We start from the raw sequence: 72,089 nt of genomic DNA on the forward strand, positions 1-72,089 counted from the left end.
CATCGAAAGATGATGTTTACCGACATCAAAAAGAATGACCAGACATTTACTGATGACTGGGGATGAGAAATTTATTGGGGAGAGACAAACAAATATTTGCAACTGGAAACCAGATAGGACATTTACAGATGACTCTACTGGGGATTTCTAGCTGGGGAATAATTTGACATTTACCGAGGACTGAGGGTGAGACTCGATGTTTACCGACACCGAAACAATGGCGTTTACCGACACCAAAAAAAAAGACCAGACATTTACCGATGACTGGGTGGAACTCGATGTTTACCGACACCGAAACAATGGTGTTTACCGACACCAAAAAAAATGACCAGACATTTACCGATGACTGGGTGAAACTCGATGTTTACCGACACCGAAACAATGGCGTTTACCGACACCAAAAGAAACACACATGGGTACTGACATGACACTTACTGGTATCACAAGAATGACATCTTAGATATGTCAAGGCAAGGCTGATCACTTGCTGGGGGTCTCACTGGGGAAGAAACAAACTTCTGTCACCATCGGGTGAGGAAATAAACCTCTGTCACCATCGGGTGAGGAAATAAACCTCTGTGGGGATAATCAATTCTGAATGCTGTCGAAGTGACTGTAGCTGATTTGCTGCTGACGTTGAAGAAAATGATTCGCCTCTGCCGGGGATACAGTCTGATGAAGTTTCGAACACATGAATGCATATGTTTGAATTTTTCTATGGCGTAATGCTCCATATGGGATGGAAATGCTACGCAGTTTGAGGATGCAATGATTACTATATGCAATGCAATATGATAAGAACTCTGCGGGAGAAACACACAGGACGACTGTGCTGAGGAATCTTCAAGAAAAATCCACTGGAGGAAACAACACAACTGCTGGGGAGCCAACCATACGAATCCACTAGGGGAAGACAAGGTAACTCGCTGGGGAGTAAAAAAAAGCAACTCTGCTAGGGGAAAGCAAAGGTAAACTGCTGGGGACAGCCCAATCAATCCACAAAAAATTCCGCTTGGGGAAATGAAAGCTCCGCTGGGGGAAACTAAACCAGGCCACTCTCTGGGGGTAAGGCTCATACAAACCTCAGATAAAATAGGCCCTGCTTTGGGAAATAACCGCTACTCCGCTGGGGACGACCCACAATGTTCACAAGTAGAAACGACTCAGCTGGGGATGTAGGTATCCGTCTGCCATGAACACCCGTCCAATCCACTGGTAGGATGAACTCTGCTGGAGAGATAATTGCTTCGCTGGGGAAGGCTAAAACAAAACATAGTTAGGAGAATGACTCTGTCTGGGGAAAGCACTGCTGGGGAATGCTCACAGGTGACGACCTTACTGGGGAAAATATTCACAGGTGACGACCTGCAAATCGGAAAAACAGATGCCCCAGGGGGTACATGGACAAGATACGCTCAAGTGTCCTCAACATTCAAAATGATTTTCAAATGTTTTAATCTTTCTGCACGTCATTGTTTAGCCATCATGTTTCTATATGCAATGTTTATCAAAAATTCGGACGTTTTTGCAAACAAAACAGTAAAAGTAAAAAAAACAAGAGAGCAATTTATCTGAATAACGACTTTTATTGATTGAAAGTGTGCCTGAAAAGGCAAATACATTGGGAAGCAATTCCTAGGAAGAGGTAATTGCGCACAAAAGGAAAAATAAACTATCCTAATGGCAATGTGAACATAGTATCCACTGTTTCCCAACTCTGTTATAACTCATAGATCATCAGTTTCCTCCCAATTCCTTGCTTTCTGAGAAGACTGACTGGACCGATCACATCTTTAGTGATGGCAGCTGACGAAGCATGACGGAGTACAGATAACTCAGACTGTAGTCTTCGCTTTAATCCCTCTTTTGGCTGGATCGCCCTTTCGGGTTTTCAATCCACCAGGATACCCATTTTTGCCTAAGCCGCCCTTGCGGGTTTTCGACTTACCGGGTGTACAATTTTTCATTTTTTATCCCTAACTTTTGCCCGAACCTTTTCTTTCTGTTTTTTGGTTCGCCGGGATGCCCATTTTTGCCTGGACTCTTTTATTCTTTTTGTCCAGCGGGTCAATTTATGCGAAGTATTTTTTGACTACATCTGAGTTGACAGGGGAAGGAAAATCTTCACCGTCCATAGTTGTAAGCATCAAGGCTCCACCAGAGAAGACCTTCTTCACAACATATGGACCTTCGTAATTAGGGGTCCACTTGCCCCTGTTATCTGTACCGGGAGGAAGGATCCTCTTCAGAACTAGATCGCCAGTCTGAAATGTCCGAGGACGCACTTTCTGATCAAAGGCTCGCTTCATCCTTCTCTGATACAACTGCCCATGGCACACAGCTGCTAACCGTTTTTCTTCGATAAGGCTTAACTCATTAAACCTCGTACGAATCCACTCGGCTTCGTCCAGCTTAACATCCAATAATACCCTCAGAGAAGGGATCTCCACTTCAACTGGTAGGACTGCTTCCATACCATACACAAGGGAGTAGGGGGTTGCCCCGGTCGACGTACGTACTGAGGTACGGTATCCATGCAAAGCGAAAGGCAACATCTCATGCCAATCCTTGTACGTAACGACCATCTTCTGCACAATCTTCTTGATATTCTTGTTAGCCGCCTCTACGGCACCATTCATCTTTGGTCTGTAAGGAGAAGAATTGTGATGTTCGATCTTGAAATCTCTGCACAAGTCTTTCATCATTTTGTTGTTGAGATTCGAACCATTGTCAGTGATAATTCTCTCGGGAATTCCATAACGACAGATGATTTCTTTCTTGATGAACCGGGCAACCACTTGTTTGGTGACGTTGGCATAGGAAGCTGCTTCTACCCATTTGGTGAAGTAATCGATCGCAACCAAGATGAAGCGATGTCCATTCGAAGCAATAGGCTCTATCTTCCCAATCATATCGATGCCCCACATGGCAAACGGCCAAGGCGAGTTCATGACATTCAACGGGCTGGGTGGTACATGCACCTTATCAGCATAGATTTGACACTTATGGCACTTCCGAGCATATTTGAAGCAATCGGACTCCATAGTCATCCAGTAATATCCGGCTCTCAGCAATTTCTTCGACATTGCATGACCACCAGCGTGGGTACCAAACGAACCCTCGTGTACTTCTTGCATTAACATGTCTGCTTCGTGTCTATCCACGCATCTGAGCAAGACCATGTCAAAGTTCCTCTTGTATAGCACATCATCCTGATTCAGATAAAAACTTCCAGCCAGCCTTCTCAGGGTCTTCTTATCATTCTTCGACGCACCCTCAGGATACTCTTGAGTCTTGAGGAAGTTCTTGATGTCATAATACCACGGCTTATCATCAATCGCCACGATAGACTCGGCTGCAAACACATATGCAGGCCTCTCGAGCCGATTCACCGCAACATGTGGCACATGATTCCACCAATGAACCTTTATCATGGAAGATAAAGTAGCCAATGCATCAGCCATCTGATTCTCATCCCGAGGGACATGATACAATTTAACCTTCTTGAAGAACGTCAGTATTCTTCTGGTGTAATCTCTATACGGAATCAGATGCGGCTGGTTTGTATTCCAATCTCCATTGACCTGATTGATCACTAGAGCAGAATCTCCAAATATGTCGAGTGTTTTGATCCTCAGATCAATGGCTTCTTCTATCCCCATGATACAAGCCTCATACTCAGCTTCATTGTTGGTGACGTCGAAAGTCAATCTGGCAGAGAAAGGTATATGAGCACCTTTGGGATTGATCAACACTGCCCCAACACCGTTACCGTTCATATTCACAGCCCCATCAAACATCAGTGTCCACTTGTCATCAGGATCTGGTCCTTCCTCGACAAGCGGCTCTTCACAGTCTTTCATCTTCAAATACATGATGTCTTCATCAGGGAATTCAAACATCATAGGCTGATAGTCGTCGATCGGTTGTTCGGCAAGATAGTCGGACAAAATACTACCTTTGATGGCCTTCTGTGACGTGTACTGAATGTCGTACTCTGTTAAGATCATCTGCCAACGGGCAACACGTCCGGTGAGAGCTGGCTTCTCAAAGATGTATTTTACTGGATCCATCCTAGAAATCAACAGAGTAGTATGGTTCAACATATACTGCCTTAGTCGGCGAGCAGCCCAGGCCAAAGCACAGCAAGTTTTCTCGAGCAGTGAATATCTTGTTTCACAGTCGGTAAACTTTTTGCTTAGGTAGTATATAGCATGCTCTTTTCGACCAGACTCATCATGCTGACCCAATACACACCCCATCGAAGTCTCGGTAACTGACAGGTACATTATCAATGGTCTCCCTGGAACTGGAGGAATCAGGATTGGAGGTTTCTGTAAGTACTCTTTGATTTTGTCAAATGCCTTCTGACAGTCATCATTCCATTTGATCGCCTGATTCTTTCTGAGCAGTTTGAAAATTGGTTCACATGTAGCAGTTAGATGAGATATGAACCTTGCAATGTAGTTCAACCTCCCTAAAAACCCACGGACTTGCTTTTCCGTTTTCGGTTCAGGCATCTCTTGAATAGCTTTGACTTTTGTTGGATCAACCTCAATCCCTTTTTCACTGACAATGAAGCCTAACAGCTTCCCTGATCTCACCCCAAACGTACACTTGTTCGGATTCAGCCTCAGCTTGAACTTGACCAGTCTGTCAAACAACTTCTGCAAATTTATCAGGTGCTCCTCTTCTGTCTGCGACTTCGCAATCATATCATTCACGTACACTTCGATTTGTTGTGCATCATGTCATGAAAGAGAGTCGTCATTGCCCTCTGATAGGTAGCACCGGCATTCTTCAGCCCAAATGGCATCACTTTGTAGCAGAACGTGCCCCAAGGTGTAATGAATGTCGTCTTTTCCATGTCCTCTGGCGCCATCTTGATCTGGTTATAGCCCGAGAAACCGTCCATGAAAGAGAATACCGAGGATTGAGCCGTATTATCCACCAATACATCAATGTGAGGTAATGGGAAATCATCTTTCGGACTCGCCCTATTCAGATCCCGGTAATCGACACACATCCTGACTTTGCCATCCTTCTTCGGCACGGGAACAATGTTGGCAACCCACGGCGGGTAACTGGTTACAGCCAGGAAACCTGCATCCCACTGCTTCTGAACCTCTTCCTTGATCTTGACTGCCATATCAGGACTAGTTCTACGAAGCTTCTGCTTGACTGGCGGACATTCTTCTCTGAGAGGTAACCGATGCACCACAATGTCTGTATCCAGCCCAGGCATATCTTGGTATGACCAGGCGAATATTTCCACATATTCTTTTAGCATCTCAACTAGCCTCCTCTTGACAGAGTCTTCTAAAGCAGCCCCAATCTTGATCTCTCTTCTGGCGTCCTCGGTACCCAGATTAACAATTTCCAACTCTTCCTGGTGAGGTTGGATGACCCTTTCCTCTTGCTTCAGCAATCTGACCAATTCTGCAGGGAGTTCACTGTCTTCCTCACTCTCCTCTTCAGCTTGGTAGATGGGATTGTCGAAATCATACTGAGCCATAACAGAGTCGTTCACGGTGGATGCCAAAAGATCACTTCTGCATGTTTAATGTTTTGTTTTTAGAAAAAGATTTCAATAAAGTCACAGAAAACAAAAACATTGCCATTTTTATTGTTTTGAAAAAGTGGAAAACAGAAAATAGAAAGACAAAGATCTCAAAATTTGATTGAAAAAACGTCCTTCATTTATAAACATTGTGAACATGATGTGGCCCTACAATGAACCACTACGCCTTGGGCAGAACGCAGGGTTTTCATGCAAAATGAAAAAACAAAAGAAAATTACTCTGTCAGTAGAGTAACTTGGACCACTTCTTCAGCTGTCCAATTGTTGATAGATTCCCCTGGTGCACAAGGGCGGACCCAGACGTCCAGATCACAGTCACCGTCTTCGCCCTCAGTAGCAAAGACATCTCCATGATTCATCAGCCCAGCGCTGGTAAAGGTACTTGGACCTGCTTGTATGCTCTGCTCTGCTTGGAGAGGCTCATACCCAATGCCGAATTTGTCTTCTTTCACTGGCAAGTCAACCATCTTGCCCCAGCCTTCAGCTTTGCCAGAGTCCACCACTTCCTTGGCTTGCTTGTACGATGTAATCGAAGCACCTGGCTTCCTCTGCTCAGCACAAGCAACCCCTTCAAGCGCCACAGTCTCAAATGCCTGGCATAGGGTTTCGTGGATCTCGCCATCTACCTCAACATATTTGAATGAGGAGAGATGACTCACCAGAATCTCTTCTTCGCCACAGACAGTCACAATTTGACCGTTCCAGACATACTTGAGTTTTTGGTGGAGAGTCGACGAGACTGCCCCAGCTGCGTGTATCCACGGACGTCCCAACAAACAGCTATAAGCAGGCTGAATGTCCATAACATAGAACACGATGTCGAACACCTCCGGACCTATCTTAACCGGCAAAGTGACTTCACCAAACACAGACCGTTTGGATCCATCAAAGGCACGCACAATCAGGTCACTGGGAGTGAGCACGACTCCCTCGACATCGATCTTCTTCAATATCTGCTTTGGCAGGACATTCAGGGACGACCCGGTGTCCACTAGCACGTGAGATAATACAGCACCCTTACACTCCATAGTGATGTGCAAGGCCTTGTTATGATTACGTCCTTCAGGCGTTAGGTCTAGGTCAGTGAAACCTACACCGTGCCTGGTACTCACATTGGCTAGTACACCTTCCAACTGGTTGACTGATATCTCTTGCGGGACGTATGCCATATTCAGCATCTTCAGCAAAGCGTCCCGATGTGCCTCAGAACACATCAGCAAAGAGAGTATCGAAATCTTTGACGGAGTCTGATTGAGCTGATCTACAATCTTGTAGTCACTCTTTTTAATTATCTTCATGAACTCCTCAACGTCTTTTTGAAAAGAACCCTCAGCCTCCTTCTGAGCCGGTTCTTCGTCAACCACTGCCTGTTTGCCTTTAGCCCTTGCGGATGTCTCAGCAGCAGCATCCCTCAAAGGCTGAGGAGCAAACAGTCGTCCACTCCTAGTGAAACCTCCTGGCCCTCCAACATTGTCCACCACCGGACTTGCAACAGCAGGAACTCTCACCGGAGCACTGATTGTAACTGGCGCTTGCACAGCTGGTCTTGTCTGATTACCAGCCCTCCTATCACGGCGATAGGCGTTGTCGTATCTCCACGGCACCGCCCTACTATTTTCAACTTGTCTTCTGCCAGGCGCAACGATAGTAGTTGGTGTACCGATGGTTACCGGAGTAGGAATGGTAACCGGAGTGTTGCTCGTGATAGGTGCACTGGCAGTCCCACGCCCTCGTCCTTCAGACGGCTTGTAAAATATGGTGACAGTAGACACTGCCCCATCATCCTTAACGGCCCGGCTGAACTGGAGACAGCCCTCATCGATCAGCTTCTGAATACCAGCCCTCAGCTGGTCACAACCATTAGTAGCTTCTGAACAAACCAAACAGCCCTCTTCGCAGCCCGGGTCGACACCCCCTTCAGTAGACGGCCCTTGATTACCAACAAAGAAGTCTGAATGTCTTCAACACTGACAACCAAGTCTTCAGCTTCTCCATCTTCAACATTGTTAACCCTATGCCCACCATGCTGAGGCATATGATTGTTCACGACATTTGGAACTGGAGAAAAGTTGATCGCCTTAGCATCGATCAAGTCCTGAACCTTATGTTGCAAAGCCCTACATCTTTCAGTATGGTGGCCTGGTGCCCCAGAGTGAAAGTCACATCGGACATTTGCGTCATAGCCAGGAGGCAGCACTGTCGGAGTAGCCATTGTACGCAATTCCACAAACCCTAACCGGAGTAGTTCGGGTAACAATTCGGCGTACGTCATGGGCAATGGGTCAAATCTTCTATCAGGATTCAACCTCTGTCTTTGCTGATAAAGACGTTGCTGCTGTTGCTGCTGTTGTTGCGGTTGTTGCGGTTGTTGTTGAACTCTCTGTTGTTGTTGTGGACGAGGTTGAGGTGCAGGAATAGTCACTGCAGCCACCGGACGATATTGATCTCTGTTTGTACTTGATCTGTACACACCCCCTCTGTGCTGTACAGCATTAGTCTCTCCTTCTCTACGGCGAGGTGCCCCAGAGAAGGGTTTCTTGGAAGAAGATGAGGAACCTGCATCATGGATCCTCCCAGCCTTGATTAGACTCTCTGTTCTTTCGCCGCAGATAACGACGTCAGAAAAACTTCCGAATGGGCAGCTTCCCATCCGGTCCATATAAACTCCTTGAAGAGTACTGATGAACATATCAGTCAACTCCCTTTCCAGCATAGGGGGTTGAACTCTTGCAGCCAATTCGCGCCACCTCTGGGCGTACTCTTTGAAGCTCTCGTTGTTCTTCTGACAAAGACTCTGCAGCTGAGTCCTGGTCGGAGCCATGTCCATATTGTGCTTATACTGTCTGAGGAACGCCTCGCCCAGATCTCTCCAGCACCTGATGGAATCCCGCTTGAGTTCCATGTACCAATCCAGAGACGCCCCAGATAGGCTGTCTTGGAAGAAATACATCCACATCTTCTCATCATCAGTGTATGCGGAGATTTTTCTGTAGTATGCCTGCACATGAGTGCGAGGGCAGGAGGTACCGTTGTATTTGTCAAATGACGGTGCCTTGAATTTGTGCGGGATTCTCAGTCCTTCAACCAATCCCATGTTTGTAACATCAAAACCGAGGGAGTTTTGACATTCCATTGCCCTGATCTTCTCAGCAAGGGCCTCAACTTTGCGATCTCTCGCATCATTTCTGCCCAAAATGTCGTCGTCTTCGCTGAGCATAGTGAACAAATCCTCTTGTCTGTCAACAATCGGAATTCTGTTACGGGCTGGAACATGAATGACTCTGGCACTAGCAACATCTGGAGCAATCGGTTGACCGTCAACTCGGATACCCCTCAACTCTTCACCTACAGCATAGTTGTTGACGGGAATAGCAGCAGCAGGAATGTCAGGAACTGGATTTCCTTCTTGCAGAGGCTGGTTGGGCGGTGGCAATGTAGCTTCTTGCCTCTGAACCAGTGCTCGGAGTTCTTCTTGTCCTTGCGCAACCCCTTGCATCATGTGAATAAACTGGGCCATGCTTGCCCTCATCTCAGCTAACTCGGCTTGTACTTGATCCATGTTGCGTTGATGGTTGAGCCTCGTTGAGTAGCGGTGCGGCCTTTGATCAGTTATCCTGTCTGGACACAGGAATCAGGGTGAGAAGACGGCCTGAGAACACCTGTTTATGCAAAGATGATGCATGCAATGCTTGTGCAAATGCTTTGTTTTCAAGGAACCCTTAGGGTATTATTTGCAATATTTTGAATATTTAAACATTTTAACTGCTCATGGAAATATTTCATTCAATATATTGAGACAAAGAAATACAGCATTTTCGATTCATTACAAAGAGAAAAGGTAAATGACATCCTATGGATCCCTAGAAGCTCGGGATGCTGGAAGACGAGAAGTGCACAACTTCTTGATCTCTCTCTCATAGGCAGTCTCCATGTCAGCTTTCTCTTTTGTAAGTCGATCATACTTCCTCTTCCAGAATTTGGATGACTGAGGAAGCAGAGAAGTCCAGGTGTCGTTCGGATCGTCGATCACTCGGTGCTCGAGAAATTCAATCATAGCGTCCTTCTCCTTGAGCTGCTGCAGCAATTCCTCTCTCTCACGGATCCAGGCACGCGAAAGGTCCTCCTCTCTCAACTCCTCTACACGTTGGATAGGGAGGGTTGAAGGCCCAGCCACATCCAACGGTGTAGGTCTTGGATGATCATACGGCATCAGGTAGGTGGCAGCTCTCTGTCTGATCCAAGAGGTGTATGGCTCCAAAGCAATGCAGTTCTTTGGACCCAATTCATTCCTACTCTTCTTGTGAATACTGCGCCAAGCACGGACAAATCTAGCTTTCAGGACTTGGGGATCTTTACCCTCCTGAAAGAACACACCTTCTAACAGAATGTTATTAGGTTTATCCTTCAGGGGGAACCCAAGCTGACGACGTGCAAGAATAGGATTGTAGGTAATCCCACCATATGTGCCAAGAAGAGGCACATTCGGGAATTCCCCACAATAGTCGATGATCTGAACGGTATCATACACGCGATCATACCAGGTGATATCATCATTGGTGAGAGACATGAGTCTCTGAGACCACCGTAGACATCCCTTGTTCTCCTTGAAAGCAACTGTCTGCGGCAAGTGCGAAATAAACCACTTGTACAGCAGGGGTAAACAGCAGACAATAACTCCTCCCTTCTTCACATTCCTCAGGTGCAAGGAGACATATGCATCGCCCAACAAAGTCGGAACTGGATTAAGAACTGAGAAAATCCTAATGGCGTTCATGTCCACGAACTTGTCGAAGTTGGGAAATAGCACCAGTCCATAGATGAGCATCACAAACAGAGCCTCAAAGGCATCCTCACACATGGCCTTCCCATAAAAGGTTGCTTGGGCAATGAGGAACTCGGAAGGAAAACCCTGAATTCCGCCTTTGGTAGTCAGATTAGCTCCAATCAGATCTTCATCTATGTGCAACAGACTAGCAATCTCTCGAGCAGATGGAATACTCTCTAGGCCACTGAACGACACTTGATCCAGAATCGGAATCCCAATAAGGTAAGAGTACTCTTCCAAAGTTGGCAATAGCTGGAAGTCCGGATAAGAAGCAATGATGCAACGGATCGTAGAACTGAGCCAAGGTACTCATCAAACCTTCGTCAACCTGAGTGGTGAGCAGAGGCAGAAGCTTTCCATAGCGAGCTTTGAAACCCAAGGGATCTAATACATATGATGTCAGATTCCTTAACTCTTTTACGTCGGGCTGCTTAAAGCTGTACTTCTTTGTATGCCTCTTTGGTCTTTCCATGTCTGAAAATTTTGCAAAATAACCCTTTAAGTTCCTTGAAAATTTTCTTTTTCTGATGATGACATGTATGCGGATGAATGCGTGAATGCATGAATGCAACAAACACACTCAAAGATCAAGCAAGGCACACCACACAAAGGTCGTGGGAAGCTCTATGTATCCCTAATATCAATCATCCATTTTGGTGGATTTAGGTTTTCACCTTATCGACACCCAAGTTCCATTGATATTAACGGTACATGAACCGGTTCAGACATTCTTAATATCAACCAGCCGCTTTGGTGGATTTAGGTTTTACACCTGATCCGGGATCCATTGATATTAACAATGTTTGAACGACTCAACCACGAATCACGGGTTTGTTGAGAGTCACGAGCATGGAGTCTCGGTTAAGAGCCACCCAAAGGGAGTGTACTAGGGTTTAAACCTGCCAGACATGTTCTATCAGAGGTTCCCATAATCATCGTTCCATCTTTCGAATATTATCGGAGGAACGAATACTCGTATTCCAAGAATATTCTCAAGAGAAACTCTTATGAGTGTAGTATCGCGTAACAATCGTATCAGAACTGACATCTGAACGACCTCCGCACTACGGTCCTAAAAATAGGCCAAGATGGGTTTGGTAAACTAAGGTCCTTGGCTTCTGCGGCACATGATTGAAGGAATAATGCCTAACCACAAATAACTTGTGTGACATTATTAGTTCAACATGACCTCCACCAAGTGAATGGACTCGCAAGTCAACTGGCTAAGGAATACTCCACACCAGTCAACAAGACTATGCCATTCTCCTATCCTAGAGTGCACTCGAGTTCGGGTACAGAACTCATCTCACCGATCACCAAAGCAAACAGCAATTGTATATCAAGCAATTCACACATTACAATCAATACAGTGATCCCAAATTGTACAAGAATATGTCGAATAACAAATAACAATATAGCACAACAAAGGTGAAAAGTAGGCACTACCGCCAAGGATGAGTATTGTCCCCAGCAGAGTCGCCACTTTTCTGTAGCGGTGTATTCGTCGCTATATGATTTATCGATTAAACCATAAGCAAAGCATACAATGAAGTTTTGAGTCGCCACCGCACTTTTATTTATCCAAAGGACTGGCTAAAAAGCGAACAAAAGCCTAAGAAGTTTTACACGTAGAAAACTAATAAAAGATCAGAGAGTCTGGGTAAGGGGTAAGTTACGCAATGGGAAGGTGTTAGGCACCCACTACGTCCTAGGTACTCCTAGGGAGCCCTTTTCACACTTTTTGTACTAAATTGTTATTTGTTATGACATATTGTGCAAACATGATTGGGATGATGAGAAAAGAATACACAATTTATTATTGGGTTTGAACGGATGAACCCGTTGCCTACGTACCTTCCATCAAAGGTAAGGATCAAAACGCCGTAGTTCGGCTAAAAGATTTCCAAAAGTTGGTGGATTCAATTTTAAACAATAGCACTGAGGCTTTTCATTATCAATGGGAGAAAACTCGACCAAGACCAACATCCACCATGTGAGGATAGCTTCGACGCACTAGAGGGGTTAACCCTGTTTTCAGTACGGAAGTCTTACTGTCGACTCACTAAGGATAGGTAAGATTTACATCAACCACAATGATAATTGAAACCTATGGCTAATGTGAAAAGATTAACAATGGACAAAGCCAAAACAAGTGAATGAGTGAAATTAATTGATTGTGATTATGAAAGTAGAGTCAGAGTATGATTAAGATTGATTCAAAAGAAGTATTAAGAAATGGAGTTTGAAAAAAGTCAAGGACTTGGGTCCAGGTTTCTAGTTTAAAAACATGAAGAAGTTTGCACAACATCTATGTCAAGTTTGAGTTCAAAGTGTGAAAAGGTTTAGGACATAATGAATGATGAATGAATGAAGATGGAAAGTAAAACTTCTCAGGAGGTTCACTTCTTGAAATCATATGGAGGATGATTCAAGTGTGTCCTTTGGAATGGGCAATTAAGTAATGATAAAATAAGCAAGCAAATGATACCGGATGCCACTCGATGGTCTTACTCCAATCTCACAAACAAAAGCGGATATCGGATACCAATAGCTGGATTTACACCAATCTCCTAAAACAGACATGGATATCAGAGGCCACTCAATGGTCTTACACTAATCTCCTCAAAAGAACAAAACAAAATGAAATATGGAAATCAACTGCCAATCTATCTGGACTTAGGTTAATTCCACATATGATCATAGGAAAGCAAATGCCAACTTGCGGGACTTACAATTGGATCCTCTCATAAACAAAGAAAGCAAAACATGGATGTCAGATGCCAATCTGTCTGGGCTTACTCTAACATACACAGTATGATCCTAGGAAAACAAATGCCAACTTGTGGGACTTACAATTGTATCCTCACATACAAACAATGCAACAAGCAAAGATAAGATGAGTGGCCAATGTGATGGTCTTATACTCACTTCCATATCATAGGAACAATGGCCAAAGCAATGGACTTACAATTGTCCTCAATGGGTAAACAACAATGATAATGTCATACAGACAAAGGAAATGATCATGCATTAATGGGCAATTAATGATGATAAATGCATAAAGCAAGCAAACAGGTGCATATGAAGCAATCAATCAATCAATGAGAATCAAACAGCACACTCTATAGCCAAACAAGGGGGCTCACACAAGAGGGTTTGACTATGAAAGTCCACTGTAATAGGTAAATGTCGCTCTTAATCTTGCCATTGAGAGGCTAAGGTGAAGCAGATGAAAGGAGATGAGGGGTGTGCCTCATTGCTCTTATCCCTGATCAGGGAGAGCATTAGAAAGTGTGGGAGCTCAGAAAGATGGAGCTCTTTCCACATTATTGACTCGATAGATCTTGGGTTTTTATCTCAATGCTACAACCATGTAATGGGAGCAAGGAGAAGACTCACTGAATAGTGGGGGATAGGCTACTTATCCCTTATATCCACCAATTGCCTTACTTGAAGGACTTTTCCTGCTTGGGACAATTTTAAACACACACAAGCATGGCCTCTTAAGGAGGACTTCAGACAGTTTGCCCGGCCAAATAATGGGCCGGGTCTCCAGACTACATGAAGAGAGAGTAATTATACCTCAAAAGCAAATTGCTAAATAGCAAAGCAAGCAAATAAAGCAACTAAAGAGTACCTGAAAAAGTCAAACTTATCAGTAAACAGTTCAACAGTTTAAATCAGAAAGAAAGGGATCAAACAGTTAGATCAATAAACAGAAGTGCAAAAGCACAAGACCCAACTATATGAATCATACCACCTACAAAACAAAGGTTAGCACATGATATATAATCAAACTCAACCAAATTTGTGTGGTTTCTTTGAAGCATTGATGCTTAACCTGAAACAATGAACTCAACATAAGTCTAAAAGACCACTAGGACAAGCCTAGGGTCAAAAACAAAAGGGAAAGTCAAAACAGCAAACAAATAGTCAACCAAAATCAAGTTCAAGCATTTAAGAAGCAAGCACAATTGGATTCAAACTCATATCATGCATCATTATCATTTTATAGACCAAAGAAGGCAAGGCATGGCAAATGAAAGCACACAAAAGGTCAACAGCAAGACCAAGCTCAAAAGCAAACATAATCAATTCCAAAAATTATGAAATAATTCATACTCAATCACAATCCATAACATAGCATGCATATGAAATTTCAGCTTAATTGGATCATGGGAAGATAGTCAATTAAAATCAGGAAGTCAACACAATTTCAAGTGTGCACAAAGAAGTCAACAAAACATGTGTCATCTTCAAAAAATCATAACTAAATGAAAACAGATGAGAAATGAATGGGATCAACACCAATGCAAAGCTCAAGATATCTAGTATGCACATGTAAAATTTCATGATCATCCAATAAGATATGAGAATTTCCCAAATGAAATGGCAAGATGTATCACACAAAGTCAACAATTGACTAGGCAGAGAAGAAAAATCTCAAACAAATAGGAAATGGCACAATTAATTCCAATAAAAATCACAAGTCAACTAGACATATAAGAGATGGCTCATGCAAAATTTCAAATTAATTGAAGGTCAGGAAGCATGTCAACAAAAATCATGAACTTGCATAACAATGGTGTGACACAAATTGTCACACCCTACTTCAAAAATTCATATCTCAATGACCAGATAAGATAAATTCAAGAACTCTACATCAAAACAAACATGAATGAGTGTAGAATAACCACAAAAAATTTCAGGGGCATTGGATACATCCTCATCATTTCACAAAAGAAATGGCAAAAGGTACAAAATGAGCATACATGTTAAGAAACCTAAAGCCATTAAAATCCAGCCAACCAAAAATTCAGCAAAAATCATGATAAAATAGTAGACATTCTCATGAACATGATGGAAAAAATTTCATGATTTTTGGAGTTGAAATGAATGAGAAATGAATTTTAGAAGTGAAGTAACAAATTGGAATGGAAAGAACAAAAGAACATGGTTTTAATAGGTCAACATTGACCGAGTGGCAATTTTGCAATTATGGCCCTCACTTATCAAAACGCTGCGTACAGGCAAAGGCAAGGAAATGTTCTGATTGGTGGCTTCCCAATGGAACAGTACTCATGCAGAAAAATCAAACAAAGCAACCAATCGTGTTCTGGGTTCAAAACCCTTAGGGTTTATGCAGCAGCCACAGCATTTCAAGTTCATGGTTCATCATCAAACAACAAATTTCCAACAGAAATATTCACACAACATGGCATTGATATGGTTCATGCAAAACAACATAGAACAACAAACCAATCGCATTGCATAAAGTTTGAATAAATTCTGGGCAAAAACTGTTAGAGTTTCATGGCAACTACAGTAGCAACTTCATCACTAATCCAGAAATCGTGAAAAATTGAACAGTCCAAAACACGAAATCCAGCACACCATTGTAATCAACAAACAACATACAGTATAAATCCAGCAAGCAAATTCATCAAAACATGTTAACCAAGATGAACTGAGCAAAAATAAGTTTATACACCAAACTTTCAAACAGCATATCTTCCTAAATAACCAACCATTTGACATGATTCGAAGCTTAAAACAAACAGCTAAATAGGTACTTCATGATGTATAGCAAGATTTGGAAAAATAAAGAGGTCGAAAAACTCACTTGATTTGAAGAAAATGGAGCAACAGTGGTTATTTGGATGATGCAGCTTGAAATAGGTGCAGATTATGGTTAGTGTTGAAGGATTCTTGAAGAACTTTAGCTCAAACTTGCTTGAAACAAACTGGTTCGAAATCTGCCATTGGAGGGTGTTGATGTAGCAGCTACCTTTCCTTTGTTTACAGTCACCAAAAGAGGATTGAGAATGCTTCAAAAATGTTGGCAACTGATGAAAATACCAAGGGTGCTCGTGGTTCTTTGAGAGTTTAGCAGAAAAAATGCAAAGTGAGCCAAATGGAAAAATGAGAGAGTGAGAGTTTTCTGGTTTTGTTATGGCTGTTGCTAGGGTTCATTTCTGCAGAAAATGAACTATTTATCTTCTGTTTTAAGTCTGCTAATCAAAATGCTAATCATCATTATCCCAAAAGAACCAAATTGGACATTTGCTAAGCTTTTACCAAATGGAAAGGAGGGTGTAGGTTCTGTCCGAATTTGGGCTTGGAACATGTTTCAAATATCAACTTAAATGAATCCCAATTGGCCAAAGTGAGTAAAAGTCACTAATTCAAAAAGTCAAACTTTGGTCCACTTGAATTTTAAATGGAACAAGTCAAAAAATGCCATTTTGATTGGCAAGGTTTTGGTACATGATATTTATATTTTTGGAAAGAGGAGATGAAATGTGGTTTGTAGGAAAAAACCCCACTAAATTTGGCCTTTTGGTTCATGAGATATGGCTTGTTGAAATTCAAAAAAATGTGAAAATGAATTGATCATATCTTGCAAACCATTCATGGGATTTGGGTGTTCTTGGACTTTTTGAAAATGGGAGAACGAGATCTTCAACTTTCATGTTGGGCAAAAATTCATTTGAAGCTTGTATCATGATGTAAGTTTGGGATCAAGAAGTTTCCATTTTTGGCAGTTAAAATTACAGGTCCAGTTTCTATTTTTGGAAATTTTCTGATTGGCTTCAAATTCTTCAATGATGTTGATTGCCATGATAGATGAGGCCTATTGGGACATGAATAAACTCTCTCAAACCAAATCCATCCATCGAAACCATAAAATCAACCACAGTTGACCAACTTTGACTTTCTAGGGTTTCTGACTGTCTGTGCATGAGCTGATGACTTCTGAACATCCAACCCTTGACTTAAACACTTCAAATGGACCCCCAAGACATGTGAACTTGTTGGACAAACCCTAGGGCCTTGGCTCCTTGAGAAACACCCTTGCTTGATTGGTTGACTGATCTCCTGATCAGTTTGACCTAATTCTTGACTTGCTTGCTCTTGAGGCAACTGGGGGCAATGCAATGCTATGCAATGGACCATGATATGCTATGACCTAATATGAGATGATATGTACAATGATAGGTGCAAATTTGAGGTGCTACACTTATCTTTGTTTTTTAGGTTCTACATGTTCCTCTATTTGTTTTTCTGGGGTAGTCACAACATTTTCTTTTGGTGGTTCTGGAATTTTAGGCCCATCATATTGAGTTCCGCTTCGCATCGAAATATCATTAGCATGACCTTTAGGGGTAGGCTGAGGTTATCCAGGGAACAATCCTCCTGGTGTAGCCTGAGCATCTTGTTGTTGTGCTACTTGAGAAATTTGGGTTTCCAACATCTTGTAGTGGGTTACTACATAATCAACCTTGTTTCCTAATTGTGTAATCAGTTCATTAATATGGATGTATTGGTTCATGAATTCTTTATTCTGCTGAGTTTGAGTTGTGATAAAATCTTCCATGATTTTCCCAAGGTTTGACTTCTGAGGGGCAGTTTGTATTGGTTGTGTTGATCTTTGGGCTTGGAAAGCTGTTGGTCTTTGAGGTGTAGAGTTTTGGGGGAAAACAAAGTTATTGTTCTTGTAAGAGAAGTTTGGGTGATTCCTCCATCCAGGGTTATAAGTGTTCGAATAGGGGTTTCCTTGGGGATGATTGACCTAGTCTGGGTTTGTTTCAGCTAGTAGACTGCATTCGGTAGTCACATGTCTGTCCTGGTGTTCCACAGATTTTCCATCCGGGTAGTACTACAACTACGGTAGCTGTAGGGTTTATGACTAAGCTTTTGACCTTTTGAGTTAGGGCGTCCATTTGGTGTTCATATGGTCTAGGCTGCTAACCTCGTATATACCCCATTTAGTCTCTTTCTTCTCTACTTGTGTACACTCTGTACCCCACTGGTAATGCTTTTGAGTGATGCCCTCAATGAGTGCATATGTCTCTTTCTTCTCCATTTCGCATCCGAATCACTTCGTTTCTTTGCACATGGCTCATATATGGTCAAATACCTGAAATACAAACAAAATACTCATTTAACACCGAAAATAGAGGTAAAACGATAATAAAACATGTACAAAACGAGTCAAAATAATGATGTAATTTGGTGTTATCAGTTTACAGAAGATATGAGCCTATATTTTATTTGACAATGAAACCTCCAATGAAAATGTTTTTTTAGAACATCCAAAGTTTCAAACATCTTGAAAGGAGTTTGAAAAGTTTGTGAGATGGAGAGATTAATGACATGGAAAATTATAAGTATCGAGAGGCTTGTCCCGTACATCTCAATTGTAGATGACAATAATGATATCCAACGTATGTTGGTGCGAGTTGAAAATGACAATGATGTTAGATATATGATGTCTGCAGCAGATGACATTATTTTGATTGTTGTAATCTATTAGACATGTTATGGTGTTAAGTCTTTTTTATCTGTTATTTATGTTGTTGTTTTATGGATATTTATGTTGGTATGCTATGTTGTGTTTTATATATATATATATATATATATATATATATAATATATATATATATATATATATATATATAATATATATATATATATATATATATATATATATATATATATATATATATATATATATATATACACGCACACACAGACACACACACACACACACCAAAATTACAAAAATTTATAGAGAAAATGATCATGTAGAACTTGCTCTAACATTTGGACAATTTGTCCGACTGTTTCTAGGATGACGATATATACCACATAATCTTATCATTTTATCAGTCGTATCCATTTATGTTTTAATACGCATGATTTTGGGGCGACCCCTTTTCTTCCATCACATATTTTCATTGTGCCAAATTATGTTCTCTTGATATGTAGGCCAATAATCTTCATTGCTACCACTAGGAAGCTATTGATGTACATATTGAAAACATTTATGAATTCGTAAACATTCGATAGATGCTTGGAAACATCATGGTGAGCATATGAACATCCTGCAATGACACTGGAGCAAGGCATACGAAAGGCTTGAGACTTGCCACAGTCGTACCAACATCTATTCAGTTGGACTCAATAGTCTCCATTCAACCTCCCCTCATTGTGGTCCATTGTTTCCTTTACACTAAAGATGTGTCTATGATGGTCAAAGATTGTAACAAAATGTATGTTATCTTTGAGAGTTTCCTCCTTCATCACTTTAATGCAACATTCCCTGAATTATTGCCCGACTACAACACCAAACTCCATTTTTCGCCTCTGGTTGCAAAAAGTGATCCCAAACTAAAATAGGTTGATCTCACCAATGCAGTTATTGGTAGGTTTTTAATGAATTTGAAGATGCTGTTTGTTGATTCAACAAGGTTTGTTGTCATGTGGCCCCATCGGCGTCCTTGATCAAATGTCGTTGTCCAATTCTCCAATGGAATGTTATCCACCCACTTTAATGCATACGCATTTGAAAATTTAATTTCCTCGCAGTAGTGTCAGAATGATAGTTGAGTTAAAGCATACCCTATATTCACAACTTTTTTCCGAAGGTTCTTGCCTTTGATCTCCCGCATGAAATTTTGTTCAATGTGTCTAATGCAGTAGACATGACTAGAAGGAAGATTTTTCCTTCCGTTCTCAGGATTATTGTACGAACTCTCTATAGAAGCATGTCTGTCAGAAATCAAACAGAGGTTGGGCTGTGGAGCAACATGCACTATGCGATTCTTGAAAAAGAAACTCCAACCACCAATAGTCTCACTTTCAACTAGAGAGAAGGCAATTGGAAATATACTATTGTTACCGTGTTGTGCCACTGCTATAAGTAATGGCCCTTGTATTTCCCATAAAGCCATGTTTCATCAATTTGAAGAATAGGTTTGCAGAACACAAAACCTTTGATGCATGGTTGAAACATCCAAAAGAGTCGATGGAATATTCTATTTCCACTGACACAAGTTATGTCCAACGTATATACCAATAATGTCTCCAAAATCGTAATAGTTCCTAGAGCATATGACATAAGTTCCACCAAATATTGTAGAAGTTTCTTTGTATGAATCCTCCTAATTTCTGTATACTCGTCAACAGTCTTTGTTCTTGCAATTCACATTTTATTGTATGATGGAGTTTAATTATATTGTGTAACGATATGAAAGATTATTATACTCACCTTCACTTACGAGTCCTTAATACAAGAGGATAAATATCTTGACATTTCAATTTAGAGTTTAATTTACGGTGATCCTGTGAAATATTAGTGGCAATGCGAGTATGAGGTGGATGTATAGAGCTTATCTCCCATGAATCACTCCTCTTCATGTAATACGCTTCCATTCGAAACATACAAAGCATATTACGACAAAGAATGACATACCTTCTCGCATAAGTGCAATCTATGGTATAAGCAATAGAGTTTTCCATGTGAAATTTCTTGATAGCTCGCACATAGTCTTCTTTAGTGCATAAACGATCTTCCACTTTTAACTCACCCTCTAACCGCATATACGAGTTATACAAAATATTAGAGGATCACTCATCGTCATCCAAGTTCAAGTTTGTCATGTATTGGGGGGGGGGCAATATGCATTACTTGGAGACAACAACGCTTGATGATCATCGTCTTCAGTGTTTGCGTTCAATATATAATCGAATTGTAAACTAAATGTGGTCACCAATTGACCTGACACCACCTATATGTGACACTGTGATGCCAATCCAATATAAACCAACTAATTATTATATGGCTCGGTACATTTAAGTTGAAACTAGGTTTGTCTTCAAAGATATGTATCTATATGACCCATGCCAAACCACACACAAGAAGCTTCAACGTCTAACCCCCCACAAAATTACTAGACCTGTTACTCACAACCCCTACCCAACAAAATGACCAACCCACAAACACACAACCAAAACATGCCAGACACCCAACCATACTACCAAGAGCGTCCCCCATGTAATCTCCAATAAGATTACTATTATCAAGACACCCAAAACACATATACCCCCAACACATCATACTACCATAGCCAAAATATCAAAGAACATATAACACACACATTTCCTCCTACCATAGTCAAAATTCCCAAACATCACAACAACCATATGATTATCAAACACCACAATAACCATTTTAACATTTCTCCAACGAATCGTTCACACCAATGTCTCCCTTCAATTATCCAGGGAGCACACCAATAACCTCCTCAACACATCCCAACCACTATGGCATAGGTCGCAAACTCAGTTACGACAACGTGTCACTCCATACACAAAATTTATTAGAAATGCAAAAACTTCTTAGGGATTCTGGTGATGTTCATGAGACCTCAAATCCTAAAAAACATGAATCAACATCGAGTGCAACGAGTTAGGGTATCTAGGGGTGTGGAATCGATGGCTGGTATGAGAAATCTGGTCTTATTGTTAGTGTCTATAAAAGTATTTTAAATTAAATAATAATTTTTAATACTTATGTTTAAAAAAATCATAATACACACTAGAGCCAGATGAATTGGAGCAACCTTTGAAATTGTCGCCAATTGGGCTGACAACACCATATGCAGTCGTCAATCCAATTAGCGCCACTATTGAAAAAGTAAGTATGGTCACCAATTCGCCTGGCACCGCCCCTTCATTCCATTTTTTTGTTTGTTTTGAAAGTGGGGTAGATTGGATTTTTTAAAACTTGGGTTATTTTGAGAATAAATTTGAAAAGGTGGGTTGTTTGGATTAAAAAAATGGGAATTTCTTAATGCATCCAATACATTACTAAGGCACCGCTTGAAAATACAAAAACTCCCTCAGGTTTCAAAGATGCATCTTCGGACGCACCCGAGTACATAGAATTTTGAATTAACGTTAATAATCTCCAGAGATGCATCTTCAAACTTATTTCAGAGATGCATCTTCAAAAAATCCCTCAGGTATTGGAGCTTAAATCGCGCCAGAACCCTTCTCCTTCCTCATTTCTAAAAAACATTAAATTTTCTCAAACTTCCTCAAATTGCTTTCCATCAACCAAGTCCAAACTCAAACAATCAAGCTCAAAGGTTTTTCAATCAACATCAAGTACATCAGAGACATCATCCAACACTGAAGTAAACTCTAAATTTGTAATTATTTTATGTTTTGAAAAGTTTTTTGAGTTTTTGTGTAAATGAGTAGAAATTGATGATTTAGGTAAGAAATGAGTAGAAACTACATGAATACTAGTTTATACATACTGTAAAACAAGTTTGTTGGTTGAAAATAACGATCAAACCATTATTTTTGGGGTTTGTATGTCTGTATTGCCGCCATTGAAGAACCTGAAGAGTTGTAGAATATTTAGGAGATACATCTTCAGAATTTCTCAATGTTTGGATTCACATTAACCGGAGATGCATCTCTGTAAATTATCAGTCAATTTTAATTATTTTTTTTGCTTTTATTGATTGTATGGTTGCTTGTACCAATTGTCTGGTTTACTTACAATTATTATGGCTATAGAGGCGATATACTGAGGCACGAGAGGATTGCATAACATGCATCAGTGCGGAGGGAGAAAAGTCAAGTTTCAAAGACTCTTGTTCACTCTAGCCATACTGAGGCATTTGCTTCTAGGGATCATGCTTCTCTATCTTATTCTTCTCCTAGGAGACATGTTTCACCTACCGATACATCACTGCCTCCATCCTTCCACAGGAGACAAGTTTCACCTATTCACGCGCCAGAGGTACTTGAGTCACCGATGGTACCTGAGGCACTAGTGCCACCTTCGACTGATGAGGCTTTTGAGCCAGTGCCACTTCTGACTGATGAGGCTGTTGAGTCAGTGCCACCTCCGACTAATGAGGCTGTTGAGGATGACGAGCCACCTCAGGAATTTGGAGGAGGCTCTATAGAGTTGTCATTGCAGCCTCTGTACCCAAACTATATTGCCAGGCATATTTGGGACGGATAGGTAACATTAGTTGGATTCATTATTTTTAAATTACGTTTATTATTATATTACAAGTTTCTAACATTGATTTTTTTAAGGACCGTGATCCGTTGAAGTTTATTAACCATGGGCTGAATATTTTTGCGTTGCCTCAGCCGAATGAGGAGTGGTTACAGGCTGCTTTGTCCTTATCTGGGATGAAGGACTTGTGTATGACCAGTTATATTATGGTTAACCACGGTATGCTTAATGCATTATTGGATAGATGACGCATAAAGACCTCGTCATTTCATCTACCGCTTGGTGAGATGTCTATCACACTTGACGATATGTCGTGTTTACTGCATCTTCTGATCAGGGGGAATCTTCTAAATCATGAGAGGATTACCAGAGACGAGGAACTCGAGATGATGGTAAACTATATGGGAGTTGACCTAGAGGATGCCATGAGTGAGTTTTAAAAAACCAGAAGGGCTTATGCTAGGTTTGAATTATTGAAAAAGGTATATAAAGATGAGATCCATAGAGCTGGGGAGGCTAGAGGCGAGGAAGATAATGTGTGACTCCATAAAGCATATGCTATGAGAGCATACCTGCTATATTTGGTTGGCACTATGATTTTGATGGACAAGAGTTCCACTTATACAAATGTCATCTACCTACGGTACTTTGAGGATCCATGAGTACAACTAGCGGTCTGCTTATTTGGTCTACTTATACTCGAAGTTATCAGAGGGCTGTAGGTGGAAGAAGAAGGAGGTCACATGCAACATCACAATATCAAAGGTAATATTTATTGGTCTTTTAATATTTATGTGTCATTTTTCATATATTTTTGCAACCCCTTACTAATGATTTGTGTTTTCCAACACTTTTCAGGCTTGGATCCTCCAGCACTTCACGCACATCTCTGGCTGCTCATGTGTATCGAATTATACTGAGGATATATCGCATGCTTCTGAATTTTCCCCGCTAAGAAGGAACCACATGATAGATCCGTTCAAAGTGCATATTTACTGCTTGGTTGTCGAGGATATGCCCTTCAACAACCATGTCGATCATCGTGAGACACGATCATTTGATAACATAATGTTATACTCGTGATGGTTGGATTACGGCTCATGTATCACATTTCCTCATCTGCCTGAGCGCGTCATGCAGTAGTTCAATTACACTCAGACTATTCCCAGACACCCCACTTTCTCTGTTCCTCCTGATATAACACGTAGAGAGATGGATAACATACTTGATGATTATCTTAGTCATATGGTATCGGAGGAGGCACAAAATACCATAATCGAGAGCGATCAGAGCTATGTAAATGGGTACATCATGTGGTTCTTCAGGGTGTCACATTTGTATATGGTGCATGCTGCTCCAAGAGATCCGTCGAGGTCAGCTCATCAAGAGATACTAGAGGAGGAGCAAACAGAGTCAGATCATGCTCATGATGTCTTGCCTAGATATCGTCACATAATGGAGATTGTGCAGACATGCATGACAGATGTATCTTCCCTGATGGGTATGAGGTGTGGCAGGTCCTAGATGCCATTATGATAGAGGCATTGATGTACTAGAGACATCGCCAGAGGATGGGGGGTAGTGGACGTCGAGGAGCACAAAGAGCTAGAGGAGTTGTAGTCCGACATACACAATAGTATATAATATCTATACTTTAGATTCACTATGGATTATATTTTATTTTCACTTCATTATACTTTATCGCGTATTTCGACTTTATTTATATATGTCAGCTTTGGACCATCTGGATTTATATATATCATTTTTTACATATTGATTGTATGGTTATAATCTCATCATATAACAGGGTTCTTAACATTTATAAATCATCACTTTCATCCACGTAAACCATAAAACAAACATAATATGCACTATTCTGATAGAGTATGAAGATGCAGATCCATAAACCCTAAATGAAGATGCATCTCCGGAACAATAAACGTGTAAAACGCATTTTAAAGTGGGATGCATGATGTATGTTTTAAAATATTTTGGAGATGCATCTCCTGATTAGTTAACATTTTGATTTAAGACAAGGTGCGTCCGGAGATGCATATCCGAAATTTGAGGGGCATTTTGGGTTTTTCATAAGGTGTTTTTCCACCTACGTGAAAAATACTAAAATGCCCATAGATTTTAGAGATGCATCTCCGTGCGCACCTTGAAATGTTAAATGAACCGGAGATGCATCTCTGTAACAATTTAAAACATATATAATGCATCAAACTTAGAAGTCATTTTACAAGATTACTGTACCAGAGATGCACCTTCGTTTATTTTTCGGAGATGTATCTCCGTAACCTATTAGAACATAATTATATATTTTATGTTTTTTTACGTATATTCAGATGAAGTATATAAAACATACAATCCATATAAACCATATGCAAAAAATTACGTATATAAAATCAGATGATCCAAATGTCATATATAAGTAAAGTCGAATACAATGATAAAGTAGCATGAGATGAAAATAAAATGCAATCCATAATACAACTACTATATACTATTGCACTATTGTGTATGTCGGACTACATCTCCTATGCCTCCTCGGGATCCTTTGCCATCAATCCCCCCCGCTCTCCAGCGTTATCTCTGGTACATCAATGCCCTTGTACCTCCGCCATGATGGCATCTAGGACATGCCTCACATCAGACCCGTCAGGGAAGATACATCTATCAATGCCTGCATACGCAATCTTCACTATGCGATGACATCTAGGCAAGACGTCCTCAACATGATCTAACTGTGTCTGCTCCTCCTCTAGTATCTCCTGATGAGTCGAACTCGATGGATCTCCTGGAGCAGTCTACACCATTACATATGTGACACCCTTAAGAACCACTTAATTTACCCGTCGACGTAACTCCAGTCGCTCATAGCTATGGTACTCTATGCCTCCTCCAATACCAGATGACTTTCACAATCATCAAACATGGCATCCATTTGTCTAAGTGTCAAAGTAGGAGGAATAGATACAACAAGGTGTCTAGGAATGGTATGATTGTAGCTGAGCTGCCCCATGACGCGCTCGGGCAGATGAGGAGCAGTAAGACGTGATTTGCAGGCCAACCATCAAGAGTCTAACACTAGCTCGTTCAATGGCCACTTCTCCCCGTGGCCGACATAACTCTTGAAGTGCACGTTCTCGACAATTAAGTGGTCAAGATACGCTTTGAACGACTTAATCGCCTGGTTCCCTCTGAGTGGGGAAAAGGTAGTAGCACGCGACATATCCTCAGTGTAAGTCGGTTCACTTGCCCAACCAAAGATGCGCGGGAAGTGTTGGAGGATCACGCCTAAAAATTTTGGAACACACAAATCATAAGTAATGGCATTGTAAAGATGAAATGAGAATGGCACAGAAAGATTAAAAGACCAATAAATATTACCGTCAGTACTATGATCTGCCTGTAACATGCTTCATCTTCCACCTACAACCCTTTGATAACTTCAAGTACAAGTAGACCAAACAAGCGCCCCCCAGTTGTACTCTTGGATCCGCTCAAAATCATGGAAGTACCATAGGTAGATGACATATGTATAAGTGGCACTCTTGTCCATAAAAATCACAGTGCCAACCAAATATATCTGGTATGCTCTCATAACATATGCTTTGTGGAGCCCCACCTTCTCGTAATCACCTATAGCTTGATGTGCTCTCTAGAGCTCATTTGTATAAACCCTTTTCAAGTATTAAAATATAGCATGAGCCCCTTGGTTCTATCCAACCCCTCATTCGCCTCCCCTCGGTCATCCCCTAGATAGTCTACCATCATCTCGAGTGTCTCGTCTTTGATAATCCTTCCATGATCTAGAAGTCCCCCCTTATCGGAAGATGTAGTAAACATGACATAATATCGAGTATGATAGACATCTAACCAAGCGGGAGGTGAAATGACGAGGTCTCTGAGTGTCATCTCTCTACGAATGCATTAAGCATCCCATGGTTGACCATAATATAACCGGTTATGGACAATTCCTTCATCCCAGATAGGCACAAAGCTGCCTGAAACCAATCCTCATTCGGCGGAGGCAAGCCAGTAATCTTCCGCCAGTGGTTAATAAACTTCAGTGGATCACGATCCTGCAGAAAATAAAAATCAATGTCAGAAACTTGTCAATTAAAATAAACGTAGATTAAAATGAATGAATTCGACTAATTTTACCTCTTCATCCCATATATGTCTGGTAGTATGGTCTGAGTACAAATGCAATAGTGACAACTCTGCATGGCCTCCTCCAAATGCCTCCAGCTTAACATCCTCAACATTAGGAGGTGACACAGACTCAGTAACATCAGTAGTATGAGGTGACACTGACTCATAAGCATCAACAATATCAATAATAGGTTGTGCCTCCGGTACCACCGGTGACTCAAGTACCTATGGCGCCTGAATAGGTAAAACCTAATTCCTAGGGAGGATGGAGGGAGTGATGCGTCGGTAGGTGAAACCCGTCTCCTACAGGAAGAAGAAAATGAAGAAGCATGATGAGAAACATGAGCCACAGAAGTAGAGGCCTCCACATGGCCAGAGGGAACATGAGCCTCCAAAACCCGACTCTTCTCCCGTCGCACTGATGCATGATGTGCAACCCTCATGTGCCTTAGCCTATCGCGTCTATCAACCATAATGTCTGTAAGTTAAAGTAAACCAGACAATTAGTGTAAGCTAGCAACACTACAGTAAGAAAATAAAAAAAATACTGAGAAAATTTCGGAGATGCATCTACGGTTAATGAAAAACTTAAACGTTGAAAAATTTCGGAGATGCATCTCCGAAATTTTCTACAAGCCAGCATGTGCGTCAATGATGCTAATGGACACATGCAAACACAAAAAATATTATTTTGATCATCATTTTCAACCAACAAATATGTTTTACACGTTGTCTAAACTATCATTCATGCAATTTCTGCTCATTTACACAAAAACTCAAAAAAAATTCAAAACATCAAAAAACTTATAGTTTTTCATTTTGCTTCAGTGTTGGATGATGTTTTTGATGTTGATTAAAGATCCTTTGAGCTTGATTGTTTGATTTTGGACTTGGTGATGGGAATTTTTTTGATAGAGTTTGAAGAGATTTTTAGAAATACTACATATGTTCCTATATATAAGAGACAACTAATTTTTTAGGTTCATTGAATAACAAATGTATTTGATCGGTTTATAAACTATATATATTGTTTATTCAATGAACCTAAAAAGTGAATGTCTCTTATAAAAGGAACAAACAGAGCATCAAAAATGAGGAAGGAAAAAAGTTCTTACGCGATTTAAACTCCAAAACATTTCGGAGATTAATCTCCGAAATAAATTCGAAGATGTATCTCCAAAATATTTTAACATTAATGAAGAATTGAGTGCGTTCGAAGATGCATCTCCGAAATTTAAAGACAATTTAAATATTTTTCTCGAAATACCTAAATAACATACCTATATAGAGTGAATTATGAAATTCCTAAGAAATTCTCTAAAAAAAAAATTCACAATCAAGAATGGCCACAATATCGGTTTTAGTGGGCTGTTTATGGAGAAGCCCATATCATTTCCTAGTTGAACAAGTTACGTTTTGCTAGCATACCATGCAAGTTCCATTCGAGCGAGTGAATTGCAGTTTCTTTCTCATTTAAAATCATATTAAAAAAACACCAAAATGTGTACAAGTTGAGGAAAGCCTTGTATGGGTTAAAGCAAGCACCTAGAGCTTGGTATGAAAGGTTGACTGAATTTCTGACCTCTCATGGGTACGAAAAGGGTGAGATAAATAAGACCTTGTTTGTGAAGGACACAAATGGCAAAATCATGATTGCCCAAATTTATGTGGATGACATTGTCTTTGGTGGAATGTCAGAGCAAATGGTGAAACACTTTGTTCACCAGATGCAATCTGAGTTTGAAATGAGTCTAGTTGGGGAACTAACTTATTTTCTTGGAATGCAAGTTAACCAAATGGTGGATTCTATGTTTCTCTCCCAGAGCAAATATGCCAAAAACATAGTTAAGAAGTTTGGTATGGATAATGCTAGGCACAAAAGAACTCCTGCACCTACGCATTTAAAGTTAACCAAAGATGATGGAGGTCCCAGTGTTGATCAATGCTTGTATAGAAGCATGATAGGTAGTCTACTATATCTAACTGCAAGTAGACCTGATATTTCCTATGCAGTTGGAGTATGTGCTAGATACCAGGCAGAACCCAAAGTGAGCCACTTGAATCAAGTCAAGAGGATTCTCAAGTATGTCAATGGGACTTGTGACTATGGTATGTTGTACTCTCATGGATCTGAGCCTATCCTATCTGGGTATTGTGATGTTGATTGGGCTGGGAGTGCTGATGACAGAAAAAGCACATCAGGAGGATGTTTCTTCTTGGGAAACAATCTCATTTCATGGTTCAGCAAGAAGCAGAACTGTGTATCTCTGTCCACTGCAGAGGCTGAATACATAGCGGCTGGAAGCAGTTGTTCCCAACTGGTGTGGATGAAACAGATGCTTACTGAGTACAATGTCTCTCAAAATGTCATGACATTGTTCTGTGATAATCTCAGTGCCATCAATATTTCCAAGAATCCCATCCAACACAGCAGGACCAAACATATTGACATTAGACATCACTTCATCAGAGATCTGGTGGAAGACAAAGTGATTACCTTGGAACATGTAGCCACTGAACTACAACTGGCTGACATATTTACAAAGGCTCTGGATGCTACTCAGTTTGAAAACCTAAGAGGCAAACTGGGAATATGCCTCTCTGAGGACTTATAGCAACCAATGATGTTTGGGATGTATTGTTTAATATCTCAACCGATTAAACAATTGAAAGTGTGCTATGACTGGACAACAGTTCACAGCTATGTTACTTACTGCAAGTATAGTAACAAGATGTTAAGGGGATATCCTAACATAGGTTGGCCTATGTGGCTGCTGGACTTCAAGAAAGTGTTCATGCAGGAGGGGTTCAAGATGTCAGACTCAAAGTCATGGCATCTGATATGGGTGTAAAGCAAGAATGTGTAACTACTTGATCAAAGATGTGAAGCAAGATCAAGTGGATGATGTCTTGATCAAAGCTGTAAAGCAAGATCAAGAGGGGGTATGCTTGATTGAAACTGTGAAGTAAAATCAAGTCTGTAATTTTGTTATTTATGTGTAATTCTGTTTATGTTATGTTGGTCTGTAATTTAAAGTGTTGCTTTGGCAACATTTTTGACAAAAAGGGGGAGTAACACCTGTGATGCCCCCAGGACAACAGAGTGTGTTGTTAAAACAGATATTCAAGACAGATTCAAGATCCTCTACTCTGCAGCTGATGGTCCACTTCTATGAGAGTGAGTATGTGTATGTGTGCTGCAATTAGAAGTTTTTATTTAACTTCTGTATGTGTGCTGTTTTGTGAAGTTTTTATTTAACTTCCATGTGTGTGAGTGTGCTGCCACTCTGAGTGTATTAGCTAGGTTAATTTCCTGCTAGATGTGTGTTTTTCGCTGCTATGGACTTTGTTGTGAGACCAAAGTGTTTTAGCCAAAAATTTGCCAAAGGGGGAGTTTGTAGGTGTTTAATTGGCTGCATTGTATGGTAAAACACTAGCTGGATTCTAATGTCTTGACTGATGTCATGACATGCTGTGGAGGTGTTTGTTTGACTGCATTGTATGTTAGAATATCTAGCTGTACTCTGATGTCTTGGCTGATGTCATGACATACTTGAGTAGTATACTGCAGGATTAGCTAATATAGGATTTATTGAATGTCAAACTGGATGTTATGACATTCATCCATGTCAGCAGATACTGAGAAATAGAACAGTTGGTGTTCTGTTAGAACTCAGTATTTATTTTCAGTCTGGTTATCAAGGAAATACCAGATCTGGCATAAGGCCTACTGTCTGAATGTCAAACTGGATGTTATGACATTCATCATTGACAGCATATACTGAACAATAGGCAGAGTGGTTTTCTGCTACACTTCAGTATGTATCTCAGTCTGTTCTTCAGGAGGATAACAGACCTGACATAAGGCTAATTGTGTAAATGTCAAATTGGATGTCTTGACATTTATTAATGTACGCTGATATTGAGGTATGGACAGATTGGTCCTGTACAGTTCAGCAAATTTGTACAGTCTGTTTTCAGGAAAAACAGACTTAGCATATGGTCCATGATTTGGACGTCAAACTGAATGTTGTGACATTCATTCCTGACAGCGTATGCTATATTGTAGGTTGTTTAGTTTTTCTGTTTCAGCATTTTTCTCAGGCTATTCTTCAGGAATTCAACAGCTGAGAGAAAATCTAGGAAACCAACAACCAAGCTACAACTAATGAACCTAACAAATAGCCTATTTGTTAGTAACCTAGATGTGGAATTTAGGGGAACTCGTGTGACCTTAATTTCAGGAAAATACAAGTACAAGGCCCAAGTGCTGCAATATAAAAGGATGACAATCCTTCATTCAGAACTAGGGATTTTGAGGCGTGAAGATTTAGTGTGTCCATCATACTTCACTGTTGTATTTTTGTGTGTCTTGTATTAGACGTATCTTGTAAGCCAAGCTATTATCACGTAGATGATTGCATTGGTATAGGGTGTTCATTGAGTTGTAAGTGTTGTGTCACTCTAAGCTTTTAAGCGTGAGTGTTGTGTATCTTGATTAAACCTGTTAAGCACAATCAAGAGTTGTTTGAAGTGTGACTTCATAATTGTCTTTAATATTGATTAAAGGTAGTAATCACTGAGGTGATTGAGGGGGAGTTAGTAGGAACTCTGATCTTATTGTAAGATTGAAATTGCATTGGGTGGGTATTAAGTGATAGGGTTAAACAGTTGGTTTAAGGTCTGAATTAATACTACTAATAGTGGATTTCCTCCCTGGCTTGGTAGCCCCCAGACGTAGGTCATGTTGGACCGAACTGGGTAAACAATTACTTGTGTTATTTACTGCACTTACATTTTAAGTTCTGCATAATTCTTGTCTGCGCAGAATTGGATGTCATAACAACCCTTGTGACATCGGAAGTCTGTTAACTAGAATTTCAAGAAGCATGATGAGAAACATGAGCCACAGAAGTAAAGGCCTCCACATGGCCAGAGGGAACATGAGCCTCCAAAACCCGACTCTTCTCCCGCCGCACTGATGCATGATGTGCTACCCTCATGTGCCTTAGCCTATCGCCTCTATCAACCATAATGTCTGTAAGTTAAAGTAAACCAGACAATTAGTGTAAGCTAGCAACACTACAAGTAAGAAAATAAAAAAAATATTGAGAAAATTTCGGAGATGCATCTTCGGTTAATGAAAAACTTAAACGTTGAAAATTCCGGAGATGTATCTCCGAAATTTTCTACAAGTCAGCAGGTGCGTCAATGGTGCTAGTGGACACATTCAATCACAAAAAATATTGTTTTGATCATCATTTTCAACCAACAAATATGTTTTACACGTTGTCTAAACTATCATTCATGCAATTTCTACTCATTTACACAAAAACTCAAAAAAAAATTCAAAACATCAAAAAACTTATAACTTTTCATTTTGCTTCAGTGTTGGATGATGTTTTTGATGTTGATTAAAGATCCTTTGAGCTTGATTGTTTGATTTTGGACTTGGTGATGAGAATTTTTTTGATAGAGTTTAAAGAGATTTTTAGAAATACTATATATGTTCCTATATATAAGAGACAACTCATTTTTAGGTTCATTGAATAACAAATGTATTTGAAACGTAGCATCAAAAATGAGGAAGGAAAAAAGTTCTTGCGCGATTTAAACTCCAAAATATTTCGGAGATTAATCTCCGAAATAAATTCGAAGATATATCTCCAAAATATTTTAACATTGGATGCGTTTGGAGATGCTCATCTCCGAAATTTAAAGACAATTTAAATATTTTTCTCGAAATACCTAAATAACATACCTATATAGAGTGAATTATGAAATTCCTAAGAAATTCTCTAAAAAAAAATTCACAATCAAGAATGGCCACAATATCGGTTTTAGTGGGCTGTTTATGGAGAAGCCCGTATCATTTCCTAGTTGAACAAGTTACGTTTTGCTAGCATACTACGCAAGTTCCATTCGAGCGAGTGAATTGCAGTTTCTTTCTCATTTAAAATCATATTAAAAAAAACACCAAAATGTCTACCATAGAAAATGACAAGATCATCGATGAATCAACCTGTACAGAAACAGAACCAAAAGAAGAGAAAAACGATACTGAAGAAGAAGAAGATTTATCGAAGCTTCTCCTCCCCGATGTTCAGAATCTTCCCCTCATTCCTCCTTCTGCCGTTGAAACCAATTTCATCACTTACTTCGCTCTAGGTAACTCCATTAACCCTAATATTCAAACCGTTATTACATTTTCCCCCATAAACCCTAAACCCTAATTTATTTTCATTTTTCCAGATTTTACTAAACCAGCTCACGATCAATACATTTATCGCCACGCCAATGGGTATATACTGTACTATAATGTATTTTAAATGCATTATTCAAACTTCAAATTGAAATGTGTTTCGGTTTTGTTTATGTATTTGTATTTTGCGTGATTGTTTTTGTGAACTTGAAGGTTGTGTGTAATTGGCTTGGCTGCTTCCCATATTGCTTTTAAGGATGAAGGTGGAATCACAGCCATAGATTACAATGTTGGAAAGTCGGATCGCAGCGGGGTTAAGGTCACCGGAAAGCGGAAGAAGGTACTTTTTCTCGATTTTCTCTGTAAATCATTCAAGAAATTTGTCATTTTAAACGAAAATATATATTTTTTTATGTTGAATGCACATGGTCACAGACACAAGACACTGACACGTCAACACCGATAGGAATTTGTAAAAATGAATAAATGGAACCTAATCACAAGTGTCGGTGTCATGTCAAAAACTGACACAGACACAAACACGCACTTTTTCAGAGATGTATAGAACTAAAGGTTTTTTCCATGAAGACACACAGCTTATCGATTTTTATGACGCCTAATATCTTTTTGTTTATGATCTGGTGATATATCATTGAGGCATGTATAGAATTCAAAATAGTATTGTTTGGTGAGTTGTTGTACATTTCAAAACATTTTATGAACCGGAATCAATTTTTCTCCTGCTATGCATTTATTAAAATGGGAATTTTTTTAATGCAGAATGCACAACAGTTTGAAGCCAATACGGCATTGTGTAAAGTTTCTACCAAGAAGGATTCTTATATTGTGAGGTATATGCTTTGTTGTACATCAATTTGAGCTAAGATTTATTTATGCGTGTTTGTGTATTGTATGCTGCACCAGCTTTTCTTTTTGTTGGGTGACCTCTAAACTCTTTGATAGGTTAACTAGTGATGATCTTTCATAGGTGTTGTGTCAAAGGTTCCCTTTTGGAAGTGAATCAACAATTAGTCACACACCCAGAACTGCTAAATGTTTCGGTAAGAATGGTTTTCTTATCCAGTCTAATTTTTGTGTGTGCTGTGATAACATAGATAGCTCCTTCAAACGGAAGTCATAGTTTTGCATATTACAAATTAAGAATGATAAACATGTGTGTCCTGTCTATCTTAAATTTTACAATGCCACCAGAATCTGTTTGAAATGCTTGCCGGCTTAACAGTAAAATCTATGCTAGTATTATTGTTATCTTTTCTAAATTAACCGTCTAATGAACATGTAGTTATTACTTAACCAAGGTTTTTTTGGGTTCATAATCATCGGTTTCTGCATGACTTATTAGTGGCTCTGTTTACCGATAAAACTAAATATATGTGCGAAGTGTCTTGCCCATTCTGATCAATCCCGTGTTAGCAAAATCAGGAATGCAAATATAGTTCATAGAGGAGAGAGGGGTGGTAGATTATAAAACAAATAATTTTCATGGTTCATAGGATGGTGAAAGAATGCACTGAAGCCAATAGATTCATTTTTTAATAGCATTCCTCTACCCTCCATGGATATGCACAAGGTTAATGACATCTTCAATCTAGTCAGGCATCTAAGAGGGAAAGGAGTCTCTATACTATAGGCTTCCCTGGTGGGTGCTTCTTTGTAGAACATTATATTTTTGAAAACGTTCTCTCTCAAACATCCGGAATTGCTGTATATGCAAACATTATCAAAATATTTTGTTGCATTCAATATTGTTAGGAACCTTTCTTTTGGTATAAGAATAAATTCCCAACACTATGCCGAATTGAATAAAACGAGGACTAATTCAATTGAACGGCCGGGAAAAGATAAAAGAGATCAGGAGAAATCTCTCCTCCAAGGGGTTTCCCTTCACAATAGAGTCACTACTATATTCACTGAACTTTACAAACAATCAATAACGATATCTACCATTGTATTATCCTATTTATACAAATAGCCTTGTAACAACCTCAACTAACCAGATATCTACCATTGTATTATCCTATTTATACAAATAGCCTTGTAACAACCTCAACTAACCAGATATCTACCATTGTATTATCCTATTTATACAAATAGCCTTGTAACAACCTCAACTAACCAGATATCTACCATTGTATTATCCTATTTATACAAATAGCCTTGTAACAACCTCAACTAACCAGATATCTACCATTGTATTATCCTATTTATACAAATAGCCTTGTAACAACCTCAACTAACCAGATATCTACCATTGTATTATCCTATTTATACAAATAGCCTTGTAACAACCTCAACTAACCAGATATCTACCATTGTATTATCCTATTTATACAAGTAGCCTTGTAACAACCTCAACTAACCAGATATCTACCATTGTATTATCCTATTTATACAAATAGCCTTGTAACAACCTCAACTAACCAGATATCTACCATTGTATTATCCTATTTATACAAATAGCCTTGTAACAACCTCAACTAACCAGATATCTACCATTGTATTATCCTATTTATACAAATAGCCTTGTAACAACCTCAACTAACCAGATATCTACCATTGTATTATCCTATTTATACAAATAGCCTTGTAACAACCTCAACTAACCAGATATCTACCATTGTATTATCCTATTTATACAAATAGCCTTCTAACAACCTCAACTAACCAGATATCTACCATTGTATTATCCTATTTATACAAATAGCCTTCTAACAACCTCAACTAACCAGATATCTACCATTGTATTATCCTATTTATACAAATAGCCTTCTAACAACCTCAACTAACCAACTAACTACAAACAACTCTTAACTACTCCAGTTAGTCATTGTTCTATATACTAAGTCCTACCAATACACCCCTCCTCAAACACAACCTTGTCCTCAAGGTTTGGAATCTACAACAGTCTTCTTGTTCCATTGGGTGCAGAAAATAAAAATAATAAATTCTTCTCCTGGATCCCACTGTTGGTGGGAGCATGATGAGCCAATATTTGTTTCTGCCATCTTCAGAAACAGTAAGCCTTTGCTGGTGCATCTCCAACTTTGATTACAACAGCCTCAATCTCAGTAACTGGTTCATCTCCAACTTCGATTACAACAGCCTCAATCTCAGTAACTGGACAGAATTGAATAAAACGAAGAATAATTCAATTGAAAGATTGAGAAAGGATAGAAGAGAATAGGAAACAATCTCTCCTCCAAGGGTTTCCCTTTCGGAATAGAGTCACCGCTCTATTCACTAAACATTACAAATGTTCAACAGTGATCTCTATAGTGTAATTCTCCTATTTATACAAATAGCCTTGTAACAACCTCATGTGACTAACTACTAACAACTCTTAATAGGGGTCCGACTTCAACTTTTTCCCACTGCAACACAACATATTCACCATATGTAGGCTTTTTCTAGTATTTTATTGTTAACAAAGTTATGGTGTATGAGTGAAATATTAATGTATTATCGCAGGCATTAGAAATATTGGATTACCGCAAATCACAGGACACATACTTAACAGCTTAAGTGGTGTTCATGACCTGGTAATATGGTTGGCTTATAAGTAAATATACCTCTACTACGCCAAATACTTGAATGTTTCCTTGAGATACTCGGAACATATACTATTTTGTTAATTTCTTTTCATCATAATTCCGTATTTATTCGCTTGAAGTTTATTCTGTTTTATTTATTTTCTTACAATTTTTATTAATAATTCAGGCTAACAGGGAAGGATACATTGCTATTATGATGCCAAGACCAGCTGATTGGCTTAAGATCAAGGCTTCCCTCGTTAGCCTTCACGAGTACAAGAAAATGAGAGAAGTCAGTTGTGATATAAATCATGTCGTGCCTTGTAATGACACCTCAAAAGAGACATCGTGAGAAGCTCGGTGCTACATTGAAGTGATTGCATGATTTTCCTGCATGATTCCCATCCAAATGCTACAAACTGAATGAATTTGAGAATTTTTTTGGTGCATTTGTGAGCCCCATGGAATTGGTGCCTGTCAAGTGGCCAGATCATATTAAACTCATGAGCAACCAAGAATCTGGTGACATTGGAGAATGTCTCGGAAACCATTCTTTAGGATTTTATCTTTTGTTGGTTTGTTGTTGTATTTTATTATTATAATTACTCTAAACATGAATCTTTTTAAACAATTCAAGAAATAGATGCAGGTCTTTTGGCCATTTTCTCATCCTTGTTTATAACTAATTCTCTATAGTTAGTAGATTCTTGTATCCTATGAGATTTTAACTTAAGAATGTCAACTTCTAATCAAAGAGTATTTCCAATATAATGAAGAGTTAAAATTTACTAGGAAGCATGTTAAATGTAAGTTATTACTATTTATTTCCAATATTGTAAATAAAAGAATTCAACAGTGTCACAGTTAAAATCAAAGAATTACAGATACTATAGTAAAATGGAAAGAATGAGCTAGTTTAATTCAACTAAAGAAGTTTCTTACTGAACTTGACTCATGTTCCACTAAAACTTGTCCTCAAAGATGAAAGAAAAGAGTATCTTCATTAATCTTTTGAGCATTTCTTGTCAGTAATCTTCTGCATAAGCAATCTTCTAGATCTATTAATAGTGAGAAAGCACAAATAGATATGCTCTTCAAGCTCTTCCAACTGATCCATAAAGTTAGTTTGGCAATCATGAAATTCCCTCACAACCATCTTCAATATTTCACATCTTCTATTACCATTACCATAATTCTTCACACAAATATCAGCAACCTCTCTCCAATGTTCCACTTCATCCTCTAACCTCTTAACCATTCTACTCATAGTATCCAATTCATTTATCATTATGTAAACCCCTTTTGCAGCCACATCAATTTGTTCATATAGTTTTTCACAAGAACCATACTTTCCATAAACCCCTTTGAATCTCTTCTTCTTCATCAAACCAAAGAATCCACCCATTACATAAGGTGCAGCTGCCAACCCTATTATGCTATGGAAAGCAAATAATAACAAAGCCATCAAAAGAGCGGTCTGCGAAACGATTAAACCAATTCCTCCAACTTTCTTGCATAACCTCTTTATTGTTGTTCTTCTTCTAAGTTTCAATCTCTTCGAATTTAGTCTATCAAGAAGAAAAACTTGTTTTTCATGAATGTCGCGAAAGTTAATAACATTATTAGACAAACACAAAGAGTTGTTAATAACAAATGAAACAAGCTCCTTATAGATAACATTCTCATTGTCGCCTTTCTCCATGAACGCGTTAGCACACATTCCATAAGCAAATCGAGTTTCACGGATACCTTGAAGGATTTTGTCGCAACAAAGACACGCTTCTAAGCTAGCTTCGAAATAGTCCACTAGAAGATGATGGACCTTAAAACACTTAATCACATTCCTAACGATTTCTTGTCGAGGTTCTATCAAAGAAGAAGACGCGGAACATGACGTAGAGAGTGGCGATCTCGTACTCGTGCTTGCACTTGTGCTTGTGCTTTCAATTCCATGTCCCTGAGCTTTGTTACATATTTCAACATAAGATTTTGTTCTGAAAGCACTGAGGTATTCTCTATTCACGCTTGACTTGCTGCTCAAGTTATCTTCCACGTCGCGTCCTTTCGACGATCCACTACCTGCAGGAGTTCAATTCAACATGACTAATAAGAACAAAGCCAAAAAAAAACTAATATAAACGAATCCCTTGAACCAAAAACTTGCTGCACAAGTTATTGCTTCAATAGAATCGTCGCAGAAAATTAATGAACTCACCCGTTCTTCTTCGGAAAAGAGAAAAACACTTTGTCATAGCGTAAATATATTATACAAAAGAAAGTAAATGTTGAGAAATCTTGGTTGAGGAGAGAAATATAAGAGCATAAGATGATGGAAGAAGAGAAGAAATTGTTTGCAGAAGGGAAAGAAAATAAGTATAAGCATTGTTATGTTTATGATATAGCTTTGAGTACAAGTTAACTTAACTCACACGGTGTGTTTTCTTACGTGGAAGCTGGGAATTTATCTATTTCCATTTACGAAACTAACTGTTTTTTATTTTATTAAAATTAAAATTAAATTAAGCAAGAATAGAGAAAAATTAAAAATCTAGCTAGCTAGGAAAACCACATATTTTTGCGTTTTCATAAAGAAAGACAGTTTCCATTATCAGCAAGATTAATAATTAACCAGACAGTTGTCACATCTTTGCTATCATAATCATCATTATCATCATCTAATTATAGGTTTAGTTCACTTAGTTTAGTTTATGTGAGTTTTCATCACCCAAAAAATTTACGTTAAAGGTGCTGATGATTCTAATTGTTAGAGTCAATTTATTCTTATCATAAAAAAAAAAGAGTCAATTTATTCTTTTAAATCCTTTAAAATTATAGTAGTTAAATATTATATATACTCTTTGGTCAATATTATGTATATATTTTTAATTTAATTGCTGATATCAATGTATCTAATTCATATATAATTCAGATATATTAATGATTAAATGAATAAGAAAATAAAATTTATTTATAATAATGACTTAAGAGTGTATATTAATTTTTTTTGGCTTTTAGTTCATCATGGTTTGACTATAGTTTTCAATATATATTAAATTATAAATTTTCTCTTATAAAAATATTATATATGTTTTTCTTGAAATTAAATTTAGTAAATTAAAAAAGTATATTTTAAAAAAATTAAAAACTCATTAAATAATTTTAGGTAACATTTAAAAAAAACTATTGACACTACTAAACAATTTCAATTTTTTAAAAAGAAAATCATGAGTAAGTAGTTCATTCTATTATATGTATTAGATTAAAAAATAAATATATAATATATTGTTATGTATGCCTTAAAATTTGAATTTTTTTTAAAATAACCAAAATTTTCAAATAAAATATCAAAATAACCAAAATTTTAAAAAATATATCAAAATAACCATCTAGGTTAACTGGCGCATCCAATTAACCTAGAGTGGAGGCGCCATTGGAGCTGGCGCATGCTCCCAATGGCTTTGCACCTAGACGCCATGCCTCTTGGCGCATGCATGTGTGATGTCACATGCATACACTACATAGTGTATGCACCAATGCATGTGACGCGTGCACCTTTAATTTTTTTTTAAAAAATTTAAATGTTAAAATTTTAATTAATTAAGAAAAAAATTAAAAATAATTTCTTTATTTATATTATAATGAAAAATTATATGGAATTGACAAAAAATTTAATGACCCGCCCGATTGAAACGCACCCTGTTCCACATCCAGGTGCGTTAGTCTATCTTCGAGGTCTCCCACGATTTTCCTGAGGTGTTTGGGGTCTTTGAGTACTGACATGATCTAATGATGGCTGGTGTGAAGGTCTAGTGGAAGGTCCAACGATATTTGATAGATGTGTCATCATTTGTCCCCAATAGCTTAGGGGGGGGGGGGGGGGGGGGGGGTGTCGCCAACGACGCTTCCCTAATTGAGTTTGGTGCCCATGTTGTCGTAGTCGGGTCGTTGTGGTTGGGTGAATTGTGGACGGTATGGTTGTCTTAATTGGGATATTGAATCGGTTTGGAAACGAATCAACAGTTCTTAAGATGTACTATAGTCAAACAATGGTTCGGTATTGTGGCGATGAGATGTTTGGGTGGTCATTGGTGGGGGGCTACGATGAAGTGAATCGTATGAATCATCTAGGATATAGACTGTTGTGGTGGCTACGTATGGTTGTTGGTGACCAGGGTTTGATTCTTGGTTTTGAGGTTGGGTGTGTGACATGAATGGTTGCGAGGTTGGTTGTTGGATGTATATGGCAGGGTGATGGTGTGAGGTTAGTCGTTGGGTTTGGGTGGGTTGACATTGTTCTTGGACAGGGATTTGTTATTGGGCGTATGATGACAAAGCTAGTTGGTGTGGATCAATCAAATAACTTGGCTCAGACACAAATTGTGGCGTTTTAAGATGTGTTATCGTCGATTCCTCCAATGACGACATATCTCTTTTGTGAAGTCTCTCCAGTCGGAATAATCCCATTGAACATTGACTCTTTTTTGATGTCAATCTCCCAAACACATCGAAGGTTCTAGAATTTGTTCTGCATGCCGAACTGCAGTTTTACCCGGTCACTCTGGTGCATATCCACAGTAGTGAATCGAATAATTGGTGTTTTTGCTGTCCAAACTGCATTATCATCATGGTTAACCTGATGATCAAGACCCAAATATGGTCTCCAAATAAACGGTACAAGAATATGACATGATTAGATGATATGTAATTTGATAATTATTTTTAAATCAAAAGTAAAGTTGTGTAGGAGTATTACATCGTCTGGTCCAATGTGGTCCAATAGATTGTGATAGACTACTACAACGTGTTTCAGACACCTGTTGTAGTTCATCCCTCTAACTTACCACCTAGGTCAAATCTTGTGGAATCAACGAACTTTGTCTTCAAAGACATCTGAAATCTACCTATAACTGCTTTAGTGCAAGCAACATATTTCAGGTTAGGGGCGTTGTTTGAGACCAGACGTTCCAAATGGAGTTCAGTGTTACAATCTGAGCAGTTGTTCAGTGATGCTTTAATGAAATTCATTAGACACGAAGCTGCCAAAGCTAACACACACGTGGTCACGGTGTTTGACCGTACTAAAGGTTGGTACAGTGTTGCTGAGTCCATGGATCACAATGAAGGCATGCCAATGGGACAATACAGAGTGGAACTAGATAGAGGTTGGTGTGACTGCGGAAAGTTCAAATCCTTTCGTATGCCTTGTTCCCATGTCATTGCGGAATGTTCAAAGGTTCGAAGGGATCCATCCTACTTACTATCTGACAATTACAAAGTCATAAGCCTATCCAATGTTTACAAAATTAGCTTTTCAGTTGTTGCAAAAGAGGATTATTGGCCTGAATATCAAGGGGACATTCTCTGGCACAATGAAGTTATGCAAAAAAAGAAAAATGACCGCCCAAACAACACACGTATTCGAACCAAAATGGATATGGCGAACAAAATGGTTCGATTATGTAGTTCATGTCGCTAGTCCGGTCACAATCGTACTAACTGTCCCAGTGTTGGAACAAGCATAACAAGATAATTTTCCATGTACCTCTTTTGCTTCATATTAAAAACAATATTTCTTTAATATGATAACTTTGTGAGAAAATGTCATCACAAACAAATACAACACATTCAACTTATAAGCAATACATAAATAACAACACAACAGACTAAACAAATAAAATACCATTACTATAACTAAGCGATTACAACCATCAAAACAATTTTGAACATATTATACATCATCCTGTGAACGTCTCTATCAGTCTTAATATCCACCCATACACGCACTTCTCCATTTTGGTTGAATGTGGACTCAAGCCATTGAATTCTTCTAATCCTTTCACCATCTACAATTTCTCCATATAACCAACAGTTCATCGTCCGATTAAGACGTTCAAACGATTATATATTCCAAAGTCGAATCTTTATCGGAGGATGCACTGCTGAAAAGATTAAATCGACATTTCTCTTGTGAAAGTATTCAGACATGGTTAAAGAACAAAAAATTGAAGGAGATTGAAGTAGAATGAAAGAAAATGGGGTTGGAGGGTAAGAAGGTGTTTAAGAAAATATAGGAAATACACATGTTATTTATAGATGAAACCATGAATGCATGCGCCAACTGAAGGAGAATTGCGGTCCAAAACGCAGCGGAAATTAAAATTTTCTCCTTCAGAGATCCTTACGAATGGTCATGATCAGTGATAGAATATTTACCTCTTGTGACGATTGAAACCTTTGGTGCAGATCTCTTGTGACGATCAAAACCTTTGATGCAAATCCACGAAGCGATCACGAACGTTGAACGATGACAACGTCTCTACTCAGTCCACAAGAACGGATTCCTTCAATCTCAGTGCTAGCTGGTACGAATGAAGGCTTTGAGTGAGAGAGAGAGAGAGAGAGAAAACGAAAATAATGCAACCGCAATGAATGCTTCTGCACAAGGGTTCTATTTATAGAACCACTTGTGTGGGCTTCAAGCTAAAAAGCCCACTTAAGTGTATTTTGGCCCATATCTTATAATATGCCCAAAATCACTTAAGCCCATGGTACCTTACCATATTTCGTATTTTACTCAAGTACACCGTACCTTACGATGTTCTATAATTCACTTAAGGGCACCGTACCTTACGGTATTCCTTAGTTACTCTATCTCTCATCAATCCGTCCTTTGTGTGTGACCCTGTAGGTTTTCGTGACGTTGGCAATTATATTAAATCACGCATTTAACATAATAAACAGTGAGCGGTATCTAGCAACACATCACTGCTACCCAAGACACGAAAATGTCATGTGATCTGACAATTCCTTCTGTGATAATACTTATGTGTATAATTACCCTTTTGCCCTTATGTCTATATTGAACACAAGGCATAGACCGTGTCATCCTTGTCCAGTTCAATATTGGGCCCATAGACATTTATCCTGTTATGCAGGATGGGCAAATTCCATCTAGGTCACTCATGTCCCTCAGCATGCTTCGTGGAGTACCCATCAACTGTCTTTATGGTTATCCAGTTACGGACAACGTTGGATCAGCAATAAAGCACTCGACTCTACATCTAGGGTCCATAGTGGTTTCAGGTCGAAGAGTGGAATACACTATTATCACCATGAGAATAACTTATGACACTTTGCATAACTTTCTATATAGTATTCTCATATCGGGTCAATCCGGTATAAATATTACTCCTAATATTCATACCTATGTTTAAGACTTGATAACTCTTTATCCATGATCCATGAGATGTGATCATCAGTCTACAAACATAATAGTCTTAATGCTTTAATGTCATCCCACTTCACAATAAAGCTCGACTACGGATACTTTAAGAATAGTGTCCTTATGTTTAATGTGTTCTCATGATTAAGTCACACTTAATACATTAAACAGACTAGCTATTCTAGGGACTTTATTAAACAAACGTAATAAAGAAAAAGCCTTTTATTATTAATAAATAATTCGATACAAGCACCAAAAGTATTGGCCTCTAGGGCTTACACCAACACCAACACCCTAGACACCACACACACATGGCACAAGCACACATGCATACTATAGCGGTAAATTCATGACCATCAAGCTATGGATAAGCTAGACGTCAATTAAACCAGAGTCACCACCGCGCTTTTATTGTTTCCAAGGGAAAAGGGAAAAGTATGAACAAAACCCAAAAAGATAAGAAGTTTTCAAATCAAAACTAATAAAATGCCAGAGATTACAGGTAAGGGGGTTAGTTACACAGAGGGAAGGTGTTAGCACCCAAAGTGTCATAGGTACTCCTAGGGAGCCCTTTTTTGTGTGCATATGTGTTTTTGTACAAAATTATGTTTGCAATAAAAAAAGTGGAGGGATGAGAAAATAATTCATTAATTATATTTTTGTGTTTGATAAGACCTTCGGACTTGTGCCTACGTACCAACATAAAAATGAGGGATCAAAACCTCGTAGTTCGTGGTATCAATTTCAAAATGAGTGAGTTACTTTTAACAAAAATTTAAATTTAACAAAGGCACAAGAGGCCTAAAATAGTTTGGATGAATGTTAGTTATTTTTGTTTCTTAAAAATTTTAAATCAAGTATAGTTAAGTTCATTTACAAGTTTATTTAAGAAAAGAAGTTTGAAAATGCAATGGCATAAGGCCAAAGTTTCTAATTTGCAACATGGTCTAAGTTTAGAAAACAAGCACAAGCAAAGAAGGTTTTAAAAAAGGGGGAGGGGGATTTTGAAATTAAAGAAGTGGGAAGGAGATGAAGAGGCTAATCCTAAGCAAAAATTTAAAAGTTAAGAGTTGAAAAGATCTGACCAATGGGCTGCAATCCAATAGACAAGAATGTCATATAGAAACCCAAATTTCCCTTGGACTTTAGATTCAAGAAACAATCAATATACAAGTAGCAAGTTGAAGAGAAAGGCATCAAATAAAGATAGCCACATCCAAGCTTAGCAACCCCATGATCTTCTTCAAGATTTCCCATGTATCAAATGACTTCAAAGATGGAATTAGTTGCAGGTTCAAAATAACAACTTCACAATGATCATGTTGCAGATGAACTCAAATGGATCTTTAATTTTGTATTGGATGAAAGTTTAATTCACAAGCACTTGGTTTCATGAAAGTTGGTATTGGCCAAGTCCTTTGCATAGGGAACGTTGCCTAAATTCTAAGTCCATGATCGGAAAAATAGCGAGTGTACTATTTTTACCATTGTAGTAATAAGGAGTTTTATTTCCAAGTATCGAGGGATTGCGTAGGAAATACTTATTTTAATTTGATTCTATCAGAACAAAAAGATAATGGTTTGGTTGTTTTGGAATTTATAATAGTAAACACAAAAATAGTAGAAATAATTGATTAAGATAAAATATGCTAGGGTGAGTGGTTGATTTAACCGGTTATGAATTCAGTCAAGATTTCCTTAATACATATGAAACATTCAATCACCTAACCTCAGAATGTTCTTACTTAAGTCCTTAAGGAAGAAACTATTAAACTACCAATTCTTACTCAAATGTCCATTCAATTAATCATTGGTTTTAATCATAAACAGTATCAAGGTTTATAGTGATTTACGAAAGTTACTAGTCCTAGATGATGCATTCATAAACCCAATTGTGTGAAAACCCTAACAATCATAATCCTGTTATTGAAAGTCATAGATCAATTTGTATTTGTCTAATACAAAAGCATAATAACATCACACAATTGAATTGAAATAAGTAACATGGTAATCAAGAAATCATTTGTTCAAATTCATAACATGCGATAACATCAGGACCACCCCTAGCATCAGGGGGTTTAGCCTCTCATAGTACTCAAAGAATTCATAATGTAAAGATTAGACATTACAAAGAATTAGGAGGTTTTGATCTTCAATGGTTGATGCCCTTGAATCTCGCCGTCTTCAAATCCCTCGTAGTAGCTATCTTCTCAAATGCAATGTTTTCTTTCGTCCATCAAAAAGTGCCTTCTCCTTTCTTTTCCAAGCCTTCTTATAGCTTCAGATCAATCTCTTCCAAGCAAAAGGTCCAAACTACCCTTAATGAGCAGAATCGGTTCACAAAGCAAAAGTTAGGGTTTCCAAGCTGCGCCCAATCAACACGGCCGTGTGTCACCACACGGGTGGCCGTGTTGTTCTCCATGATAATTATTTTCAACACAAGCTACAGAGGCAACAACACGGGCCGTGTTCCTCCACACGGGTGCCCGTGTTAATGCACTGTTTTAAACAACACGACCGTGTGTCACCACACGGGTGCCCGTGTTGATCCCTGTTTTTATCCTCTCATTTTGCTCTGCCTGATCAACAACACGGGCAGTGTTGTGGCACACGGGTGCCCGTGTTGACCTGTTGTTTCTTCATATTTTTTCCTTTCTGAGTATCCATAGCTTCACCATTATTGCTTTTAAACCTGTGCAATGGCCTGTAACAATGACACTACCAAACGAAGCATAAACGAGATCTTTTTGACATAAACTTGTAATCGAATGCAATGCGATACCAAACCAACAAAACATGATAAATGACTCCGAAGAAACTAAAAACAATCATAAATCTTACCAAAGTGATGAAAATACGTCGGATTAACGGTGGGAATTCAATGGAAATGGTGACCGATCACAACCCCAAACTTGTCTCATTGCTTGTCCTCAAGTGATGTATTGAGTCCAAACAAAGGTCACCCCCGAATTCATTTTCCACAATGCAACCTAGTCTTTCACCATTTGTGTTCTTCCTTTCCAATCGAGTTTCAGGTCTCTCCGATTCAGGCAGTTTACCACATTTCCACATCAGAAAGCTTTTCACACACTCACAATATCTCTCAGGGTTAGGTGTGTACACTCACAGCACAGTATGCAATACCAAACTCTTAACTTTGATTACATTCTAATGTCACTACCACAGCAGATTCCACACACTTTTCGAGGTCTTTTTGGGTTGTAACGGGGCTTGGGTACGGTGGGATAAATAAAAAAATGGATAACAAAGGGTTTTGAACTCGGTAGTCATGTTGTGTGATTTTTCTTTCTCTTTCTCTCGTGCATCACGTATACTCTGGGGGTTAATTTCACTCTTTTGACTCTTTTTCTACTCAAATTTTTCGAGTATTTTATATGTGTTAGAGTCTTAAGTCTCGGCAAGTGAATTTTTCTCTTTTGTTTTTCTTTTCTTTTTTTTTCCTTTTTTTTTCTTTTACAGAACATACATACTCTTTTTCTTTTTGTATGATCTCTTATTATGCACTTGCCTTCTCTTTCAAGATTTCCACCCCAAACTTAGTTTTATTGCACATCTTGCAATTCACACAATCATACCGAGTTATGGAAAAATGAATGATTAAAATTTAACAGGGGGTTTATGATGAATAATGCTTAATAGTTAACAGGGGGTTTATGATGAATAAAATGGCTAAGGCTCAACGGGGTTCACGAAGGGAAACATACAAATAGGGATGGTTAGAAAGGCCCTGGCTAAACAAACAACTTGCCTCAGTGTGTATTGTCATGCTGTGACGTGTCAACAGGACATACGCAAAATCAGAGTGATAAAGTCATACCTGGATGAACTCTCATGCTGATATTTAGTGTTTGGCTTTTTGTGATCTCACCATGTTGGTTAGCTTGCAAGCTCTGAAGTCTCCTCGTGTTATGTGGTTCTTTTCTGACTTGGTCTTTCCATACCGCTCTCTTGGTCTGGTGTCCCCAAATTGTGTCCGACTTCTTTTCTCAAGGTTGCATCAACTTCCGGGGTGCCTTATCAGCCAAAGTTTGAGGGGTGTCATTCATCCACTACCATTGATCCCGGGCTCGTCCAACCGTTTCTCATCACTCTGTACACACAGTAGGTCCAAAAGAAAACAAACAAAACAAACAAAAATACTAATATACCGATAACATAACAAAAACAAAACAAATTGCTGTAGCACCTCAAATTTGCACCTACCTAGTGTACATACATTTTCATCATTAGGTCATTAACATAACATAGTCCATGGCATAACATTGCATTGCCTTTTGCCCAAGTGCAAGTTCAGTTGACAAATTAGGTCAAACTGGTCAGGAGATCAGGTCAAACAAGCAAGCATGTGCTATTTTCATTGAGACAAAGCCCTAGGGTTGATTTATCAAGTTCATATGATTATGTGATCATTTTGAAGTGGTTTGGCCCAAGATTGGATGCTCAAAGCTCAACAGTCAGGCTGAATTTCATCTGGAACCATAGAAAGTCAACTGTGGTCAACTGTGCCTGATTTTATGGATTTGAAGGCGGGAGATGGTTTGAAAGGCTTCATTCATGTCCATACAAGTCTCATTTGACATACCAAAGGTCAAGGTTGAAGAAAATAAAGTCAGATCAAAAGTTTCCTAAAATGGCAGGTGACCTGTAATTTCAACTGCCCAAAATGGAAAGTTTTGCTCCTCAAAATTACTTCATCATACAAGCTTCAAATAGAATTTTGTCCAACATGAAAGTTGAAGATCTTGTTCTCCCATTTCCAAAAAGTCCAAGAACACTCATTTCTCATGTGTGGTTGGCAAGATATGGTCCAATCATTTTCAGAAAATGCCTAAATTCAAAGTGCCATAACTTTCACATGGAAAGGCCAAATTGGGTGATCTTTCTTTGAGCAAACCACATTTGACATGAACTTTCATGGTGCATTATCACATTTCATCAAAAATCATCATAGCAAAAGTCCATTTTTCAAGTGTTCATTTTGCATTTTAGTGTGAAAAAAGGTGATTTTCCAAATTACATGTCATTTGCACTTGGGACCAATTGCAACACATCATAAATACCATTTTGAACTTGCTTGAACTGATTTTGGACTGATACATTGACTGCATAATGGAAAGGGCATTTTGGCCAAAATCATAAAAATGCATTTTGTACTAATCATTCCAATTTGCCTAATTGAGATTAACAAGTGGATTAGTGTGAGGTATAAAGTCTTAATTGTAACAGAAACAGATAATTACATTTTTCATTTTTTCAGATCCAAAAGAAAAATCTCAAAATTCTCTCAATTTTCTCCACTTTCACATACACTATTTTTCATCATTTCATCAAGAATTCATCAATACTGGTGCGATTTCTTTGTTGATTCTTCATCTGCAGGTCTTTTGTGAGTTCTGTTTATGGTAATTTGAGGAAGAATCGTGCCAAAACTCACTGTTGCAACCTTGAGTTCATCAATGGCAGCTGGCCAATTCTTCATGATCGTGCCTTGCTGAGCTAAACAATTACCTCCACTCATCTCCTACGTCAATATACTCCATCTGTTTTCACAATTCCAAGCAAAACAAGCACGGATTCCACAGCTGCACCTCAAGAAGGTTGGAATTCAAACTCTTTAATTCTTGCAATTTCCATGTGGTTTAGGTAGTGCCTTTGACATAGAGTAGAATGAAGCTTGAATCGTGCAATTTCGTTGGATATCCGTGGAGAAATCTTGAATTAAAGTTTGTGTGCCAAAACTATTTTCGATTGGATCTTTTTGTGTGTGGAGTTCTGGATGATTTCATTGCCATATTTGTGATGTACGTTGCATGTTGATTCCAACCATATATAGTTTGTACATTTTCGTGCCAATTTGTTCTTGACGAATTCTGGAGTTGAACACGATGAAGTTCTTGAGATTTCTGGAAAAATCGCGTGTTAGATCTTGTTTGCCACGGCCTGAATTTGAATTCGTGTTTCCCTCCGGATCGGACCAATCACGTGCTGCCATGCAGTTTAATGGAGCGCAGCGTTTTGGCCCTGGCTGTGAAGAATTACAAAAATGCCATTCGCTGTTTATTTAATTCATAAATTCATTTAAATCATTAAATAATTATTTCATTTCACCAATAAACTTCAAAAAATCATAATTAAATCATGGATTATCCAAATTGAGTGGGAATTTTTGTGTTGATCTCCAAATTTTCTCTAGTTGTTTTTAGGTATGATAGTCAAAGTTGTGCCTGGTGAATTTTTTGACTTTCCTCAATGCCTTTGATATGCATGCTTCATGTGTATGTTTCACCATTTTAACCATGAAATCTTGATGCCTTGGCCAAAATGAATGAAAGTTTATAGGCTTGTTCTTGACTCTCTTCTGGTGATTTTGATGTATAGTTTGCTAATTTTGGGTTTATGGTTTGAGAGATATGATGTGATCAAGTTGAGTGTGACAATTTGTGTCACACTATGTTATGCCATATTCATGAATTTTGTTTCCATGCTTAGTGAATGTCATTTGCCATGGATTTTTGCATGTGATTACATCTATATGTCTAGTTTCACCATGAGTTTTTGTAGGATTTTTTGATCAATTTCCTATTTGATTGGTGTTTTTGTTTGCTGTTTACCATTTTGTGAACTTTTCTTGAGTGATCAACTTACATAGCTTGTGAAATTCTCATACATTATCATATGAAGATGAAATTTGGTGGAGTGATTCTTAACATGTTCAATGTCATTTTGGCTTTGGTCCCATTCATTTATCATTTGTTTCCACTGTTTGGAATTCATTTGAAGTTGACACATGCTTTGTGTCCTAGTTTGGATTGATTTTTGCATGTCCTGACTTGTTGAATTTAATTTACCTACTTCCTCTTGTCCAAATAGCATGAAATTTGATATGAAGCTCATTGAATGTGTTCTGTTTAGACTTGAAGTTTTGTGGAATTTATTGAGCTGTTTTGGTATTTGTTTGATTGTGATCATTCTGTTTGCTCATATGTGGTTCACACTTGCCTAGTTTGACTTAAATTGTGCATGAAATGGATTTGGTGCATAGTTTTGATGTGAGGCCAATTGGATTCTCTTCTTAATTGATTTATCTTGGTTTTGATCATTTTTCACTTGCTGTTTTGGGTTTTTCATCTCCTTTTGACCCTAGTCTTGTACTAGTGGTTTGTGATCTCACTTTTGAGTTGTGTTTCAGGTTAATAGCACAAATGGCCTATGCTTGATGATGTGCCTCCATTGGAGTTGACTTGTGACTTGTATATAGCTAATTTTGACTTTGTTTTGCAGGGTTGATATTTGAGTTTGAGCCTTAATGGCTTGCACCTTTGTGCATTGACTTGTGTTTGTCTGTGTATAGCTAACTGTGAACCATTTGCTGTTTGGTTTTGTGATTGGTATACTGATTGTATTTGATTGATTTCAGGTACATTAGTTGCTAAGATTGCTTTGCTTTGCTTGATAAGCAATTTGCATTGAGGTATAACATTCTTGTCTCCATGTAGTCTGGAAGACCTGGCTTGTTACCTAGCCAGGCACCTGTCTGAAGTCCTCCTTAAGAGGCAATGTTTGTGCTTGTTTATTTTTGTCCCCAAGCAGGTAAAGACCTCTATGAGGCAATTGGCGGATAAGAGAGATATGCAATCTATCTCCCGCTATTCTGTTGAGTCATCCCTCTGCTCACACCAAGGTGTTGATGCATTGGGATACAAACCCAAGATCTTGTACAGTGTACAGTTGTGTCAGTGTCTTAAGTGTAGAAGGGTTCCCACTTTCTGGACCCACGCTTCTTTGTCTAAAGCTCTCCCTGGCCAGGGATAAGAGTTGTGAAGTCTTATCTTCACTCACCTTTCATCCGCTTCACCTTGGCTCTCAATGTCAAGGTTAAGAGCAAAACTCACCCTGTACAGTTGGCTTGCTCTTGCAGCCCCACCCTTGTTTGAGCCTCACTTGTGTGCATATAGTGCGTGCTGTTTGTGATCATTTGCTATTGCTTGTGTTTTAGGATAGGCTTGCTTCCTGTGCAAGTTAGCTAGAAACCTTGACTTAGGGATGAATTTGCATGATAACATCTAGGCTCGAGTCGTAGTCTCCCTAGTTGTGTCTCCCTCTGTTATCTGGTTAGGCTAGTCCTGTGTCCCTTCGTAGGGGAACTACGTCGCCCTGATCCTCATACCAGATGAGGTACGTAGGCAGGAGATGAGCAGATCTCTCCGGGCGCATGTGTCTTTGTTTTGTCGGGTTGTGTGCTTGGAAGCTGATGTAAGTCCATCGAGTGGCATTCGGGTTCTAGTGTGGGTTTGTTGGTTCGGATGCTGATGTAAGTCCAATGATTGGCATTCGGGCTCTACGTTTGCCTTCTTGTGTGTGTTTTGGTTCGGATGCTGATGTAAGTCCAGTGATTGGCATTCGGGCTCCACGTTTGCCTTTTCCTGTGTTTGTTTGTGTGCGTGTTAGCCGAGCTACGAATGCTCTGATTCTCCTTCGTCCAAAGGAGATACGTATGCATAGGATGCGATATCCTAGCGAGCATGTGTCGTTTCCCCAGTCCGAACTACTTTGACTCTGATGTCTTTGCTTGATAGACTAAGTAGGCCCAGGATGCGATATCCTGCCGAGTCAGTCTTGTTTGTTTTCTTGCGTCTCTTTCAGCCAGTGTGTGTGTGTTTGAGCAGTGTTTTAGCAACCATTTTCCTTCCTGTTGTGCGTGGATCCCGTCGAGTACGACAGATGCGTAGGGGTGCTAATACCTTCCCTTCGCGTAACCGACTCCCGATCCCATTCTCTTTGGTCGCGAGACCATGTTTTTTTCCAGGTTTACTTCGAGCGTTTCCTTTCCCTCTTTTGGGATAAATAACGCACGGTGGCGGCTCTGTTGTTCTTGTTTCCCGCCGGTTTTTTGCGTAATGCGACAATTGCAAGAAAATAAAAACATGAAAGGAGAACCCCCCCCCCCCCCCCCCCCCACACTTGAACTAAACATTGACCTCAATGTTTAAATTCAAACACGAAGGGAACTTACAGTGATCACTGTTGCGGAGGAGGTGGAGGATCGTGTGGGAAATGCAACATCAGACGTTGCATCATGGCTTGCATGTCATCCATGACTGTCCCTTGCCGGAACAGTTCCACACTTTGTCTATCTAATTTCGCACCTTGTCTGGTCTGCTCGGTGCAGAGAGTTCCCATCTCAGTCTGGATCCAACCCCACTGGTCCTGAGACATAAAGAAGGATCCTTCACCATGTAGGTTCGAATCATGTGGGGGTGGCATACCGTGGGTAGCTGGCCTCTCATCTTCCTCCATGTCCTTACCTGAAAGGTCAATGTCAAACTGAGCATCTTCCCCTACAGCTTGGGCTGAACCTGTGTACAACCAGTTAGCAACATTGGCAATGCTAATGGACCCAGGTGCTGGTAGTGCGAGCACTTCCACATTGTGAATCATCAGAGCGTAATGAGTCGGCCTGATGGCAACCATTTGCTGATTGACTAGAGTGTGCATGTCAATCTTAGTCTTGCCCATCACTGCAGTCTCTTCCAGCAAGAGTTGATCATACCCAAAGTGGCCCGCAATCTGCGTGATCAAACCACCCACAGAAATATCACCAGTAGTTGCGTGGCCAACCTGTTTCAAATGATTGGCGGCGAAAGCCGCTGCATTGATTCGCTCATTATGGGCCATGCAATAAAGAAAAAATAACTCTCTCTTAGCAGCGACCCCAATACTATCACCCCGTCCGAACAAGGTGTATGCTAACCCTTTTTGGGCATACCTGAAGCACGGGTTATGAATTCCAGAAGCTTTTCCCGAGCTAGGGTTATATCCAGTTTTACCTGTAATAGCCTGCCAGAAATCAATTGCAGAAAAAGTGTCCGGTGGGGTTCCGGGTCCAGATACCGGGAGTCTCAGAATACTCCCAAGTTCCTCAACAGATAATTCGTGATCTTCATCAAACAAGCGGAAAGTAATTTGACCATAAAATTCCATCTCCGAACCTGTCCACCTTCTCCTCATCTTGAACTCAACCGTACTTAAGAATTCAAGGGTGATACGAGCGAAGGTCGGTGCTTCGAATTGCATGAATTCCAGCATACCGATGTTGTGAAACATGCGGTGCACCTCTTCCTTTAAACCTAACTCATCCAGTGTAGCATCACACATATATCGTGTCGGAATGAGCTTACGTTTAGCGAGAATCACATACCTCTCTTGATGATTTGGTTGGTCAAACAAAATGCCATGAGGATTCGTAGAGCGTCTAACCCGTTGCTTCGGTCGAGAAGACGTGGCTACATCCTTCTCCTTGCTTATACGCTTTGGGGGCATAATGGTACCTGAAAAAAATTTCTCAAAATCCAAAGAACAGGTTAGTGAAATCTGCCACCGTCACTGTGTAGAGGACGACGAGAGGAACGATTTTTGTGAAGGTGAGATGAGGTTAAAGTGAGTGGAGCTATGAGAAAAGTGAAGCTTAATTTGATGGAGGCTAGGTTAACAATGGAGGAAGAGGGAGAGAGAGGTTTCAAAAATCAGAAAAAGTGAGAATGAGTGGTGGGGAAGAGATGTAATAGCAGGTGGGGCCCAACATTGAAAAGACCCAAAATCACAAAATTTCAAAAATTTACCCGTTACAAACAACACGGCCGTGTTCCTGCACACGGGCGCCCGTGTTAATCCACTGTTTTAATTAACACGGCCGTGTGTCACCACACGGCCCCCCGTGTTAATCCACTGTTTTAATTAACACGGCCGTGTGTCACCACACGGGCGCCCATGTTAATCTATTGTTTTGATTAACACGGCCGTGTGTCACCACACTGGTGGCCGTGTGGATGCCTTGTTTTCCTCAATTTCTCAATTCTGCAATGCTTCTTAGGTCTGGCATCCTTTCACTGAGACGTGATTATGACTATACTCTCCAAGTTCCACTCCTTACCTACAACAACGTTTCATACCCATACAGAAAAGAAAAGAAACAAAACAAAATAAGTTAACAATCGAACACGTGGGTTGCCTCCCACGAAGCGCTTCGTTTAACGTCGCATGGCTCGACGGTTGCCCACCTCATTAGGCGAGGCACATATGGTCAATCAATCCAGGCTGTTGGCCTCTGTAATAGGGTTTCAGCCTCTGGCCATTCACCTTGAATATATCTCCATTGTTTTGGTTCTTAATCTCTATTGCTCCGCGGGGAAAAACCTTATGCACGACAAATGGCCCGGACCATCTTGACTTTAATTTCCGAGGAAACAACTTGAGCCTCGAATTGAACAACAATACCAGTTGTCCTTCCCAAAAATCTTTCCTGCTGATTCTCTGATCATGCCACTTCCGTGTTTGCTCCTTGTACATCTTTTCATTCTCATATGCCTGATTACGAAATTCTTCTAACTCGTGAAGTTGAAGAATTCGGGATTCACCGGCTTTTGCAAGATCACAATTTAAGAACTTGGATGCCCAAAAGGCTTTGTGCTCTAATTCCAGAGGAAGATGACACGCCTTACCATAAATCAGTTGATACGGAGACATGCCAATTGGGGTTTTGAAAGCGGTTCGGTACGCCCATAACGCGTCATCTAATTTGATTGCCCAATCTTTTCTTGAAGCACTCACTGTCTTTTCCAAAATCTGTTTAATTTGCCGATTAGACACTTCAACTTGCCCACTCGTTTGGGGATGATATGGTGTGGCAATCTTGTGCTTCACATTATATTTCTTCAATAAGTTCTCCATGAGCTTATTCAAGAAATGTGTTCCTTCATCACTGATAAGTGCTCTAGGCACACCAAACCTTGCGAAGATGTTTTGTTTGAGAAAGTTTACCACTACTCTCGCATCATTAGAAGGGAGGGCTACGACTTCCACCCATTTGGAGACATAGTCCACAGCCACCAGAATATAATTTTTTCCAAATGAGGGTGGAAATGGCCCCATAAAGTCTATCCCCCAAACATCGAATAATTCCACTTCAAGCATGCCCTTTTGAGGCATCTGACTCCTCCTAGAAATATTTCCTGTCCGTTGGCATCTGTCACATTCCTTCACAACGACTTGGGCATCCTTAAACAACGTGGGCCAGTACAACCCTGATTGGAGGACTTTTGCGGCTGTCCTGTCTCCACTAAAGTGTCCCCCATAATCTGAGTCATGACATGCCTTTAAGACTTCATTTTATTCTTCCTCAGGGACACATCAACGCATTAGTCTGTCTACCCCTTTCTTATACAAGAATGGTTCGTCCCACAAATAAAACCTGCAATCATGAAGAAACTTTTTCTTTTTGTTATAATCAAAATCGTCAGGAATTATACCACCTACCAGGTAGTTTGCGTAGTCAGCAAACCAAGGAACACCCACCACCGCGAGGATTCTTTCATCTATAAACTCGTCCTTTATGGGATGTTCCTCTTCCGTCTCTTCAATCGGAGACATTCGAGACAGGTGGTCAGCAACGGTGTTTTCACACCCCTTTTTGTCTCGAATTTCAAGGTCAAATTCTTGCAACAGCAAGATCCATCTGAGCAGCCTTGGCTTCGAGTCCTGTTTAGAAAAATGATATTTCAACGCGGCTTGGTCAGTATAAACAATTACCTTTGTTCCCAACAAGTATTGCCGAAATTTGTCAAAGGCATAAACCACAGCCAGTAACTCCTTCTCTGTGGTTGCATAATTCATCTGGGCTGGATTCAACACATGGCTAGCATAGTAGATGACATGGAGGCGTTTGTCTTTTCTTTGCCCCTACTGCTATATCGCTCGCATCGCACATTATCTCAAAGAGTAGAGACCAGTCAGGAGAGATCACTATAGGAGCAGACACCAATTTATTTTTCAGAGTCTCGAAGGCTTCGTTGCACTTTTTGTCAAACAGAAACGGAGTATCCTTCACAAGCAGGCTAGTCAAAGGTTTTGCGATCTTGGAGAAATCTTTTATGAACCTACGATAGAATCCTGCATGTCCCAAGAAACTCCGTATACCTTTCTCATTCACAGGATGAGGGAGATTGGCGATTACTTCCACTTTTGCCTTGTCAACTTCTATCCCTTGATGGGAAATTTTATGACCTAGCACTATCCCTTCTCTCACCATGAAGTGACACTTTTCCCAATTCAAAATTAAATTGGTTTGTTGACATCTTTCCAGCACAAGTGAAAGATTATACAAACAATTTTCGAAAGAAGATCCAAAAACCGAAAAATCATCGACAAACACCTCCATATGCTTCTCAGGCATATCGGAAAATATGGATGTCATGCACCTCTGAAATGTCGCAGGTGCGTTGCATAAACCAAATGGCATTCTTCTATAAGCAAAGATTCCATACGAGAATGTGAACGCTGTTTTTTCTTGATCCTCAGGTGCCACAGCAATTTGGTTGTACCCTGAGTACCCATCCAGAAAACAGTAGAAATCATGACCTGCCAATCTTTCCAACATCTGATCGATAAAAGGTAAAGGAAAATGATCCTTCCTTGTAGCAGTGTTCAGTCTTCTATAGTCTATGCAAACTCTCCAACCTGTAATAGTACGGGTGGGGATCAACTCATTTTTCTCATTTTTTATCACAATTGTCCCTCCCTTCTTTGGTACCACATGAACTGGGCTCACCCACGAACGGTCAGATATTGGGTAAATTAACCCCGCATCTAAAAGTTTCACAACCTCCTTACGAACAACTTCTTTCATAGCTGGATTCAGTCTTCTCTGAGGTTGGACGACCGGTTTCTGATTATCCTCTATCAAAATCTTGTGCATACACATCGTCGGGCTGATTCCTTTCAAATCGTCCATCGCCCACCCAATAGCACCCTTGTATTTCTTTAGGACTTTGATTAGCTCTCCTTCTTGGGTCTCTCTCAAACCTGAATTGATGATTGCTGGACATTTTCCCTCATTGTCAAGAAAGACATATTTGAGATGTTCTGGTAATTGTTTCAACTCTATCCCCTTTTTTATATCCTGTTTTGATTCTAAAGATGTTTTAGGTCGAAGCTCCTCCCACCGTTGCGGTCGGGAATGAACCCAAGGCGGTTGTTCCTTTAACATCGCTACCACTTCGGATTCTTTCTCATCAATTCCTTCAGTATCCTCAACAATAGATAAACTCAAAACTCTCTCCAACGGAAGCTTGGGTGTTGTGATCTGCATAGATTGAGCAAAAACAGTATCTAACACTTCAATATTCTTACTCGCCCCTTCGTCATCCTTGAATTTCATAGTATCCCTCACATCAATTTTGAGCTTTTCATCATAAACTTTGAGGGTCATGGTTCCTTCCTCAATATCTATCATGCATCTTCCAGTTTCCAAGAAAGGTCTTCCCAAGATGAGAGGAATCTCCTCATCTTCCGGCATCTCGAGTATCACAAAATCCACCGGGAATACAAATTTATCAATCTTCACCAGCACATCTGTTGCTATACCATAGGGTCTCTTCATAGAATGATCCGCAAACTGCAGTGTCATGCGAGTATCCTACACCTCCCCTAACTCAAGTTTTTTGTAAATTGAAAGGGGCATTAGACTAACACTTGCTCCCAAATCGATCAGTGCCTTTTTGAATGATCTGTCTCCAATGGTACAAGGAATAGTGACTGCACCTCTCTCTTTTTTCTTCATCGGAATTTTTAGGCCCTGCAAAATAGCACTACAAGTTTCAGTTAGCATGACTGGCTCGCTGTCGATCGACCTTTTCTTTGATATGCTGTCTTTCATGAATTTGGCGTAGATCGGCATCTGTTCCAGAGCTTCAGCAAAAGGTATGTTGATCTCGAGCTTCTTGAATAATTCTAAGAATTTCTCAAAAAAAAATGCATGGAGATCTTTCTTCTTTGCTCTTGTCGGAAAAGGAAGAATGATCTTTGGTTTTTGTTTCTCTTGCTGGCTTGTCGGCTTGACCACCACTTCTTCAGTTTGTTTTGGCTCTTCTCTAATCTCCAAGTCAACTTCCAACAATCCATCTTCTTCAACCTGTTCGTCAACTTGTGGTTCCTTTGCTTTTCCTTTTCTGGTGACCACAACTTTAATGTGACTTTGATCACGGGGATTAACGATTGTCCCACTAGGAAGCGTGCCAGGTGCATGGGAGTTTGAGGCTAATTGTTGGGCGATTTGACCCATCTGAATTTCAAGATTTTTTATGGATGTTGTAGTGTTCTTCTGATTATTTCGAGTCTCCTCTTGGAATTGGATGTTATGAGCTGCCATCATTTCAATTGCGATCTCCCAATCTGCCTTCTTAGGTACCTATTGTTGCTGCTGCTGATATTGATTTTGATATTGACCCTGTGCCTGCTGTTGCACGTTCCCTCTTTGATCTTTCCATGCAAAGTTGGGATGATTTTTCCACCCCGGATTGTATGTGTTGGAGTAGGGATTGTTCTGCTTTAAAAATTTTATATCTTCGATCTGTTGCGGTGTCGCAAAGCAATGAACAGTATTGTGCGGTCCATTGCAAATGTCACACACTTCACTCGGTGCCTGTTGCACTTGAGCCACTTTCTGAGCACCTATGTTTAGTGCTTTCAACCTTTTCTCTACCTCCGCAACAACAACTTCTTAAATTTTCACCTGTTTGTTTGTTTCAAGCTTCAAGTCAATAACTGCAGATTTGCTTGATACCCTGTCATATAACTCTAAATGCTCGTTCAAGGCAATAGCTTCAATTATCTTCTTCATACCGGTGGTTGTTGCAAAGTTGGCTGAGCCACCAGCTGCTGAATCAAGGATTTGTCTCGTTTGAATTCGAAGACCATTGACAAACATTTGCATTTGTTCAGTTTCATCCATGTTGTGAGTAGGACAAGCCACTAGGATTCTCTTGAATCGTTTGTAGGCATCTCCTAGTGACTCACCCTCCTTCTGTTTGAAGTTTAGGATCTCATATCTTTTCCGCAATGACACGGATGCGGGAAAATACTCCTGCAAGAATGTTGTTTCCATGTGCTCCCATGTAGTGATACTACCAGCAGGTAAGGAATAGAACCATTCTTCAGCCTCATCTGCTAAAGTGAATGGGAACATCCGAAGTCGGACTGCTTCTTCGCTATGTCCAGGCATTTTCAGTGTTGTGCTCATGGTTAAAAATCTTTGCAGATGCTTGTTGGCATCTTCATTCACTCTTCCAGTGAAGGACCGTCTTTCGAGTTGATTAATGGTGCTGGGATGCAGCTGAAATTGTTCCACATTGACCGGTTGGTTGACAATTGTCATACGACCACCCGGGGTGTTGGTTCCACCATAGTCACCGAGGAGTCTCTCTGGTGGTGGTGGATTAGCAGCCATGATTTCAGGAACTATTTCCGCGTCTGAATCTGAATTCTCTGAGTGCACTGAAACAACTTTTCCCTCCGCTTTCTCTGCTAATTCCATTTTCTTTCTCTTAGCTTGTCTTAGTCTAGCGCAAAGAGTTCTTTCTGGATCTGCGTCAAAAGAAAAATCCGCTGAGGCCTTACCTCGCATAAATAAGTTAGACAAAGATTAGAATTGAATAACAAAATTGTCACCGATACAATTTTGGTTGACGAGCAATAAAATTTCAATAGAATAAAAATTAAAATATGTAGTTTGGCAATCCCCGACAACGGCGCCAAAAACTTGATCGGAAAAATAGCAAGTGTACTATTTTTACCGATGTAGTAATAAGGAGTTTTATTTCCAAGTATCGATCTCAGGGATTGCGTAGGAAATACTTATTTTAATTTGATTCTATCAGAACAAAAAGATAATGGTTTGGTTGTTTCGGAATTTATAATAGTAAACACAAAAATAGTAGAAATAATTGATTAAGATAAAATATGCTAGGGTGAGTGGTTGATTTAACTAGTTATGAATTCAGTCAAGATTTCCTTAATACATATGAAACATTCAATCACCTAACCTCAGAATGTTCTTACTTAAGTCCTTAAGAAAGAAACTATTAAACTACCAATTCTTACTCAAATGTCCATTCAATTAATCATTGGTTTTAATCATAAACAATATCAAGGTTTATAGTGATTTACGAAAGTTACTAGTCCTAGATGATGCATTCATAAACCCAATTGTGTGAAAACCCTAACAATCACAATCCTGTTATTGAAAGTCATAGATCAATTTGTATTTGTCTGATACAAAAGCATAATAACATCACACAATTGAATTGAAATAAGTAACATGGTAATCAAGAAATCATTTGTTCAAATTCATAACATGCGATAACATCAGGACCACCCCCTAGCATCAGGGGGTTTAGCCTCTCATAGTACTCAAAGAATTCATAATGTAAAGATTAGACATTACAAAGAATTAGGAGGTTTTGATCTTCAATGGTTGATGCCCTTGAATCTCGCCGTCTTCAAATCCCTCGTAGTAGCTATCTTCTCAAATGCAATGTTTTCTTTCGTCCGTCAAAAAGTGCCTTCTCCTTTCTCTTCCAAGCCTTCTTATAGCTTCAGATCAATCTCTTCCAAGCAAAAGGTCCAAACTACCCTTAATGAGCAGAATCGGTTCACAAAGCAAAAGTTAGGGTTTCCAAGCTGTGCCCAATCAACACGGTCGTGTGTCACCACACGGGTGGCCGTGTTGTTCTCCATGATAATTATTTCCAACACAAGCTACAGAGGCAACAACACGGGCCGTGTTCCTCCACACGGGTGCCCGTGTTAATGCACTGTTTTAAACAACACGGCCGTGTGTCACCACACGGGTGCCCGTGTTGATCCCTATTTTTCTCCTCTCATTTTGCTCTGCCTGATCAACAACACGGGCAGTGTTGTGGCACACGGGTGCCCGTGTTGACCTGCTGTTTCTTCATATTTTTGCCTTTCTGAGTATCCATAACTTCACCATTATTGCTTTTAAACCTGTGCAATGGCCTGTAACAATGACACTACCAAACGAAGCATAAACGAGATCTTTTTGACATAAACTTGTAATCGAATGCAATGCGATACCAAACCAACAAAACATGATAAATGACTCCGAAGCAACTAAAAACAAACATAAATCTTACCAAAGTGATGAAAATACGTCGGATTAACGGTGGGAATTCAATGGAAATGGTGACCGATCAGTCCAATAGTCTCAGATCAAACCAACAGTCCACACAAAATGTTTTTTTAGGGTTTTTGTTCTTATTATGTACATTAAGGTCAAAAGACCATACAAACACACAAATATATACAAACACAATATATCACAAAATATGGTCCAAGTGGATAAAGGGAAAATGACATTAAAGTAAACAACTTGAATGGTATGAATAATGGCAAATGGATAAAGCTTAAAAAATTAAAGTGCATATAAATAAATGACTTGAAATTAAATGTTAGTTGTTAGTTGATTAGAAGTTAGTATTGCTTTTGCTTTGCTTTGTTCAAGTCATTCTTTGGAGAAGACTCAACCCACTTATCACAAGCATGGAACCTTAAAATATTCAGAGCATTAAAGTGATATATATATATATATATATATATATATATATATATATATTCTAAAGTTGATATTGAGAAGAAAAGTCTACAATCCTAAGTTTGGATTTTACATTCATACAACCTACAGAGTCCTTCAATTCTCAACAAGATTGAGTGTTTCTATTTTTCATCGTAATGTTTGGTGAAAGTATATGTAAAGTAGAAAGTGGTGTGATTTCTTGTCATTTATCAAGAATTAAAGTGTTTCTAAATTCACCATATGGTTTGGTAAAAACCATTATAGTGTTTTGGGCAGACACAAAGACGATTAAAGTGAAGTACCCTAACAACGACATCATAGGAAGGCATGCCCTCCGTTTACTAGGGGTGGTCATATCCACGATTCATTTAAGCCTCAAATACCCACTAATTAGTTTATGGGAAGGCCGATGTAGTTAGGAAGGATCAAGAAATCTCCCAAAAATGCTATCAAAGCAACATGGAATTAAGAAGGTAGCCCTTCACCCTAGGTGTCGCTCCACATTTAGACACATGTGACACTAATGTAGAAAGTTGGGACCCTGGATTAGGAGTAGAGAATGAAATGATCTCCCAACCGATTACTTGAAATAGGTCCATATTGGCCCCTTGGACCACCAATTTACCAAGTTAGGCACCTCCTTATCTGATTCTGAAGAAGAGGAGTTGATCTCCCTACTCAGGAGGAACATCAACTTGTTCGCCTAGCCACCCTCAGATTTCCAGGCACAAATACTAGAGAGGTGAGGCACATCTCACCATTCACCATGATACTAAACTAGTATCTAAAAGGAAGCACAAAGTTGGCGAGAAAAAATGCATCCAATGATGAGGAAGTACATAAGATAACAAGCGCTAGCTTCATAACATAAGTAAAAAAAATCCATCTTATCGAACTAATATTATCTTAGTAAGGAAGGCATTAAACAAATGGCGCATGTGAGTTGACTTCACTGACCTTAACGCTGCATGCCCAAGGATTCGTACACTCTACCTAATATAGATTTCCTGGTTAACGGATCCTCGGGCTACAAAATATTGAGTTTTGAAATTCTGGTATCAGATATGAGATGTCAAAAGTAATGTCACGACACTAATATCTGAGTAATGCAAACAGAATAACGATAGAGAATAGTAATGCAAGATACACAAGCAATTGTTAACCCAATTCAGTCCAACTCACCTACATCTGGGGGCTACCAAGCCAGGAAGGAAATTCACTAAAATAGAATCAGTTCAAAGACTCTCCGTACACTTCAACAAGTTACAGTCTTTCTCACCTAATCTCTACCCGTGCAATTTCTATCTAAGCACTCTTAGATATGAGAACCCACTCACTTCCCTACAATCACACCTGTGATCTTAAACAACCATCCCTTGAGAAAAGAAAACACTTTTCAATAACACACTCTTGATTTTACTTCACAGTTTCAATCAAGAAGACACACTCTTGATCTTGCTTCACAGCTTTGATCAAGAAGACACACACTTGATCTTGCTTCACGGCTTTGATCAAGTAGACACACACTCTTGCTTAACAGCTTTAGAATGACAAATTACAACCACAAATCAGTCCAATTCAATCATCAAAAGATGACTTGAATGGCTTACAAGTCTTACGACTAAAGAGACACAAACCCTAGCTCTCTCTCTATATTTCGCTCAGTATTGGTTGTGTTGTAAAACAGGTTTTCTAAGTCCCTTTTTATAGAAGCTTTCAGCTGGGCTTGGACATCTTGAAAACCCTAAATCTATTTTCCAATCAAATCTTTTTATAACAGCTGGTTAGATCTCCTTGGAAAATAAGTAAATCAGGTTGTAATCCATGATTGAATGCGCCAACTAATCAGATCTTCAATCATACATAGATTGCCATTAATTATGCAATCACAAAACACCAGACATTCACACTGAATGTTCTGTGTACAGGATGTCATGACATCGGGTCTGACATCCTGGAAAAATCCTGCATAATTCCATAATTCCTTTTATAACGTCCAGCAGGTACAACCATATCAGATGCCATGACCTTGTGTATGTCATCTGAAACAATCCTGCATGAATATGTCTTTCATTTAAGCTCCAGCAGGTACAACCATTATCAGAAGCCATGGCATTGTATGTGGCATTCTGAAACAATCCTGCACTGACATGTTCTTGAACTTCAGCAGGTACATAGGATATCTCATGTTAAGACATCACACACAACATCTTGTGAACACTCTTTGTTTTACCAAAATTGCTGCCAACACTTAGAATCAACAAACCCCCCCTTTGGCAAATTTTGGCTAAAACATATATCTGTCCTTTTTGTTCACAAGGTAAATTATCAGCAGTTAAACAACATAACAGTAGTTTAAACAGCAGCAGAAGCAAATACAATTACTAGATATAGCTACTAGTAATACACACATACACAAGGGTACTTCTCCTCCCCCTAAATCTGTGCAACAAAAACATAATTACTAGTTATGGATGCAACTAGTAAGACACACAAATGCACAAGGGTACTTCTCCCCCTAAATTTGTGCACACAACAAACAGTCTCCCATGAAAATGACAACTACTGTACCTCCAGGACCTGTACCAGCCAGAATGTCATTCTGACATCTGCTTCAACACCAGCACCTATGCACCATATCAGACATCCTCTTTGACATCTGTAAACAGAACAACATTCTGTTTTAACACCTGTGCACTTCCTTCAATAATAGTTGTCCTTCAGTTCAGCTACATACATCTCACAACTCCACATCAACAATTGCTTCCACATTAACACTTCTCCCCCTTTTTAGTCAAAATTTTCCAAAGGTGACCAATTAGACAAAATAAATGTCAATTAGCCTAGCAGAGAATGTTAGGACAGATGTTATAACATTAAACATGTTAAAACATAATAGTTAAGCGGTACAAACCATCATTATACACAACTGTGATAGCTGGGATAATGAACAAATCCAAGGAACTCATTAAGAGCCCAACATCAGCAACACATCTTCAGCCACACTAGACCAGTCTTTGTCACAGCACACTTCACCCAGTCATAAATATCCTCTAGGATGAACAAACCCAGACTCCTTTGCTTGCTATAGGTTCTCATGAACACAGATCCCCAACTTCCCCCTTAAGCATTCAAATTGATTGGCATCCAAAGCTTTAGTGAAAATATCTGCTAATTGCTTTTCAGTAGTGACATGCTCCAGAGTTATGATCTTTTCTTCTACAAGTTCTCTAATGAAGTGATGAAGAATGTCAATGTGCTTTATCCTGCTATGTTGAATAGGATTTTTGGAAATATTTATGGCACTCAGGTTATCACAGTATAATGTCACGACTTCTTGTGTGACATTGTATTCAAACAACATTTGCTTCATCCAGACCAGTTGAGAACAGCTACTCTCAGCTGCTATGTATTCAGCTTCAGCAGTGGATAGAGATACACAATTTTGTTTCTTGCTGAACCATGAAATCAGATTTTTCCCCAAAAAGAAGCATCCTCCAGATGTGCTTTTCCTATCATCAGCACTTCCAGCCCAGTCAGCATCACAGTAACCAGTCATCATGGATCCAGATCCATGAGTATACAACATCCCATAGTCACTGGTGCCATTGACATATTTCAGTATTCTCTTCACTTGGTTTATGTGACTGACTTTTGGTTCAGCTTGATACCTAGCGCAAACACCTACAACAAATGCAATGTCAGGTCTGCTTGCTGTGAGATATAGCAGACTAACTATCATGCTTCTGTATAGAATCTGATGTACACTGACACCATTTTCATCTTTGGAGATTTTCACATGAGTAGGAGCAGGTGTCCTTTTATGGCTTGCATTTTCCATGCCAAAATTCTTCACAATGTTCTTGGCATACTTGCTTTGAGATAGAAAGATAGAGTCTTCCATCTGTTTGACTTGTAGCCCAAGAAAGTAGGTCAGTTCTCCAACAAGGCTCATCTCAAACTCAGTTTGCATTTGTCTAACAAAATGTTCAACCATCTGTTCTGACATCCCGCCAAATACAATGTCATCTACATATATTTGTGCCACCATGAGCTTTCCTCCTTCATTCTTCACAAACAGAGTTTTGTCAATACCTCCTTTCCTGTATCCATTGTCAGTGAGGAACACTGTGAGTCTCTCATACCAAGCCCTGGGAGCTTGCTTCAACCCATGGAGGGATTTCTTCAATCTGTACACATGTTGTGGAAGATTTGGATCTGTGAATCCTTTAGGCTGTTCCACATATACTTCTTCATTTAAGTAGCCATTCAGGAAGGCACTTTTTACATCCATTTGAAACAGTTTGAATTTCAGAATACATGCCACTCCAAGCAATAATCTAATGGAATCAAGGCGAGCTACAGGAGCAAATGTTTCATCAAAGTCTACTCCTTCATCTTGAGTATATCCTTGAGCTACTAATCTAGCTTTGTTTTTAGTAAAAACTCCTTGTTCATCAGATTTATTCTTATATACCCACTTTGTACCTATGACATTTACTCCTTCAGGTCTAGGAACCAATTCCCATACTTCATTCCTCTTGAATTGGCCCAATTCCTCTTGCATGGCATTGATCCGGAACTCATCAGTCAAGGCTTCCTTGATATTTCTGGGTTCAATCTTTGACACAAACCAGCCATGTGAGATCACTTCCCTTAATCTAGTAGTGACTCCTTTATCTGGATCTCTTATGATAAGATCTTTGGGATGATCCTTCTGAATTCTGATAGAGGGTCCCTTGTTGATTTTGTCATCTTCAGGTTCAGCTTGAGGAGGTTCTTCTTCCTTATTTTTTTCTGAGAAGTCAGTTGGAGAATCATTCAGATATGTCTCGACATCGTCTGTGACATTAGTCTGTTGGTCATCAACCACAACATTAATGGATTCCATCAATACATTAGTTCTGGAATTAAAGACCCTGTAAGCTCTGCTGTTTATTGAATAACCCAAAAATGTTCCTTAATCACTTTTGGGATCCATCTTCCTTCTTTGCTCACGATCAGCCAAGATATAGCATTTGCTACCAAATACATGGAAGTATTTGACTGTAGGTTTTCTTCCTTTCCAGACTTCATAAAGGGTTGTGGGAGTCCCTTTCTTTAATGTCACTCTGTTGTGAACATAGCAGGCTGTGTTCATGGCTTCATCCCAAAAATGGTAGGCCAATTTTTTAGCATGAATCATAGCTCTGGCTGATTCTTGAAGAGTCCTATTTTTTCTTTCCACCACACCATTTTACTGGGGAGTGATGGGAGATGGGAACTCATGATGAATTCCTTCTGAAGTGCGGAATTCAACAAATTTGCTGTTCTCAAACTCCTTCCCATGATCACTTCTGATTTTGACAACACGACTTTCTTTTTCCCTTTGAAGTTTCAGACAAAGCTCCTTAAAGACTTCAAATACATCAGATTTTTCTCTTATAAAATTGATCTAGGTGTATCTGGAGAAATCATCCACCACCACATATGCATACTTCTTCCCACCAAGGCTTTCAACTTGCATGGGTCCCATCAAGTCCATATGAAGGAGTTTCAAGACTTTGGTAGTTGTGTCATGTCTGAGCCTCTGGTGTGACATCCTTGTTTGTTTTCCAATCTGACATTCTCCACAGATTTTTTCCTCATCAATCTTTAAGTTGGAAATTCCTCTAACAGCTTCAACTGATATGATCCTCTTCATCCCTTTAAGGTGCAGGTGGCCCAATCTTTGATGCCATATCTTCACTTCTTCTTCTTTGGCTAAGGTACACATTGAAGAGTATCCAGTTTCTTGAAGCTCCACATGTAGCAGTTGTCTTTGGACCTATCTCCCTTCATGATTACTTCATTTTCTTTGTTAGTAATTAGACATTCAGTTCTGGTGAAGTTTACATTCAGACCTTGATCACACAATTGACTGATGCTTATAAGATTAGTAGTTAATCCCTTAACAAGTAGGACATCATCAAGGTCAGGAACTCCAAGGCAATCCAGCCTACCCATTCCCTTGATTTCACCCTTTGCACCATCACCAAAGGTAACATAACTAATGGCATGAGGGTGAAGTTCAGTTAGCAGATTTTTGTTCCCAGTCATATGTCTGGAGCAACCACTGTCAAAATACCAATCTTCTTTGGCTGGAACTCTGAGGGAAGTGTGAGCTATTAGACTTGTGACCTTTGTCTTAGGAACCCATTGCTTTTTGTTGACAGTCTTGTGATGCTTGGACCTTGATTGGTATTGAGACTGAACAGGGCCAGGATAACCATATAGCTTATAGCAGAAGGGCTTCAGGTGGCCAAATTTTCCACAGTATTGGCATTTCCATCTTTGATGTTTCCCTTTCTGCTGTTGTGACATCTGATGTGACATCTTAGGTTTGCTTTTAACATGGTTGCACTTAGGTTTAGATTTTGGTTTGCAACCAGTGTAACTGCACTCAGCCTTTAATCCAACGCCAGATTTGTTTCCTATTATTTGGCCAGTCTGGAGAATCTTGTCTAGGATGGCAGATCCATTGTTAAGCATTCTTACATACTTAGTCATCTCATCTAGTTTGGAATTCAAGAATACAACTTCAGTCTTCAATTTTGAGATGGTTTCCACATACTCTTCCTTTTTATTTTTCGGCTGAGTTATCACTTTCTTCTGGCTTTCAACTTGTCTGCACACTCCTGCACTTCTGTGGCACAACTCTTTGTAGGTAGTGGCCAGCTCTTCAAAGGTTCTTTCATCATCAATTGACTCTTCCTCAGACCCCCATCTTCCTGTCAATGCAGTCACATGGTTTATAGCTTCTTCTGTTTCACTTCCATAAGACCAAGAGGCCACAAGACTCCTCTTTTGTTTCTTGAGGTAGGTCCCACATTCAGTTTTAATATGACCATACCCATTACACTCATAGCACTGAACTTCTTTGGGCTTTTCTTCAGACTTTGTTTTCTTACCAAAGCTGTTGGATTTACTGAAGTCAGATGTGATGTTCTTGACATTGCCCTTTTCTCTCACATCTACCTTTTTCATCAGTCTGTTAAACTGTCTTCCCATCATTGCTATCTCATTTTCCAGATCTTCATCAATATCTTGACCACCTTCCTCATCTTCCTCTTTAGTGTTTGACATAAATGCTATACTCTTGGCCTTCTTTTCAGCTCCATCACATATTCCCATCTCAAATGTTTGGAGGGATCCAATTAGCTCATCAACTCTCATATTTGAGATGTCTTGAGATTCTTCTATGGCTGTTACTTTCATAGTAAATCTCTTGGGAAGTGATCTGAGTATTTTTCTTACTAACTTTTCATTTGTCATCTTCTCACCCAAAGCTCCAGAGGCATTGGCAATTTCAAGGATACTCATGTAAAATTCATGAATATTTTCATCTTCTTTCATCCTTAAGTTTTCAAACTTGGTGGTGAGCAGCTGTAGTCTAGACATTTTCACTCTAAAGGTGCCTTCATGAGTGGTTTTGAGAATATCCCAAGCATCTTTAGCTACTTCACAATTGTTTACTAATCTGAAGACGTTCTTGTCCACTCCATTGAAGATGGCATTCAATGCTTTATAATTTCCAAGGGCTAGGTCATCCTCCTCCTTGGACCATTGTTCTTCAGGCTTTTTCTCAGCAGTGGCTTCTCCTTCTTTAGTAACTACAGGGTGCACCCAGCCTGTCAACACAGCCTTCCAAGCCTTGTTATCAAGAGATTTTAGAAAGGCTACCATTCGAGGTTTCCAATAGTCGTAGTTAGAACCATCCAAAATTGGTGGCCTGTGAACAGATCCTCTATCTCTCTCCTTGTACCAGAAAGTATTGCCCCTAGATCTCACCCAGAACCAGAGCAGGATGCCTGCTCTGATACCAATTGAAATTCTGGTATCAGATATGAGATGTCAAAAGTAATGTCACGACACTAATATCTGAGTAATGCAAACAAAATAATGATAGAGAATAGTAATGCAAGATACACAAGCAATTGTTAACCCAGTTCGGTCCAACTCACCTACATCTGGGGGATACCAAGCCAGGAAGGAAATTCACTAAAATAGAATCAGTTCAAAGACTCTACGCACACTTCAACAAGTTACAGTCTTTCTCACCTAATCTCTACCCGTGCAATTTCTACCTAAGCACTCTTAGATATGAGAACCCACTCACTTCCCTACAATCACACCTGTGATCTTAAACAACCATCCCTTGAGAAAAGAAAACACTTTTCAATAACACACTCTTGATTTTACTTCACAGTTTAAATCAATAAGACACACTCTTGATCTTGCTTCACAGCTTTGATCAAGAAGACACACACTTGATCTTGCTTCACAGCTTTGATCAAGTAGACACACACTCTTGCTTAACAGCTTTAGAGTGACAAATTACAACCACAAATCAGTCCAATTCAATCATCAAAAGATGACTTGAATGGCTTACAAGTCTTACGACTAAAGAGACACAAACCCTAGCTCTTTCTCTATATTTCGCTCAGTATTGGTTGTGTTGTAAAACAGGTTTTCTAAGTCCCTTTTTATAGAAGCTTTCAGCTGGGCTTGGACATCTTGAAAACCCTAAATCTATTTTCCAATCAAATCTTTTTATAACAGCTGGTTAGATCTCCTTGGAAAATAAGTAAATCAGGTTGTAATCCATGATTGAATGCGCCAACTAATCAGATCTGCAATCATACATAGATTGCCATTAATTATGCAATCACAAAACACCAGACATTCACACTGAATGTTCTGTGTACAGGATGTCATGACATGGGGTCTGACATCCTGGAAAAATCCTGCATAATTCCACAATTCCTTTTATAACTTCCAGCAGGTACAACCATATCAGATGCCATGACTTTGTGTATGTCATCTGAAACAATCCTGCATGAACATGTCTTTCATTTCAACTCCACCAGGTACAACCATTATTAGAAGCCATGGCATTGTATGTGGCATTCTGAAACAATCCTGCACTGACATGTTCTTGAACTTCAGCAGGTACATAGGATATCTCATGTTAAGACATCACACACAACATCTTGTGAACATTCTTTGTTTTACCAAAATTGCTGCCAACACTTAGAATCAACAAGTTTCATGGACGCCTACTCCCAGGTACAACCATATTAAGATGGATCTCGTGTATGCACTCATGACAACATTTTTGTCCAATCATGGCAACTATTATTTCAATGTTATGCCTTTTGGGCTCAAGAATGAAAACTCCACCTACTAAAGACTCATGGATGTGGTGGTCTCAAAACAGATAGGGCGCAATCTGGAGATTTATATTGATGA

The 72,089-nt window shown here is 39.3% G+C and overlaps 2 protein-coding genes and 1 long non-coding RNA gene across 4 annotated transcripts; 1 reads left to right on the forward strand and 2 right to left on the reverse strand.

The window, feature by feature from the left end:
- The first annotated feature begins 33,202 nt into the window (after nt 1-33,202).
- Nucleotides 33,203-37,818, forward strand: LOC127084411 (uncharacterized). The gene is made up of 6 exons (XM_051024859.1): nt 33,203-33,564; nt 33,649-33,697; nt 33,812-33,938; nt 34,379-34,449; nt 34,587-34,659; nt 37,337-37,818. Exons 1-6 carry the CDS (start codon nt 33,378-33,380, stop codon nt 37,499-37,501), a joined length of 672 nt encoding a protein of 223 aa, XP_050880816.1. The 5' UTR covers nt 33,203-33,377; the 3' UTR covers nt 37,502-37,818.
- LOC127084412 (uncharacterized) lies at nt 35,582-37,404 on the reverse strand. 2 transcript variants are annotated; one of them, XR_007788707.1, is made up of 3 exons: nt 36,336-37,404; nt 35,970-36,152; nt 35,582-35,908 (listed from the first exon to the last, which is right to left on the reverse strand). It is a non-coding gene; the product is annotated as an uncharacterized LOC127084412 (long non-coding RNA). The 2 variants fall into 2 exon arrangements; XR_007788706.1 differs by having other exon boundaries at nt 36,275-37,399.
- Nucleotides 37,819-37,949: 131 nt separating the features above from the next.
- Nucleotides 37,950-39,525, reverse strand: LOC127084410 (UPF0496 protein At1g20180). The gene is made up of 2 exons (XM_051024858.1): nt 39,365-39,525; nt 37,950-39,228 (listed from the first exon to the last, which is right to left on the reverse strand). The coding sequence occupies exons 1-2, from the start codon at nt 39,399-39,401 to the stop codon at nt 38,153-38,155; spliced, it is 1,113 nt and encodes a 370-aa protein (XP_050880815.1). The 5' UTR covers nt 39,402-39,525; the 3' UTR covers nt 37,950-38,152.
- Between the last annotated feature and the right edge of the window lie 32,564 nt (nt 39,526-72,089).

This window comes from Lathyrus oleraceus, chromosome 5 (genome assembly GCF_024323335.1).
Source record: "Lathyrus oleraceus cultivar Zhongwan6 chromosome 5, CAAS_Psat_ZW6_1.0, whole genome shotgun sequence".
NCBI classification, from domain to species: Eukaryota; Viridiplantae; Streptophyta; class Magnoliopsida; order Fabales; family Fabaceae; genus Lathyrus; species Lathyrus oleraceus.

What these genes read in the sequence shown, in the direction of transcription:
- LOC127084410 (XM_051024858.1), bottom strand. Translation starts at nt 39,401, where the DNA reads ATGACAAAGTGTTTTTCTCTTTTCCGAAGAAGAACGG. An exon ending in TCTTTTCCGAAGAAGAACGG is followed by an intron (nt 39,229 to 39,364) that starts GTGAGTTCATTA and finishes GAACTCCTGCAG; the next exon opens with GTAGTGGATCGTCGAAAGGA.
- LOC127084411 (XM_051024859.1), top strand. Translation starts at nt 33,378, where the DNA reads ATGTCTACCATAGAAAATGACAAGATCATCGATGAATCAACCTGTACA. An exon ending in ATTTATCGCCACGCCAATGG is followed by an intron (nt 33,698 to 33,811) that starts GTATATACTGTA and finishes GTGAACTTGAAG; the next exon opens with GTTGTGTGTAATTGGCTTGG. An exon ending in TCACCGGAAAGCGGAAGAAG is followed by an intron (nt 33,939 to 34,378) that starts GTACTTTTTCTC and finishes TTTTTAATGCAG; the next exon opens with AATGCACAACAGTTTGAAGC.